At 39.7% G+C, this 60948-nt stretch overlaps 2 protein-coding genes and 4 non-coding genes across 6 annotated transcripts; all 6 read right to left on the reverse strand.

Annotated features, from left to right (window-relative positions):
• Window positions 1-26540: 26540 nt before the first annotated feature.
• LOC110170959 (uncharacterized) lies at window positions 26541-29741 on the reverse strand. The gene is made up of 2 exons (XM_020936641.2): window positions 29252-29741; window positions 26541-27788 (listed from the first exon to the last, which is right to left on the reverse strand). Exons 1-2 carry the CDS (start codon window positions 29735-29737, stop codon window positions 27630-27632), a joined length of 645 nt encoding a protein of 214 aa, XP_020792300.1. The 5' UTR covers window positions 29738-29741; the 3' UTR covers window positions 26541-27629.
• Window positions 29742-41586: 11845 nt separating this feature from the next.
• On the reverse strand, window positions 41587-41660 carry trnag-ucc (transfer RNA glycine (anticodon UCC)). The gene has a single exon. It is a non-coding gene; the product is annotated as a tRNA-Gly (tRNA).
• A 293-nt stretch (window positions 41661-41953) lies between these two features.
• Window positions 41954-42025, reverse strand: trnae-cuc (transfer RNA glutamic acid (anticodon CUC)). The gene has a single exon. It is a non-coding gene; the product is annotated as a tRNA-Glu (tRNA).
• Window positions 42026-42431: 406 nt separating this feature from the next.
• On the reverse strand, window positions 42432-42513 carry trnas-aga (transfer RNA serine (anticodon AGA)). Its single transcript has one exon. It is a non-coding gene; the product is annotated as a tRNA-Ser (tRNA).
• A 115-nt stretch (window positions 42514-42628) lies between these two features.
• Window positions 42629-42710, reverse strand: trnas-uga (transfer RNA serine (anticodon UGA)). Its single transcript has one exon. It is a non-coding gene; the product is annotated as a tRNA-Ser (tRNA).
• Window positions 42711-55564: 12854 nt separating this feature from the next.
• Window positions 55565-56002, reverse strand: LOC129408568 (phosphoinositide-interacting protein-like). The gene has a single exon (XM_055152319.1). It carries the CDS (start codon window positions 55994-55996, stop codon window positions 55565-55567), a length of 432 nt encoding a protein of 143 aa, XP_055008294.1. The 5' UTR covers window positions 55997-56002.
• Window positions 56003-60948: the final 4946 nt, after the last annotated feature.

Genomic DNA, 60948 nt, shown 5'->3' on the forward strand with positions numbered 1-60948 from the left:
GTTACATCTCTGTTATATACAAATTAGTCATTTGTCTACATTTTTTAATGATGAGTTCTTAAGTGCAAAAATCATGTTAAGAGCAACTGCATGAACAGTGGTGGTGGAGTAGAACAAATAATGTCCAAACAAAACTGTGTTTAATTCCATTGTACTTTTATAGTTTGAAGTCTTTCTTGTTTTGCACTTTGACTAAGGCCCTACTTTGTGTTGTGTTCTCCAAACACATTTCTCTTGCCAGTGCTACGCTCTGTCTCCTTTTCTGTGTTGGTGCTTGTGGTGCAAATGCAGCGAGGATTTAAAAGCAGCGGGAGCATCATGGGGACCCCGTGGTGTTGTTGTTGTTAATGTGAGTCTAGTAGCACAGAAGTCCATATGTGTGCTTATATAAAAATCAACCATTGCCATAGCAAATAACTGAAAACAAATGTCATATCTTTAGAATGATCAGCTGTCTTCAAAATGTCACCATATAACAAGAACCATTCAAAGAAAATCACAACATTTTAAAACTTTTAATGTACACAAATATTCTTTATTTTAACCAGTGCACATGGTCAGTGAGTATTTTTAGTGCTGTCTGTTCCTTTGTGCGTCTCATGTCACTTTAACGTTCACACTCACTGATCCGGTTGGTCTGGTTTATTCCACTCTGACACAGGTTTACAGTCAGGTGACCTTTTCAGCTTTAAAGGGCCGGGCTTTGGATAAACATTTCTCTGAGCGTGTTCTCCTTTCTTTCTTTCTAATCCAAACATACCGGGAGTTGCGTTTTGTTTCTTTTACAAATTTGACTAATCATACAGTTTGACTAATCATACATCAGGTGATCCTCCAGAACATCTCCCGTGTGTTTTTAAAGTCCATTTACCTTTACTGACTTTTCTCCATAAGCAGAAACCAGTTGTTTTAGTCTATAGTGCACCAATAGCTGGAGTCCCTGCGCCTTCTGCTGGCATTTTATACACAAAAACACCTCAAAGACTTCAGATAAGCTAACATGTTAAATAACCTTCTCTCCATAAATAAAAAGTTATAACACAATAATTATCAATGCCAAAGGCTCCACATGTGCTTTAATTAATTTAATTTTATTTTATTTTTTCAGATTGAAGAGTGTGATGATGTCATTAGGGATGCACCGATACCAATACTAGTATCAAATATTGGCGCAGATCCAGGAAAATGTGCAGTTTTGGGTATGGGTTCAGTGATATCGGTTCAGTCGATATCGTGGTTGGACTCTTTACTGACTGATATAAGCCCAGAACGTCTCATGATGTTTGAACTTTAATTCCTACAAAGCTGTTGAACAGTTGCTGAATACATAACAGTTACATAACACAGTCAGATCAATTTTGTAACAAGTTCACTGTGTTTTGAGAGAAAAAAAAAAGCTATTCTCAATCCCTACACTGGTATCGGTTCATATCGGATAGCAGCAGATACTTAAAGACATAGTATCAGTATTGGTATCAGACCTGAAAAGCCTGAATCAGTGCCTCTGTAAATGTCATGCTCACAGATGCAGGGCTACAGACACGTCCCTGTATTGTCCAAAAAGGCAAATTCACAAATGTTGAACCTGATTGTTTCTATTAGAGCTTAAAACTCTCTGTATGACAACAAACATCTGCATTTGAACAATCTTCATGTTAACTGTTCCCGTCTCTACTAAATATCATTATAATGTTGTGTGTCTGAAACACACACACACACACACACACATATACACAAATGTAGCACAAACATTTCAACATAAACCATCAACAAAGTGCTTGTCTAGTAAGTTTTCTCACCTTCATCCAAAAATATTATTAAAGATCCATTGTGTAACTTTTCTGTAGAGGGTTTCTCTGCCTGCTCGTCTCTATGAAGATGTTATTGCTCCACATGGAAAGCCCAGTTGCATGTTATTTGATCTAGATCAGTGGTCATCAAACTAAGGCCTGTGGGCCGACTCTGGCCCACCACAGCCCTCTGATCGGCCCCCAGCCCTCTGCCTCCTCCACTTGAACTGGCCCTGTGAGGCAAAGTTGTCATGGCCTATTTTTTTTTATTACTTTTTGGCAAATAAAAACATGCCTGCCTCTTGTATTTAGTTGATTTTTTCAATGGAAAATTATATTTATATGAAATATGTATGTTTATATTTAAATAATTCTATGACATATTTACATTTGCCACCAAATTTTCATCAGCTGACTCTGACTCTGACACTGATCTTAACCTCGAGATCAGTTTCAGAGTACTGTAGTACAGAATACTGTAGTGTGCGTACTGTAGTACAAAGCACTGTAGTACAGAGTACTGTAGTACAGAGCACTGTAGTACAGAGCACTGTAGTACAGAGTACTGTAGTACAGAGCACTGTAGTACAGACTACTGTAGTACAGAGCACTGTAGTACAGACTACTGTAGTACAGAGTACTGTAGTACAGAGTACAGAGTACTGTAGTACAGAGTACTGTAGTACAGAGCACTGTGGTGCAGTTAAGGACAGCAAAATGGCTCTAGTGTTAAAGTAGTAAACGTTGACAGAGAGTGCAGAGTTTTCAAAGAACAGTGGACAACTGATTCTTTTTTTGTTCAGTGTAAAGAGTGTGCAGTTTGTCTGATGTGTAAAGAAAGTGTGACGGTTTTTAAAGAATATAATCTGTGTCGGCAGGGTCATACAATTCTGACCCAACCCGACCCCGGCCACATCACAATCAGGAGACAAGAGAGAAAAGTTTGGTGACTCCTGTTCTAGATCATTCAAATTAGTTGTTATTACTTAAAGGGACAGATTTTACAATTACTTATATTGTACTTTACCAAGAAATATCAGAAATGTAAATTCCCAAATATAGAACCTGATAATTTCTATTAATGACTAGACCCAAGACCAGGCTGAATTACAACTGAAATCTGCAGTGGAACAATATTAATCTGTATTAAGTAACACTGGCGTATAGAATGCTGTGACGTCATCTGAAACACAACAATACTCTTGTGAGTTTTAAACTGTGTTATAATGATGTTAAATCCTCAAAAACAGACCTGGAGTTGTGTTTTGTTTCATTCAGGTTTGAGTAATCCTGCATTATTAGTGTGTCTAGATCTCCAACGCTCAAAATGCTCTATTTCAATTTCAAATTTTCAGTTCCTTTATTGTCACTGTCATATAAAATCACAACAAAATTACGATAGAGTTTCACCATAACTGCATAGTATATTAAAAGTGCATAACAGTGTAGAGCACCCACCCTATAGCACCCACTGTGTAAACTCTGTTCCACCTTGTGATGTCATGAAGCGGTACTTTTATTGTTAACGGCAGCTTTTCTCTTTAATTCACTATAAATTGGCAATTCCGGGACTGAAAGGTGAAGGTGTATGAAGTTTAAAAACACTTCCTGTATTAGCACATGACATCACAAGGTGGAACAGAGTGTTTTCAGTTTGAGAGAAGAACTCGGTCCAAATGTGCAGGGTCAAAAGTGTGAATGAAACAAAACAAAAAAAACACAACTCCAGGTTTGTTTGTGACGAGGAAACGACATTAGAACATAGATCAGAAAAGAGTGTAATATCTGCCCTTTAAAAATGCCCCTGCTCCACAGATCTGACCTGTAACTTGGCCTTGCGTGATGGACCCTCTACCAGAAAAGCTGCACAGTGTTTCTCCAACTTAGCTTTATGTGTAATCGTTCCAAAAAACAACCTCACAAAAGGAACTGTCCATGTCCAGCTGAGTCCTCCAGGGTGAGGGGCGGTGCTCTTGACTGAAACCCAGGTTTAGGCCTCTGGAGGTGGGATAGTTGATCTCTAATGCCCCTCTGCTCCAGTTTGGTCCAAGAGGAAACGTTCTTTTTTATCCTTCATGCTTCGTTTAGTGCACGTTCTCGTTTCATTTAAGCCAAGATTTAAAATAGAACAAAATATCAAGCCAACATTACCTTTCCAGTGAAAACCAGTCCCCAAATTACAAATAAATTATACGTACTAAGAGTTTAAACATATTCTCTTACTTATTTTTCTCTTGTTCATGTGAAGAAGTGAAGTCAAAGGCCGCGTCTCATTTCTCTTTCCTCGCTTCCTTCTCCTCGCTGAGACCAATAAAGTTTGATTCTTTTCTCCGATGTCTGCTCCCGAAACCTCCCTCATGTTTACTCCTTCATTCCGCGGTTTTCTTTCTGACGCATTGGATTGACGCCCGAAAATCGCAGGATCGAGAAGAGGAATCGAGGAAACGGAAATGAGACGCGGCCGTAGAAACGTCACCCAAAAATGTCCAGTTCCCAGACATTTCCCGTTGTTTTCCCTTGCGCTTCCTTCACGTTTAGTGCAGTTTTGTTCACGTTTTCAGATTCTTCAATTCCACGTTCTTCGTTCTCCAGTTTGACTTTCTTAATCGGCGACGCACGGAGGATTCAGCAGCGTTAAAAAGTGTAAAAAGAATGTAAAAATCTGGTATTCAATCATGTGATCTACAGCACGTTACGGTTTGTTGTGATGACGTTTACGGTGACGTCGGCTCCCATTGGACTCCACAGCTTTCTAACACGGAAATCAGCTGACTTGTTTCTTTTATCAAGTTGTTTTCGATCAATATTACGATTTAAAATGTCCAAAATACAACATAAGAATCCAAGTGTGTCATAGATTAAAACTATATTATATTATTATCTTTTAAATTCCTCAAAACAGGCCGTAGTCCACTCTGTAAATTATCCATGAATAACTTTAACTAAGAATTTCAGTCAAATCTTCCTGCGTTCAAGTCTCTCCAGTTGCTGCTCCCATTTCGATCGAATTTCCTCAAAGTATATCATATTTGGGCAGGTTGAGCTCCTCTTCCGGTACCTTTAGATTTCCAAGATACCAAAAAATCCACAGAATCAGGCTGAGGAAAATGAGCACAGGCCCAGAAAACACGAAGAAATCCCAAAAGCTCAACGGCGCAAATATTCCGATCAGCAGCAAAAGGAGGCCGACGACGTCCAAGACGATCGCCAACGCCACAGAGACCGATGTGCATTTGTTCGGCTCCATTTAGATTTTTTTTTCAGCACAGTTTCGAGCGTGATCCTTTGCCGTGACCGAGTTCGTAGTCTGTCAGAAAGTGTCTGGGTTAGTGACATTACATTCTCCTTGAGTCAGTGCACGCCTGTCAATTCCTTCATTGCAAAAGGTGCAGTGGTTTAACTGGTATTCATTCCACAGGGAGGCGGACTGGTCAGGCCTGTTAGCGCTTTAGCATGACTTAGCATCTCATTATCAATCTGCAGAAACAGGATTCTGTGGTACAAGATTGTGTTTGCAGCAGGGAGAACTGTGCACTGAAAAAAAGAACTTATAACATTTACTAGAAAAAAATCCTTGTAACAATTTGCCCTAGCACTTTTTAAGTCAGTTTTACTGCTGTAATATCACTTACAATTTACTTTACTACTGTATGAAGTAAAATGTACTTACAGCCACCATTAACTCATCCACACTCATGAATTTAATTGTGAAATAGTTAAATTTTTTTATTTTTTATTTTTTTTTTTTAAGTTAGAAATCATATTTGTGTAAATAAATTAAGTAAAACATATAAAATATTGTCATAATTAATTGCATTTCTGTGATGAACTAATTAAGTAAATATTATATGTCTTATATTTATGAATGTTCAGATTTAGATTCAGCTTTATTGTCGCTACACATGTATAAATACAAAATGTATAATTACAAGGCAGAGAAATGTGGTTTAGTGTCTAACCAGAAGTGCAAGGAGCAGCAAGTGTGATACAGAATGTGGAGTATATACAGTATAGAGGATATATAGTGTATTACAGGGTAGATTGTAGTAAATGTATACAAATAAATGTGGCAGTATGAACAGGAGGGGATTAGGTATAATATACACGGAGGATATATATGCAGTACTGTAAACAACATATACTATGAACAAATATACAGGGTCTCTATAGAAAATATAAGTATGTATGACATATATGAATGAGCAAAGATATATGTGGACAGTATAAATCCTGAACACTATAAACAAATAAATATAAAGTTACGTGTTAGATGTAATATGAACATGGAAGTTTGATCTGCACAGATATAAGACAGACAAGACACATATAAGATGTATAATAAATGGTACATTTTTATATAGGACATCAGTGTATGCACACACTGCCCCATCTGTATAAAAATGTACAATTTATTCTGCAGCAGTAGATATTAGACATATTATATATATATATATATATATATATATATATATATATATATATATATATAATATATATATATATATATATATTATAGAGAGAGAGAGAGAGAGAGAGAGAGAGAGAGAGAGAGAGAGAGAGAGAGAGAGAGAGAATTATGACAATATTTTATATATTTTTACTTAATTTATTTACATGAATATGACTTCTAACTTAAATTACTCAGTAAATCCATGACTGTTAAAGGTGGTGATAAGTACATTTTACTTCATACAGACAAGTACATTGTACCTGATATTACAGCAGTACAATTGACTTAAAAAGTGCGAGTGGAAATCTTTCTACTAAATCTTACAAGTTTTTTTTTTTTTTCAGTGTGGAGATGTGTGAAGAATGTTCCACATTGGCCACGTTTACATGATGTTTTTAAATTCTGATTTAATTATTCCGAATTAATTAATTAGGAATTAAATTATTTTTAATTGGAATTAAAGCTCTCATTTAAATGGGGCAAGGTTGAATAACTGCAAGACAGATTACTTTAATGTCCACTGAGCTGAAGGTTGGTGGTTCAAATCCCGCTCTTGACATAAAAACATCACTGGCTGAGCTACACTGGCTCCACTGACCCACAGGTTGATGGTGCGATTCCAGCTCCCACAAATGAATGCTGTTATTGCAAGACACTTAACCCACCTCAGCCCCAGTGTGTGTGTACACTGGTGTGTGAATGTGTGAATGTGTGAATGTGTGAATGTGTGAATGTGTGAGTGGTTCCTTGTTGTAAAATGCTTTGAGCCTTGAAGATGGAAAAGCACTGTATAAAAATGTGACCAAAAGTGACCATCTTGTTGCACCAAAGATTAGAAAAAGAACACCTCTTTGCAGATAAAATAGGAAAATAAATCTTACTTAGCTTGAATCGAGGAATGACAGAACTTGTTCCACTGGTAGATAATTGCACTGTAACTGTTAATTGTTCTTTGAGTAGTTTATACTTTTCAAGATGTTACTTTTGTTGAAAAACTGAGCTGGAGCTGTGTTCCAGTTCTCTCAAAACAAAACACACTACTGATAAAAAGTAGTTATTCACTTGAAAGCTGCCCCTTCATGACATCACAATTTGGAACTAAGCATTTGGAGATGCAGACAGACTGATAGTAAAGAGTTACTCAAACATGTGAATGAAACAAAACACAACTCCAGGTCTGTTTTTGAGGAGGGAACAACATTAGAACATGTCTCACAGTCCATTTTCTGTAATATAGGACCTTAAAGAGTTCTTGTAGAGGTATTTTTAAAAGCAGTGCTGTTCTCCTGCCACTGGATGGTGCTGTTGTTTTGTTTACCTGCACAGGTGCACAATAGTGTAGTGTGATACTAAAACTAGGATCAAATCTAGTTCCTCATTTGAGCAGGTATCAATAGTAAAAAGTTCACCACATGGGAATAGAACAGAAAGTACTAGGATTTAAAGGTGCACTGTGTTGTACAGTTTGTACATTCACAACCAATGCTGGGAAGGTGACTTTTAAAATGTATTTCCCTACAGATTACAGATTACATGCCCCAAAATGTGGTCTGTAATGGAATCCATGAAGTTACTTAAGGTGAGTAATGTAATCTGAATACTTTGGATTACTTGATTTGTTGTAGAGAAGCAAAGATGAGGAAATCTTCACATAAGAAGTTTTGTCTGATAAAAGAAAATAAAAAGCCCAGATTTTACTGAATCAAATTAAAAATATTATTGATAGAAGACGAGGAGACACGCAGCATGATTTAGTCCTGTTAAATCCTGTTTTAGACCAGGTTTAGAACTGGTTTAGCCTTGGTTTAGTCCTGGTTTAGACTTGGTTTGGACCTGGGTTTAGACCTGGTTTAGTGTCCGGCAATGAGTGGAATTGCGAAAAAAAAAAAAAAAAAAAAGGGATATAGCCCCATATGTGAAAACAGGAAAAAACCGCCGTGTAATCCATTTATTTCAACAAAGTAACTGTAATCCAATTACCACTCACTGAAACTGTAACTGAATACAGTTACTCATAATTTGTACTCTGATTACGTAACGTCGGTACATGTAATCTGTTACTCCCCAAAACTGTTCACAACACAGTCAATGTATTGAAGTAAAAGTAAAAAGTATTGCCTGTGAAATGTACTTAAGTAAAGTACAAATGTCTACAAATTCAACTTAAGTAAATTTGATAGTGAATACTTTTTACTTTCACTTTGTTACACTTGAGAAAAGGTATCTGTACTTTCTACTCCACTACATTGTTGAGGTGGACTGAAAAGTAAAAAGTACTTTTCAAATGACTTTAGTATTTTGTCATTTGTTTTATCAAGTTTGGGGCAACAGAGTAAATGTAACTTGTCCCATTAATCGTTAAGTCTTTTCAGCGAACAACACTCACGTCCTTGGGGTTGAATAGTGACACCATTTTCTGAAACTATTCACTTTTGTTTATTTACACTGACAGAAGACGCTGAACTTTGTGCCAGTTTTTGTTTCATGTGGGTCCAGTAATTACAGAGACATGAACCATAAACAGGTCAACAAATCTGCGATGTGGCAGTTCCACAGAAGAGTCCACCAGAGAGGTCAGACCTGTGTCCAGCTCAGGTTCAACTCCAGGGATTCTACAGCAGGCCTGGGATCAGTGAGAAGTTGCCGATATGATATATACCTCGGTAGGTCTTGATATGCTTCTTTTTTCGATACAGTGCACTTTCAGTTCAATACAATTCGATGCATTATATTTCAAATCAATCTGATGCGGTTCAGTGAAAAACAAATTCTAAATCATGACTCTGATACTACGTCCACTAGTTTGTACAAAGTGAAAAAGAAACACCCATTTTACTCAAAACTGTGAAAATGGCAACACAACTGTAGCTCTTACTAGAGATGGGCATGATCAGTCGACTAATCGCTAATTGATCATTAAGAATTTTGTCGATCACGTTCATTTTTAATCCACAAACTGAATGTATGTTGCTGTGCGTAGTGTAGCGTGAGGAGACGAGGCTGTGTCTGACACAAACACTGGAGTTGTGTCTCACAGTCCCACATTTGGGCTCTGGCTCCTTGGAGACACTAAGCCTCTCAGTGAGTGTGTTTACAGCACATCAGTGTCCCGTATGATCGGGTTTTTTGAGTATCCCAGTTTCTTCTTTGTGTATGTAAACACAATATCCCAAATACTGCAACATAAAGTTGAGTACTTGAGTAGAACACTTTTCAGTCTTTTCATCACAACAGTAGCCAACATAAATAAAGTGACTAAAATAAACAAAGTGACCAACATAAATAAAGTGACCAAAATAAATAAAGTGACCAAAATAAATAAAGTGACTAAAATAAATAAAGTGACCAAAATAAATAAAGTGACTCAAATAAATAAAGTGACGGACATAAATAAAGTGACCAAAATAAATAAAGTGACCAAAATAAATAAAGTGACTAAAATAAATAAAGTGACCAAAATAAATAAAGTGACCAAAATAAATAAAGTGACCAAAATAAATAAAGTGACCAAAATAAATAAAGTGACCGACATAAATAAAGTGACCAAAATAAATAAAGTGACCAAAATAAATAAAGTGACTAAAATAAATAAAGTGACCAAAATAAATAAAGTGACCGACATAAATAAAGTGACCAAAATAAATAAAGTAACCAAAATAAATAAAGTAACCAAAATAAATAAAGTGACCGACATAAATAAAGTAACCAAAATAAATAAAGTGACCGACATAAATAAAGTGACCAAAATAAATAAAGTGACCAAAATAAATAAAGTGACCAAAATAAATAAAGTGACCAAACATAAATAAAGTGACTAAAATAAATAAAGTGACTCAAATAAATAAAGTGACGGACATAAATAAAGTGACCAAAATAAATAAAGTGACCAAAATAAATAAAGTGACCAAAATAAATAAAGTGACCAAAATAAATAAAGTGACCAAAATAAATAAAGTGACAAATAAAATAAAATAAAGTGACGACATAAATAAAGTGACCAAAATAAATAAAGTGACCAAAATAAATAAAGTGACCAAAAATAAAAAATAAATAAAGTGACGGACATAAATAAAGTGACCAAAATAAATAAAGTAACCAAAATAAATAAAGTGACCAAAAATAAATAAAGTGACAAAAAATAAATAAAGTGACCAAAATAAATAAAGTGACTCAAAATAAATAAAGTGACGACATAAATAAAGTGACCAAAATAAATAAAGTGACCAAAATAAATAAAGTGACCAAAATAAATAAAGTGACCAAAATAAATAAAGTGACCAACATAAATAAAGTGACCAAAATAAATAAAGTGACTCAAATAAATAAAGTGACGGACATAAATAAAGTGACCAAAATAAATAAAGTGACCAAAATAAATAAAGTGACCAAAATAAATAAAGTGACAAAATAAATAAAGTGACCAAAATAAATAAAGTGACCAAAATAAAATAAAGTGACCAAAATAAATAAAGTGACCAAAAATAAATAAAGTGACCAAAATAAATAAAGTGACCAAAATAAATAAAGTGACTAAAATAAATAAAGTGACCAAAATAAATAAAGTGACCGACATAAATAAAGTAACCAAAATAAATAAAGTGACCGACATAAATAAAGTGACCAAAATAAATAAAGTAACCAAAATAAATAAAGTTACCAAAATAAATAAAGTGACCGACATAAATAAAGTAACCAAAATAAATAAAGTGACCGACATAAATAAAGTGACCAAAATAAATAAAGTAACCAAAATAAATAAAGTTACCAAAATAAATAAAGTGACCGACATAAATAAAGTGACCAAAATAAATAAAGTGACCGACATAAATAAAGTGACCAAAATAAATAAAGTAACCAAAATAAATAAAGTAACCAAAATAAATAAAGTGACCGACATAAATAAAGTTACCAAGAGAAATAAAGTTACCAAAATAAATAAAGTGACTGACATAAATAAAGTGACCAAAATAAATAAAGTGACTGACATAAATAAAGTGACCAAAATAAATAAAGTTACCAAGAGAAATAAAGTTACCAACAGAAATAAAGTGACCGACATAAATAAAGTGAGTGAAATGATGTTAAATAAAGAGCTGCACTAAACCTGCACACGTCTGATCTCTGAAAACATGAACCATCTCCATGATGGACACACACACCATCATCATCATCATCATCATCATCATCATCATCATCATCATCATCATCATCATCATCATCCCTCTGTCACAGAGAGAACACTCAGATTCCACTGAGTCGTGTCCTTTAGTCCCACAGCAGCTGAACCACATCAAGGCACAAGGAAAGAGCTGTTGTTTTTTTAGCACTTATACTTTATGCAAATGTGCCATGTGGTTTTAAGTTTTGTTTGTGTAAAACATAAACAAATGTGTGAAAGCTTCATTAAACACATTATAATGTCAATCAGGCTGATGTGTTTATGTTTATATGTTGTAAAGTTGAGTTTATTTATGCAGATTAGTAATAGTAATAATAATGATGATCATTTTACTGTAAAAACCTTCATGATTAATAAAAAAATCAAACGTTAATTCTCCCAATGATCGATTAAGAAGATATATCGATACATTAGCCCATGATATCGATACTGTATCATCAAATTAAACAAGATGATATATCATTATTTCATAATTTTTGTACAGCCCTATTCTACAATGTTGTTTTATATGACGTCTCCAAAAAGAAAATGCATAAACTTAATATCTTATGTGTTATCATGTGATTTTCACATTAAATTCGACTACTTTCTCATATATTCCCATGTGGTCTTATATGTGTATAATCCCTCAATCATCCAGTCAGTAGTGATGTAGTACTGTACCTAAGCAGAATTTTGAGGTAGCTGTATTTTACTTAAGTACATACACAAATACACACATTTTATTATGAATTTTTAGTTTGCTCAAAGCCAAAGCTTCAATAAAACCTGAAGTCAGGATGTTACATTTACTTAGTTCAGTTAGTTTATCTGATGTACAGGAGCATTTATCAAATAAACATTGTACCAGACTACAGCTCTCAGAGGTAATTTTCATCTGCAGTCAAAACATAGAACACAAAAATAGCATAAACAGTCCAGTGCATATACAAGCAGTTATAAAAAGTACAACAACATTAAATATCGTATTTTTCTGACTATAAGTGGCACGGGAGTGTAAGTCGCACCAGCCAAAAAAATGCGTAATGAAAAAGAAAAAAAACATATAGGTTGCAATTTTTGGTTTTGTATTTGATAAAATAAGAGACCAGAAACTGACATTTCCTGTTGAAAGTCAAGTTCTACTAAAAACAACAGAAGAGAGAACAACAGACTGTTAACGTCACATATGAACAGTTCTTCAGATAAACTATAACATAAACAACAGAACAGAACAAGTTTACCAAACTCTCCATCTCACTCCAAATCACTAAATCCATTCAATTCTTCATCATCGGTGTCACTTCTGAGCAACTTCTCAACCTCCGGAGGTAAACAGAGCGCCGCTTCCTCTTCTGTGTCGCTGTCGTCAGACTCAGCATCAGTTCCAGTTAGAATTATTCGGGTCTTTCTGAATCCTGACAGGACAGTTTCAGTGTCACTGAAGTCCAGGATTCGTCCATCCATCCAGTGACTTCAGGAAAGTTTCATGGTGCATCGTCCTGGTTGCCATGAAGCTGTGTTCTCCATCCCCGCCTTTCGTCAGTCCCTCACAAGTTTCTTTCTCACTCCAAACTTTCTTACAGCTGCTCGATTACCGTTTTTGGCTGCATGTTTCGCAACTTGCAGTTTGTAATCTGCAAAATCTGATTTTGTTTTTGGGGGCATTTGTGTTCAGTTTCTCAGTCGTCTTTATGAGTTTGTTTAAATGTTAAATTGTTCAGTGGTGCAGAAGTAACGGTGCGATCGACTGACATGATACAGACAGAACAGAGGCTCTTTCTGCAGGAGACATGTGCAGTAGAGTGAAGTGACAGTGGTACAGGAGGAACAGGAGCAGCAGATACTCACACACAAGACTAGAACCTCTCACCGCTTCACTGTCAACATTTTAATATAAAAGTCGCAGGAAACACCCAAACCATGAAAAAAGTTAAATCACATAGAATTTATGTGACCGTATGAAATGACTTGTGTTTTTTGCAGCTCCTTCAGATCTGATTTAGTTTGTCTCATGACCAGGACTAAAGCAGGACTAAACCAGGACGAGACCAGGATGAGAACTGGATTTAACATATGGGTCTGGTCAAGTGGTAACGGAGGGAAACAGGCAGATTTTTGACATTCAAATGTCTCTTATTCAGAAACTAGAGGAACTATTGAAATAAGTAAAGTATCAGAATGTAGGAAAGAGTTACACTCCAACAGGGTCAAGTTAAACCTGTGATATTCTTTCAAGTTGTTGACAAAAAATGTAAAAACTCATGTTTGTAATGGAGGGAATGAAATATGCAGCACTTTTTGGACAATAAATCCAAACAGTGATAACTCTTGGTTCTCACTTACATATCCTTAACAAACTGGTTTGAATATTTGCTTCATATAGTTTTCTACCATATGGTACAAGATTAGGTTGAAAAACCTCATACTTTTTGACTCATGAGCTTTTTTATTAAGAAAGGTCATGGTAACGGAGGGAAAAGTAACGGAGGGAAAATTGTACAAACAAGTAGAAAGTGCAGGATTTTACATAATTTGTCAACTTTTTTCTTCTGAATACTTTAATATTACTTCAAAATGAAAGGAAACTATTTCTATAAAATATTTCAGTCCTTCCAAGCCAATTTTTTACATTTTAAATACTTTTTTTTTTTTTAAATCCTGTCCCTTCATCAACAGTTCAAAGATGGAATAACACAAGATATGATGAAATACATCCATTTATTGACATGATTTGCAGGTCTTTGAAATTTGGGAAATAATTTTTGTTCCATGTTTCATACATGGTCTGTTTAAAAACATATGGAACTTTAAAACCAAAAATGGTACAGAGAAAAAAGGTCAACAGTTTCATAAACTAGAGTACATATGTATCTGTTCAATACATTTTTATATCAGATGAATTAACTTGAATTTTTGGCCTTGCCCATGGTTTAAAACAAGATTAAAACAAGACTAGAACAGTACTAAATCAGGACTAGAACTGGACTTAATATTGTGTAACTTTTTTGGTGGAGGTATTTCTCCATGGAGATGTTCTTGCTTTGTCTGAAATGTTCCACAGACCCATTAAATCTTTCTATCTTCATGGAGACCAAACCAGACCAAGTTACAGGTCAGATCTGTTTAGAGAATATCAGAATATCTGTTTTTCTAGGTATTTTTGAGCCATAAAACCACCTGTAATTGGATAAATGAAAGTAGAGCTGTTTAAAGTCATACTGTGGAACATTCCAGGTAGAACAATGACATCTCCATAAGTTCAGTATTACATTAACTTCCAATTATAAATCAGATGTTATGTCCCAACAGTGTCTCTTTAAGTTATGTTTACTTGAGTCGTTGTTTTCCCAAATGCTTTCTCACTGTTACTTGAGTCATTTCTTGGATCACTACTTTGTACTTCTACTGGAGTCATATTATTCTGAAGTAAATGTACTTTTAGTGGAGTACTGTTAAAAGTACTTCTGTTAAGCAGTACTGTCAGTTGCAGAGTTTGAGGAAGAGGAAATGTAAAAGTCTTTTGTTTAACTTCTCTGGGTTTTATTTACCGTCCACTTTACCTGCGTTGCCATGGAGACCGCTCTGTAGACACATTCCTGGAACCAGACCAGGACTAAAGAAGGACTAAAGAAGGACTAGACCAGGACCGGGACTAGACCAGGATTAGAACAGGACTAAACCAGGGCTAGAACAGGACTAAAGAAGGACTAGACTAGGACTGAATCCGGACTAAACCAGAGCTAGAACAGGACTAAACCAGGACTAGACCAGAAGTAGAACTGGACAAGGCCAGGACAAGACCAGGACTAAACCAGTACTAAACTAGGAAACCAGAACTAGACCAGGATTAGAGCAAGACTTGAGCAGGACTAGAACAGGACTAGAGAAGGACTAAACCAGCACTAAACCAGGACTAAACTAGGAAACCAGGACTAGACCAGGACTAAACCAGTACTAAACTAGTAAACAAGGACTAGACCAGGACTAGACCAGGATTAAACCAGTACTAAACTAGTAAATGAAGACTAGACCAGGACTAGACCAGGACAAAACCAGGACTAGAGCAGGAATAAAGCAGGGCTAGACCAGGACTAGAGCAGGACTAGGACAGAAGTACAACTGGACTAGTCTAGGACTAGATCTGGAATAAACCAGCACTAAAACAGAACTAGAACATAACTAAACCACGACTAAATCATGACTAGAATTTGACCCAAGTCTACATCCAGACTAAACCAGGTCTACACCAGGATTAAATCAGGTCTAACTCTGTATTTGACCAAATAGGATTAAACCAGAACTAAACCAGGTCTACAGTAGATGGACTAAACCAGTTGGATGTTGTGGAGTGTTTGGATAAATGTAGCAGCTTGTCATTATTACAAACGAACCGGGAAAACTCTGGATTTCTGGAGTCTCCCAAGTTGGATACTTTGCCTGAAATGTTCCACAGTATGGCATTAAACTTCTCTCTGTTCACCATCTTTTTCAGTTTCTTACAGTTGTTTTTGTTGCTCAGAACTCTCCGTGGAGACGAGCAGGCGGCGTTCCCTCCGCCACAAAAGCCCTATAAGTCCACATTTAAATAAATATTCTAATGGACACTGGAGTCCGTCACTGCTTCATGAGAGACACGGCACGACTGACTGAAACTCCTATTTAAAGAGCTCCATCCCACATTTACATAAGGTGAGTCTGAGTCACGCGCCGCTTTGACTGCTGCCTCTGACTCTGGTTTCACTGGGGGAAAAAAAGAATACATGGGTTACAATGACGTCACACTTTTTTTCCATGATACGGAAAATGTATCTAGTGTATTCGTTATGATTAAAAATGCAGGGACAAATCTGGTTAAAAAGTACAATTTGAAATAAAACTTGTGTTGTAAACTTCCGAATAAGGATGAAGTCTTGTTTCTGAAGTTTCGTGGGTGATTCTAACGTCAAACAGTAAAACAGATTCTTGATATTATCCTTCTGCTTCTGTCATCTGTCAATGTGTGAACTCCTCAATACAGTCCTAGAAAAAGCATGTTAAAAAGTCAAATTTTTAATAAAACTTGTATTATTCCAGTGAGGTTCATTTGGTCTTCTGATAATTTATGTTAGTAGGTTCTTTTTTCAGACCATGAGTTTGTTTTCTGACCGTTTTGCCTCCACTGGAAGGTACACAATGACAACACAAACAAAACCTGTTTAAATCATCTGACCGGACACGTCACAGCAACATCACGTGACTCTGAGGAAGAGCACAGGGAGCAGTCCAAACTGTCAGGTAGGAAAACAAACTCTTGGTCTTAAAAAATAACCTAATAACATAAAACTTGTATTGTAAACCCATCACCCTGTTGCCAGAAACCTTGGCATCATTTTTGACTCTCACCTCAGCTTCCACCTTCACATCAAAAAAGTCCCAATCCCATTTTCTCCACCTCTGCACAATTAGAAGAATCAATACTGTCCTCTCCCGCCCTGATCTTGAAAAAGTCGTCCACGGGCTAATCTTTTCCTGTCTAGACTACTGTAACTCCCTCTTCTCCGGCCTTGACTCCAAATCCATCTCCCGCCTCAGCAGCAGCTCATTTCCTCACTGGGTTTAACAGACATCAGCACATGACCCTGTTTTACTTCCCTTCACTGGCTGCCTGTGTTTTAGAATCGATTTGAAGATTTTACTGATCATTTTTAAAGCTCATTTAGGTCTTGCACCAAGTTACATTTCAGAACTTTTAACCCCATACGAGCCTCCCGCAGCCGCAGATCCTCAGGCAGGTCCTTGTGGCTGTTTGTCTTCAGCCGCAGATCCTCAGGTCCCGAGGCTGTTCCTCTTCAGCTGCAGATCTTCAGGCAGGTCCCTGGGGCTGTTCCAGAGTCCAAGCTCCAGACAAAGGTGATGGAGCCTTTTCAGTGCAGGCGCCTTGGCTTTGGAACGACCTGCCTGAGGAGAAAAGGCTCACCCCAACAGTATCACCTTTAAATCACTTCTTAAAACTTATTTTTATCAGTTGGCCTTTGTTGTAACTGGTTTTAGCTTGATTTTATCCCTTATTTATTTTATTCTATTTCTTTTTATTTATTAACTCCGCCAAGGAGGTTATGTTTTTGCCGGCGTTTGTTTGTTTGCCTGTTTGCAACATAACTCAAAAATTTATGGACCAATTTTGATGAAATTTTCAGGATTTGTTGGAAATGTGAAAAGGAAGAACTGATTTCATTTTGGGGGTGATCCGGAAGAAATCCTGGATTCTAGATCACTTTGAAATTTTAGTTAACATTGTGGTAAATGGGGCCAAAAATTTTGTTTCTCAATATCTCGGTTAATTATTGACCAAACCCCATGAAATTTGACTCAGGGATGGACAATGGGATCCTCTTTCATATTCCAAAGGCTGATCCGGATCTGATCCAGAAGACTGATTTTATCGCAATTTATATAAAAAAATGGGGGTAGTCCTTGGCGGAGGTCTGCGCTCTCTGACTGCTTTTCTAGTTTATTATAATGAATTGGATCGTTTGCATCTTTGACTGTTTTTGTATGTTTTCTGTGTGCTATTTTTATTCTTTTTGTATTGTTCATTGCTGCTTGTACAGCACTTTGTAAATGTTGTTTTTTAAAAGTGCTTTATAAAAAAATATGTACTATTATTATTAAACTTCCAAATAAGGATGAAGTCATGTTTCTGCAGTTTTGTTTGTGATTCTAACCTCACAAACCAAAACAGACTCTCACGTGATTTGTTCTCAGACTCTCACTGTAAGGTTCAAATTGCCCAGCAGCTTTCAGACCAATCACGTCGCAGCATTGAGTTTTGGGCGGAGCCATAGGAGAAGCACTCAAACGAACCAAAACAAAAATGGCCACACCGACAGACGTACTTCAGTCTGTCTGATCAGAAACACTCTTATGTAACAGATAATACTCCCTACAACTGCACAACATATGCTTTTGTAACAGATAATACTCCCTACAACTGTACAACAACTCACCCTTATGGAACAGATAATACTCCCTACAACTGTACAACAACTCACCCTTATGTAACAGATAATACTCCCTACAACTGTACAACAACTCACCCTTATGTAACAGATAATACTCCCTACAACTGTACAATAACTCACCCTTGATGTGAACAGATAATACTCCCTACAACTGTACAACAACTCACCCTTATGTAACAGATAATACTCCCTACAACTGTACAACTCACCTTTATGTAAAAGATAATACTCCCTACAACTGTATAACAACTCACCCTTATGTGTAACAGATAATACTCCCTACAACTGTACAACTCACCTTTATGTAAAATATAATACTCCCTACAACTGTACAATAACTCACCCTGATGTGGCAGATAATACTCCCTACAACTGTACAACTCACCTTTATGTAAAAGATAATACTCCCTACAACTGTACGACTCACCCTTATGGAACAGATAATACTCCCTACAACTGTACAATAACTCTGTCAGTCTGGTTAGATACATTTTTACAGTTCTTTCACATTTTTCTGATACTTAAATCTGAACTAAAACAGTCACAGTTGACACATTTGTCATTTTTGTTTTTCTGTTACTGTGATACTCCAATTAAAAGTCAGATTTAAAACAGTTTTTGTCAGTATTTCCCCTCCCCCCCGGAGTCATGTTCTCTCTGTTTTTCACTATTGTTTGGTGTTTGCCTGAGTGAATATTTACACAGCACTGCAGCATCTGTCAGACCAGTTGGACCAGTGACAGGGGCAGTGACAGGGGCAAACACAGACAGGTACAGTATCCTTCTGCTCCTGTCATCTGTCAGCGTGTGAACTCATCAACAGAATCTGTGTCCCAGTGAGAAATAACCCGAGTAAACAACCAGTAATAATCCCAAAAAAATCACTTTAAAGATGCTTTTCTCCATGGAGATGTTATTGCTTTATCTGGAATGTTTCACAGTATGGCATTAAACCTGTCTATCTTCATGAAGACCAAACCAGACGGTGTTCCAGGTCAGATCTGTGGAGGGGCGACCCTGCTCATAGTCAGAATGCCTGTTTTTCGAGGTATTTTTGAGCCATAAAACCATCTGTAACTGAATAAATAGATGGTAGAGCTGTTTAATCCGTGTATTATTCGTTCATGTTTTTTTTTTAAATAAAACAAAAAATTAGTTTTCTTCATTATTTGTCTCCAAAACCAAAATGAAAAAGCGGATACATTTTTTTTTTCAGTTTTCGATTTTGTGTTTAAATGAAAAATGAAAAAAAAAAAAAAAAAAAACAGATCACGGCCGTTTCCTGTTTCCATGACTTAAACTGAGATGTGTGTTATTAGGTTCTTTTTTTCAGACCTAGAGTGTTATTTCATACCTGACAGTTTGGACTGCTCACTAGTGTCTTCCTCAGAGTCATGTGATGTTGCTGTGACGTGTCTGGTCAGCTGATATAACAGGTATGAAATAACACTGTAGGTCTGAAAAAAAGAACCTAATAACATAGAATATCTGAAGACCAAATGAATCTCATTGGATAAACTGAGATGCCTGACTGAACCAGGACTGAACCAGGACTAAACCAGGACTAAACCAGGACTAAAAACAGGTCCGGAACCAGACCAGAACCAGACCAGGACTGAGACCAGGACTTAGACCAGGATCAGACCAGAACTGAAACCAGGACTGAGACCGGGACCAGACCAGGACCAGACTGTGATTGAGACGGGACTAAGACCGAGACCAGACCGGGACCTGTCCAGGACTGAGACCGGGACCAGACCCGAACTGAGACCAGGACTGAGACCGGGACCAGACCAGGACCAGACTGTGATTGAGACGGGACTAAGACCGAGACCAGACCGGGACCAGTCCAGGACTGAGACCGGGACCAGACCCGAACTGAGACCAGGACTGAGACCGGGAACAGGACCAGAACTGAGACCGGGACCAGACCAGGACTGATACCAGGACTGAGGCCAGGACCAGACCAGGACCAGACCTTGATAGAGACTGGGACCAGACCTTGACTGAAAATGGTTTAGTCCTGGTTTAGTCCTGGTTTAGTCCTGATTCAGTCCGGCATCACAGTTTAAGTCACAGAAACGAGAAACGTCCATTGTCTGTTTTTTCCATTTTTCATTTAAAGACAAAATCAAAAACTGAAAAAAATAATCATTATCCGTTTTTTTCATTTTGGTTTTGGAAACAAATAATGAAGAAAACTTTTTTTTTTTTTTTCATTTTCTCATTTTTGTTTTTTACATTGAAAATTGAATGAGCGAATGATACACGGATTCTGTTTAATGTCACACTGCGGAACATTCCAGGCAGGATAATGACATCTCCATAGAAACAAGGTGATGGAGCCCCAACTATAAAGTTTCAATGTGCACTACATGACCTTTGTAGATGACCTGCAACCTGCCTGTCTCCATGGCGATGTTACTGCTTTGCTTGGAATGTTCCACAGCGTATTTAACTTATCTACACTGCACATTCCTCTGATCTGTCCAAGATTTAAAAACTTATAGGCGAGTTTCAGCTGACGTCATTGTTATTAAAAGCCCGCGTTGCATGCTGGGAAATATTTTGGTCGGAGGCAAGAAACAGGATAGTGGTCAAACACAGTGTGTAACCTCACGTATTTATCCCTGATAATGATAAATTCCTGCTGCATTATCAGATGCACAAATAGAAACACAGAAGAAGGAAAATGTCTTTTTCATATTCCGAGTGAAAAGAACCACTAACGGTGAATTAAACGGCTTTCAAACATCCGCAGAGCAAATGTAGAAGATCCTAACAAACCGTGGACTCAACAAGTTCAACAACACATCGAGACTCTTGGAGGTTTTCATCTTTTCTGCTGTGAATGGCCCAGGAGTTTCCACCAAGTCATTGTGGATATCACCAAAGTGAATATTTGTCCAGGTAGTTGGTGATTCTGACCAGAAATTTGGTTTGGTCCAGGCTCTGTCGGGGTTGAAAAGGGTGATTTGGCTCCATCGATGCTTATGACCAATTTCTGGTCAAATGGTCTTGGGTCCTCTGCCGTTAGAGTGGATAAATAACCGGGATCAATACCCTTTACGTGCTTTCTCGCTCCGTCCATCATGTTGAATTACTGTTTCTTGCCGCCGACCAAAATAATTCCCAGCATGCAACGCGCGCTTTTGTCAACAATGAAACTCGCCTATATTGTTTATTCATCTTGTTTTCAGATTTATTATCTATTTACTATTTCTAAGACTGCTCCATTCTAGTCTAGAGGTCGTTTATTTTAAGAGAACTTGTCAAGTAAAATGATCTTGTGGCATAGATAATTTTACTACTTCAAGTTGTTTTCTGATAGATTTACAGTATTTTCCGTACTATAGGGCGCACTCATAAACCTCCAACCCCATCAAAAAACGACCACGCGTCCCACAATCCAGAGCACCCGTACACGAATCCACTCAGGTGTCCCAGCACGACTTCAGTAAACTACAAAGCCGCACCACCCGCAGACAGTGTTGGGGGAGTAACAGATTACATGTACTGGAGTTACATAATCAGAGTACAAATTATGAGTAACTGTATTCAGTTACAGTTACTGTTTGAATGAGAGGTAATTGGATTAAAGTTACTTTGTTGAAATAAATGGATTACACAGAGGGATTTTCCTGTTTTCACATTTTGGGCTACTCCCTTTTTTTGTTTTTTTTTTTTTTGTTTGGTAATTCCACTCATTGCTGGACACGAAAGCAGGTCTAAACCAGGTCTAAACCCAGGTCCAAACCAGTTCTAAGCCAGGTCTAAAACCAGGACTAAACCAGGTCTAAAACAAGATTTAACAGGACCATGTCTCCTCCTCTTCTATCAATAATATTTTTAATTTGATTAAGTAAAGTCTGGACTTTTTATTTTCTTTTAGCAGATAAAACATTTTATGTGACGATTTCCTCATCTTTGCTTCTCTACAGCAAATTAAGTAATCCAAAGTATTCAGATTACATTACTCACTTTAAGTAATTTAATGGATTACGTTACAAACTACATTTTGGGGTATGTAATCTGTAATCTGTAGGGGAATACATTTTAAAAGTCACCTTCCCAACACTGTCCGCAGAACACAAACACACACGGAGCAGACAGCGACCGCACAGCGAAACACACCCACAGACACACTCATCACTCCACGCCGACGAGGAACGGAACGGAGGAACGAACCGAAAAAGCAAGTGCAATGTGCCACTTCTAGACACGACTGAACAACTGAGTCACTGCGAACACGCCGACAATCCAGCGATCCCAGACAGCACCCTCCCTACACGCCACAACTGAACAAAGCCCAGAGTCACCGTGAACGCCACAAACAAACAAAACCACTCACCCATCACACTGTTGGGTTTCCTTTAAAGTCCACGCGGTTTATTTGTGAAAAATGTTCGAAAATAAACCATTCAATGAGAGTGCGCTTTATAATCCAGAGCGCCATATAGTGGGGAAAATACGGAAAGTGTTTATATCTTATATTTTACAGTTTGGGACAGTTTGGAATTTTGGACATAGGACGTCATTTCATAGTTCCAAGTTTTTTGTAGTGTGTCTCCATGGAGATTAAGGCTACATTTACATGATGACGGTCTGAACAGTCTTCACTTTTTATTCAGCGTTTAGACCAGCATTTTCTGGAGGAAATCTGCGTGCATACAGTGACGCAAAAGTGTGTGGAATTGGATTGAGTTTGCATGCCAGGCGACTCGGTGGTGACACTAGGTGGTGATGTATGTGATGTAAACGTGTACGCGACGTGAGCAGATCTGACCAGAGTTTTGCATTTTGGGTAGCGTAGACGGAAACGCTACGGCGAAGTGTATTAAACCTTTCCACTCTGGAGGATGTTTCAGATTTATGCGTTTTTAAGCCCCAAAAACACCGTCACCGTCTAAACGAAAGGCACTTCCAATCAAATATTTTGTCGTTATTACTCTTAAGCGTTCTGTAAACAGGCCCCTAGATAAGGCCAAGTTACACACCAGATCTGCGCTCACAAAAAAGAAAGTGCAAGTTTTTCACGGTTTGCTTCAACATTAACACTTAACAACATAACTGAGTAAAACCAAGAAAGACTGATTTAAAGGGACAGTTAGAAATTTTCGACACAGGATGTCATTTCCTAGTGAGCCAGAGTGTTGGAGATGTGTGGAGACACTTTTTGAAATATTCCATCCAGTCCCAAGTGCTGTTGTTGAAGCAAACCGTGAAAAGCATGCACTTTCTTTTTTGTGAGCGCAGATCTGGCGTGTAATTTAGCCTTATCTAGGGGCCTGTTTACACGAAAAAGCTTAAGGGTAAAAGCGACAAAATTTATCGGAAGTGCCTTTCGGTTTAGACGTTTTTGGGGCTTAAAAACGCAAAAATCTGAAACCACCCTCCCGAGTGGAAAAGTTGAATACGCTCGGCCGTAGCGTTTCCGTCTACTCTGCCCAAGACACAAAACTCTGGTCAGATCTGCTCACGTCGCGTACGAGTTTACGTCACATACATCACCACCGAACCATCTGACATGCATACACAATCCAATTCCACACACTTTTGCGTCACCGTATGCACGCAGATTTCCTCCAGAAAACGCTCGTCTAAACACAGAATAAAAATTGAAGACGCGATGCCACTTTTGCGTCTTCTGTTCAAACTAGGGATGGGCATTCGATGAAATTTTATTAATTGATCGTCAGAAGAATTAACAATCGATTATCGATTAATCATTAACATTTTTATATTAAAATGATCATCATTATTATTACCATCTGTACTACTAATCTGCATAAATAAATTCAACTTTACGACATATAAACTGTAAACACTCTAGAGCCACATCAGCCCGTTTGACATTATAATGTGTTTAATTCCGTTTTGTTCAACTCTCAGAGAAACAAAACTTAAAACTACATCGCTAATTTGCATAAACTAAGTGAAGATAAAACTACAGCTCTTGTGTCGCTGATGCAGTCAATTTCTGTCGGATTAAAAGACATGACTCAGTGGAATACAGGTTAGTGTGACCAGATTTACATAAAACCAGGACACCGTACGGGGGGAGGGGGGCGGGGCCTTGTCATCCATATTGTGCGACTCTCACCTGGCAAAACTTTTTCCCTCTGGACACCGAAACATATGTGCTGCTTTGTTCACTGTGCACATGGCCTCACACGCGTGGAATTTCTTGTACAAATCATCGTTAAATCCACATTTGTGCTTCGGTACGTTGCAGACTGACCCACTGTTTGTGTCTCGCTCCTTCTGATGCAGAGACACATGTACAGACCTGTTTAGTCACACTACACACAGCAACCTACATTCGGTTTGTCGATTAAAATTAATGTAATCGATGAAATTCTTAATGACCAATTATCGATTAATCGACTAATCATGCCCATCCCTAGTTCAGACCGTCATCATGTAAACGTAGCCTTAATCTCCACGGACACACCCCGCCAAAAAACTTGGAACTAGGAAATGACGCCCTATGTACAAAATTCCGAACTGTCCCTTTAATGCCAAACTGTGGAACACTTCAGATGCAGAAACAACATTTCCATGGAGACAAGCACATCAAGTCTAAGTCTAAATGAAATGCCAAGTAAATGTTTGAAACCTTCAGTAAACAAACTTAAACTTCTCTTTCTTACTTTGAATAAACAAATGGAATAAGATGCTTTTGCTTAACAGTGAATGAAGGAAGGTGTGTTGCCATGACACGAAAAATACAAACTCAGTTTCAAGGAATAGTCTCGATACTCGATACCGATCCAATACTTCATTCGATACATCATTCTAAAGACATTCAGGAAAGGTTCATTTCTGTCCTGTGAATCAAACTTCTTCAGTATCGATACCTGCGAAAAATTAGGATGGATTAGTGTCTGATTTTCTGACAGATTTTTATGATTCTATAATTTTCGTAAGATTTATTTGACACAACATACAATTTTTAAAAACTATTTATTGTTATTACTTGTGCTGCTGATGACCTGGACCTGAGTACAGTGTTTCTGTGTATTTTTTATACTGAAACAACAAATAAATTCAGATTTTGTTGCAAATATTAATAATAATTGTAGTTTTAGTTCAGACGTACAGTATTAATGACATCACGCTGGGAGAATTCTATCCAAACGTTCCGCACGATTTACACAAGGAATGCAATTTTTCTCAGACTTCAAACATGATTTCAATAAAAATAAATGTGTTTTCTTATATTTGTATTTGTCAGATAATAATTTCTGTGTACGTTAGAGGAGTGCAAATACCCAGTGTGATGTCACAATTTCCAACCAGAAAAGTAAAATTTTAAACCTAAAAAATTGCCAAATTGGGAAACAGATGTGAATGTTTTTTGGTAAATTCTTATAATAATAATCTGTTTTAATATAATGAGTAGTTCAAAATGTCATAGGCATTTGTACCAGAAAACACATAAAAAACAGTTCCATTGATTCTTGTTCACAATAATAATAATATTTAATAGTACTTTGTGTACAAAGTGCTTCAAATGGCCCAACCCTTCAGTGTTGAGCTGCGGACTACAAGCGTGTACTTTGCTTATAGCTCCCAGTTTTCATATTTCAATACATCAACTGTGCAGTAAAGAAAGTAAAAAAACACATCCCTGAAAAGAAAGTCACAGTACATTTGATAACATAGTAGTAATAGTAGTAGTAGCTGCAGCAGTAGTAGTAGTAGCATTAGTAGTAGTAGTAGTTGTAGTAGTAGGAGCAGCAGCAGCAACAGTAGTAATAGTAGCAGTAGCAGTAGTAGCAGCAGTCATAGTAGTAGTAGTAGTAGTAGTAATTGTAGTCCTTGGTGGTAATGTAATTCTTTGTAGTAGGCTAAGTATTAGTAGTAGAAGTAGTAGTAGTAGTAGCAGTAGTAGTAGTAGTGGTAGTAGCAGTAGTAATAGTAGTAGGAATAGTAGTAGTTGTAGTCCTTTGTAGTAATGTAATTCTTTGCAGTATTAGTAGTAGTAGTACAAGTGGTAGTAGTAGCAGTAGTACTAGTGGTAGTGGTAGTAGTAGTAGTACTAGTGGTAGTACTAGTAGTAGCAGTAGTAGTAGTAGTTGTAGTACTAGTGGTAGTAGTAGTAGTAGTAGCAGCAGTAGCAGTAGTTGTAGTCCTTTGTAGTAATGTAATTCTTTGTAGTAGGTTTAGTATTAGAAGTTAGTATTAGAAGTAGAAGAAGTAGTATTAGCAATAGTAGCAACAATAGCAGCAGCAGCAGTAGTAATATTAGTACTAGTAGTAGCAGTAGTAATAGTAGAAGTAGTGGTAGTAGTAGTAGTAATTGTAGTTCTTGTTGGTAATGTATCTTTGTAGTAGGCTAAGTATTAGTAGTAGTAGTAGTAGTGGTGGTAGTACTGGTAGTAGCACTAGCAGTAGCAGTAGTAGTAGTAGTACTAGCAGTAGTAGTAGTAGTTGTAGTAGTAGTAGTAATAGTAGTAGTAATACTACTATTAGTGGTAGTACTAGTGGTAGTACTAGTAGTAGCAGTAGTAGTAGTAGAAGTAGTGGTAGTGGTAGTAGTATTAGTAGTAGTAGTATTTGTAGTAATGTAATTCTTTGTAGTAGGTTTAGTATTAGAAGTAGAAGTACTAGTAGTAGTAACAGTAGCAGCAATAGTAGTAGTAGTAGTAATTGTAGTCCTTGGTAGTAATGCAATTCTTTGTAGTAGGGCTAAGTATTATTATTAGTAGTAGTAGCAGAAGTAGCAGTAGTAGTAGTAGTAGTAGTAGTAGTAGTAGCAGCAGCAGCAGCAGCAGCAAAAACAGTAGTAATAACAACAGTAGTAGTAGTATTTGTAGTATTTGTAGTATTTGTAGATGTAACAGTGTTTGTGTGGGTGATGGTTTAGTCCTGGTGAGCTGCACTTCATGTTATTTTGGTGCTCTTTGGCACGACACTCGTCCAGTATCAGAACATACAGGTGCATTCATGTGTATGGATGTCTATGGCCGTATCTGTAGCCTCATATAAACATTCTTTAGAGTAACACACAGTCATGCTGTTCGTCTATCTACATGTTTACATTTTTGGGTCGCGTTTTTCCTTCCCAAACTCCGTGTTTAAAGTGTAAAGTGCACGTTTGCGCCGTGAGCCGCGTTCGTCCGGCCGTGTTTTGTTTTCCCCTTCAGTCCTCCTCGCGACGGCTCATGTTACACGCCAGTATTTCACCAGCTTTGTGCGCCTTTGTACCGCTCTGGCGTGGCTCAAAACGCTACGTCTCCCATCCGGTCCTCCGTCGCGTCCTCCGCCACGTCCCCGCCGCCGTCTCTGGCTTCCTCCGGTGCGCACGCGTCCTCTCCCTTCACGTCCACGCTCTCCTCCGCGCCGTCCTCCTCCGGCGTGTCCACGTTTTGTTCGCGGCACTGTAAACACGGATGCCCATTAAAACAGCCTGGGTTAAAGTCACGGTTTGAGAAAAGTTTAGTTAAAATCAGAACCAAACCCGAATTTTACGCACACTCAAACTTTACGCAGCTCAAATGATGTCGCCTTTTTGGTCCTAGTTTTAGCCCAAATGAAAACTTGGTACGCTCCTGTTCTAGTCCTCTTCTAGACCTGGTTTAGTCCTGGTTTAGTTCCAATTTAGAAGCGTGGACGCGCCCTAAAACCGCGTAACAAAACCTTGGACACGCTCTTAACCAGGGTGCCATGGCGTCGCCTAATCATCGTAAAGAACAGGAGATTAAACGGCTTTGCAACAAGTCTGAGGTAATATTGTGAAACGTTAGTCTCGTGGGAGTCGAATTACATAAATCGGCTCTAAAAAAAAACAACAAACTACAAATAATCTTCATCCATCCGTTAAATCGCGTTTATTTCTGTACACGAGTTATAATTAGACATGAAAAGCGAGGACATGTTTATCGGATATTCAGGATCAAAACAGAACTGAACCAGGACTAACACTGGCCTAAACACCAGGACCGGGACTAAACCAGAACTGAACCAGGACTAACACTGGCCCAAACACCAGGACCAGGACTAAACCAGAACTGAACCAGGACTAAAACTGGCCTAAACATCAGAACCAGGACTAAACCAGAACTGAACCAGGTCTAAAACTGGCCTAAACACAGGACCGGGACTAAACCAGAACTGAACCAAGACTAAAACCGGCCTAAACACAGGACCGGGACTACACCAGAACTGAACCAGGACTAACACTGGCCCAAACACCAGGACCAGGACTAAACCAGAACTGAACCAGGACTAAAACTGGCCTAAACACGGGACCGGGACTAAACCAGAACTGAACCAGGACTAAAACTGGCCTAAACATCAGGACCGGGACTAAACCAGAACTGAACCAAGACTAAAACTGGCCTAAACATCAGAACCGGGACTAAACCAGAACTGAACCGGGACTAAAACTGGCCTAAACACCAGGACCGGGACTAAACCAGAACTGAACCAGGACTAAAACTGGCCTAAACACCAGGACCGGGACTAAACCAGAACTGAACCAAGACTAAAACTGGCCTAAACATCAGAACCAGGACTAAACCAGAACTGAACCAGGTCTAAAACTGGCCTAAATAACAGGACCAGGACTAAACCAGAACTGAACCAGGACTAACTTGGAACGGAACGGAAGTGTAATTGAAACAAACCTGACGAATTGTTTCTATTTATTTTGAATTTACATATTTTTGGTCTTTGTTTTTATTGGGATTTGTGAGCCAGTGTCCAAATAATTCCCTTTATCGATCCAAAAAGTTTGTCCAAGTCTCATCTAGGAATCTTAGTAAACAAATAGTCTATAAAAGTATAATTACTACGCAAATAAGTACAAATATTCTTAATCCATGTCACGTTTTTCCTGTACCTTCACGTCATCGTCCTCGTCGATCTTCTTCTTCGTCTCCTCCGCCTCTTCATCCTCCTCGTAACCTTTGTTGACGTACGCCGTGGATTTGCCCCACGTGACCCGCCCGGGTTTGAGGTCCGGCGTGCCGGGCGGACTCGTCTCGTCCTCGGTCACGTACTTGCCCTTCACGGTCTCGGTCAGCTTCTCGCTCAGCCGCCGCGAGAATTTACGCGCGATCTCCACGATGCTGTTCCCGTGCTTCACCGACGCCGTGAGCGGGTCGTACGGCGGCGGGATGTTGCCCAGGTACCACAGCAACCACAGGCCGATGCTGAAGAATAAAATGATCGATCCGGTGTAGATGAGGAAGTCTCCGTAGAAGCGTCCGTCGATGCGTAAATTGGCGAAAATTCCCAGAAAGAGTAAAATAATCCCGAGTACGTCGAAGAGCACGGCGAGGAGGAAGAAGGGCACGCACGCCCCGATGGCTCTCCTCACGTCCATGCTGGAGGTCTGGAGCCGTGTGGCGGAGCGCGCGAGGGATGCTCATTACCTGATACCTGGGGAGAGCGCAGGCCACGCCCACCGCCCCACAACACCGGGAGAACGAGGCGAGAGCGCGCGCGCGCCGCGGCGGGAGGGAGCGATTAGGGCGGTTTAAAGAGCGGCGCGCGGGGAGAGGGGAGGAGGAGGGAGGAGAGGGGAGAGGGGGAGGAGAGGGGAGAGGGGGAGGAGGAGGGGGGTGGCGATAGAGAGAACAGAGAGAGAGAGAGAGAGGCGGAGAGGAGGGAGGAGAAGGAGAGGGGAGGAGAAGAGGGGGAGGAGAGGGGGAGGATAGGAGGACAGAGGAGAGGAGGAGGAGGAGAACAGGGGAGAAGAGGGGAGGAGAGGAGGAGAGGCGGAGGAGAAGAGGGGAGGAGAGGGGGAGGAGAGGAGAGGAGGGAGGAGGAGGGAGGAGGAGAGGAGGAAGAGGAGAGGAGGGGAGAGAAGAGGGGAGAAGAGGAGGAGAGGAGGGGAGGAGGAAGAGGAGGAGAGAGGAGGAGGGAGGAGAGGAGAGGAGAGGAGGAGGAGAGGGAGGAGGAGAGGAGGGAGGAGAGGGAGAAAACAACAGAGAGGTAAAGACACATAGAGAAAGAGCAGGAAGGATACAGAGAGAGAGAGAGAGAGAGAGAAGGTAGTTGTACAAAGAGAGAAAGAGAGAGAGGAGAGAGGGGATGGAGAGAGAAAGAAGAGAGAGAGAAAACAAAGGAGAGAAAGGATACATTGAGAAAGAGGAGGAAAGAGAGCAAGAGAGGAGGGTGATGGAAGGAGAAGGGGATATAGAGAAAGAAGAGAGAGAGAGAGAGAGGCAAAAGAACAGAGAGGAAAGGAGAAGAGGGGAGAGGAGGAGAGGGGGAGGGAGAGGAAGAGGAAAGGGAGGAGAGGAAGAGGAGAGGAAGAAGGGAGGAGGAGGAAAGGGAAGAGAGGAAGAATAGAGGATGAAGAGATGAGAAGGGAGAGAGGAGAGGAGAGGAGGAGGAAAGGGAGGAGAGGAAGAGGAGAGGAGGGGAAGAAAGGGGAGGGGGTAGCGATAGAGAAAATAAGAGAGAGAGGGGGGGAGAGAGAGGAAGGGGAAAAGAACAGAGAGGAAAGGAGGGGGGAGGGGGAAGAGAGGAAAGAGGAGAGGAGGAGGAAAGAGGAGTGGAGGAGGAGGGGAGGGAGGAGAAGGGAAGAGAGGGAGGGAGGGGGAAAACAACAGAGAGGAAAGAGGAGGAGGAGAGGGGAGGAGAGAGGAGAAGGGGAGGGAGAGAGGGGGAAGGAGAGAGGAGGAGGAAGAGAGGGGAGGAGAGGAGAAGGAGGGGGTGGCGATAGAGAAAGAAGAAAGAGAGGGGGAAAACAACAGAGAGGTAAGGAGACAGGGGAGAGGAAGAGGAGAGGAGGGAAGGAGAGAGAAGGAGGAGCTTTAAAACCACCTGTCATTGAATAAATGTAAAGTAGAGCTCTTTAATGTCACACTGTGGAACATTCCAGACAAAGCAATGACATCTCCATAGAAACAAGCAGGTGATAGAACTTCAACCAAAAAGTTTCTTAGTGCACCTTGAAAGTTCAGACCTGTAAAGTGACCAGCAGCAGAGGGGGAGTTATTGAGGTGAGAGCTTCTATAACCCAAGGGACGGAAGGTTCTAGATCAGGGGTCTCCAACCTGGAGCTTAGGAGCCACCAGAAGCTCTCCACCCCCTTGTGGCTCACCAAGAGATGACTGAATAACACGTATTGTCCTGAATAACTCACATTTGATGAATTAAATACCTATTAGAGGCCCAGAGGAAGACCCAGGACACGCTGGAGGGACGATGTCTCTGGGCTGGCCTGGGAACACCTCGGGGTCCCCCTGGAGGAGCTGGAGAAAGAGTCCGGGGTGAAGGACGTCTGGAAGTCCCTGTTTAGACTGCTGCTCCCATGACCCGGCTCCAGATAAGTGGAAGAAAATCAATGGATGAATGGATGGAATAAACTGCCTATTATTTATTGTAAATCTATCATTATGACTGACTTTAAACTTCATAAATAAATAACAGTTTATGTTTTATCTAACTGTACCTTGCCATGGCTCTTATGCATACTTTATTTTGTGAGATTGCTAAAATTAGGCTACGTTCAGACTGCAGGGCTTAACGCTCAATTCAGATTTTTTTTTGTGAAATCCGATGTTTTTGCGAGGTCGTTCACATTTCCAATTAAATGTGACTTGTATGTGACTCCAGTGTGAACATTAAATGGCCCAAAAGTGTCCCACATGTGACACTGGAGACACGATGACGTCAACCACAGTGAGCGTCTCTGTGTTTACGGAAGTTGTCCAAACATGGACGCAGCATTGAGCACCTGGAGATTTTAAAGTTCCTCTCGTACCGGAGCCAGAACATGAACAACTTACTTGTTTTAAGGAGGAGATTGAGAAGGAGAAGGACGAGGTTTTTGGTCGTGGTGTTTTGTGGGACAGCAGCAGCGACGTCCGTTGAAAGGAACGTGTGGATGTGGAGACGGAGCCAAGAGTGGTGAGTGGTGATGTGCTTCACTTCAGTGACACGGAGTTCATTAACAATTTTCTACCTTCAGCGCAGAATAGTGACGTTTGTGTCTTGTTCATAACGTGTAGGTGGATGAATGCACTTTGACCATTCAGACTGAAGTCACATGTCAAAAGATCAGATATGTATCAGTTTCAGGAGCACATATCCAAGTGTCCTGGGTCACATTTGAAAAAATCAGATCTGTGTGGTTCAGACTGACATTAAAAGATCAGATACAGGAACATAGAGGCCAAAAAATCTGATTTGGGTCACTTCAGGCTGCAGTCTGAACGCAGCCAAAGTCACTGTAACGACAATTTTAGTCCTAACCTTTTGTCGTCTCTGGGTGCAGGGGATCCAGGCCTAACGCGCTACCCGATTGGCAGATTGGATCGTAAAGCAGAAAGGAGTAGGAAGTAGAATGGATAAAAGATGTTCGATAATATTACAGAGTTGAGTAGTGAAAACTAGACCACCGGACGTAAAGAGAGCGGTAAAAACCGTGTGACCTCCTGTCACCCATACACCCAGTGCACTGGCACCTGTGCATTTATATAGGGCTTGACTCCACCCTGCCCCCTTGTGGCCAAGCCGAATATAGGTCACCCTGTGCCCAGACAAACAGTGACCCAAACTAACCCCAGCCTAAATGAAAGAAAAATGGCTCCTACAGTCACTTTCTCTAAACTTACCCATAAAATACGTCCGCTCCTCATTATTTGTAAAACTGTGCGTCACAATCTTTCCATTGCACGTGTTTGGAGTTGTGTTTTTTCCGGAAGCTACAATCGTCACTACTTCGATAAACATGAAAACGTGTCCTTGAATCCTATTGGTCAGTCTAGTGTGGGTCGTAGTGGCCTCACCTTTCGCAGCCTCTGTTTGCATGTGAAAAACCGAGCCGTTTCTAATGTTCATCAAATCTCGTCTTTAGTGAAACAGCGGAGGAGTCAAAACACATCATGACATCACGAGGTGGAGGACTTGGAGCTTTGGAGATACAGACAGACTAATAAGAGTAATAATAAAGAGTTCATCAAACATGCGTGAAACAAAACACAACTCCAGGTCTGTTTTTTTTTTTTTCTTCCAAACTTGATTTAATAACAAAATACAAATATCAGCATTGTCAGGATAAAACATTTAAATAAAGACAAAAAGCTGAGTAAAACAGACACCCACACACACACACACAAAAAATAAATAAATAAATAAAACACTACCAGGACACCTACTCACAATAAACATGTACCAGATTGAAAAAAGAGAGTGAAAAACATCATTCCAGAACAGAGGGAAAATGAACAGACTCAACAAAGTGAAAAAAATCCTCGATATTTTAAACATATCGAGATTTTTAAAACTCGATATGGATTTTGACATTTCGTATACATCGATGTAATGCTTATATTCAATTCTGATTTCACCACTTCGTTTGTTTGTCTTCTCTGTTCGCGCCCTCTTCTCCCTGATTTTGCTGCTCGTGTCTCAGTCACTCTTCACTATCGCTGTGAACGCTGAAAGTTGGTGCCAGTGAAAAACTTCTAGCGCCACAAAAATTTTCCACCATTTACAGACAAAACCATCAGCAGCGCTTCCTCATATTCCACTGAGTCGTGTCCTTTGGTCCGAAAGATGATGAATCACATCAGCGGCATGAGGAGTGCACTGTTTATGCAAATTAGCCAGGTGCTTTTAAGTTTTGTTTCTGTTTGTTTCTAAAGCATAAACAAGTCTGCGCAAAGCTGCATTAAACACATGATAATGTCAAACGGGCTGATGTGGCTCTAGAGTTGTTATGCTTTATAAGTTGTAAAGTTTAGTCATGTAAAGTTTATTTATGCAGAAGATTTTAATGAATAATCTGCTGCAGTGTCACTTGTACAATAGTGTTTGGAAATGTTGGGTTTGAGCTGCAGTGGATTGTGGGAAACCTCAGAGCTCCTTACTGCTGGAACATGGATCTGTTAAAATAATGAACCTCCCAATCTTCCTCTGCTGGAGGAGCTCATGGTTCTGGTTCTGGTTTGGATAACAGAGTTAATGCAAAGATGAGCTTGAGTTGAGTTGTTTTATTTATGAATGAAAAGAAGGACATATGTTTTATTTCTTTTATTTTACAGTTCAATTATTATTTATGTAATTAGGGATTTTTGTCATCTTAACCCTCTCAGGCTCAATTTAAAGTTTAGTAACAGGAAAAAATCAGATATTTGGGGAAATTGATCATATGGGGCAGTAATATACAATCCTGAGGTTTTTTTTGAGAGACCTTCACATCCAGTGTGTCTGGGATGTTGCAGATTTGCAGCATTGGTCCGGTGTGGTAAATTAACACTGAAGACTGAAAATGATATGAACGTTAACTTTATGTGTAAATCACTTTTCATAACAATGAAAACATAAAGCTCAGTGTAACAGCTTTACAGTGGCAGAACAACAGCACTTTTTCGTGTGGTTCTCCAAGAAACAATTTTAATCCTTTGTAAACAACAAAAGTACTTTGCACTTCTGGCAGGTCGTTTGTGTGTAGTCGTTCTTACACAGTCTGCATCGTCCACGTTTATCAGCATGGATGGGAGAAAAGGCTCCTGAGTAAAAAAGCTCATAAAATATGGATGTGGAGTAAGTAGGTAATTGGAATTTAGCTGTTGCAAATCTGCAACGCCTGCCTGGAGAGGGTTAAATGTTTCTATATGAACTGCCGACTTCAATAAAAAAAAAAAAAAAGACCTTGTGGAATTTGGCAGATTTGTTTTTGCAGTTTTCAGTTTTAGAGGGTTATTTTTTCCTGTACACATATCGAGATATATATCGTATATCAAGATATAGCAAAATATATCGAGATATATTTTTTGATCCATGTCGCCCAGCCCTACCCAAGAGTACATCTTACTTTTTCCATGTTCACAAAATACAGAATGTCTCTAATCCAAGAATGGACTGTGGGTGGAGCAGGAGACGTCCATTTTTTCATCGCTGCAAACCCACGATGATGAGTGGGTGTTCAGGTTAAACATGTGGATCTCATGGATTTGACTGGTAAATGTTGTATTAAAAGTGAATGGTTTGCATGAGAGGAAGGCTGAGTTCAGACTGGGCCAAAGCCTGAGGGACATTTGAATAGACAGAAATAAGTAAGGGATCATTATTTGTTAATTAAAGATGCATTGCGTCACTTTTCTTGGAGAGAGTTTGCCACATGCTAGTCTCCAGGTAGATGTACGGAAATGTTCTGCCTGGAATTTTCACATTCACTGGTATTTTCTTTTCTCTTCTCATGTGTCTTATACAGTGTTAGGGAGTAACAGATTACATGTACCAGAGTTATGTAATCAGAGTACAAATTATGAGTAACTGTATTCGGTTACAGTTACTGTTTCATTGAGTGGTAATTGGATTACAGTTACTTTGTTGAAATAAATGGATTACACAGAGGGATTTTCCTGTTTTCACATTTTGGGCTACTCCCTTTTTTTGTTTTTGTTTTTTTTTGTTTGGTAATTCCACTCATTGCTGGACACTAAAGCAGGTCTAAACCAGGTCTAAACTAGGACTAAACCAGGTCTAAACCCAGGTCTAAACTTGGTCTAAAACCAGGTCTAAACCCAGGTCCAAACCAGGTCTAAACCAGGTCTAAAACCAGGTCTAAACTAGGTCTAAACTAGGACTAAACTTGGTCTAAACCAGGTCTAAAACCAGGTCTAAATTAGGACTTAGCCAGGACTAAACCAGGACTAAACTAGGACTAAAACCAGCACTAAAACCAGGTCTAAAACCAGGTCTAAACCCCGGTCCAAACCAGGTCTAAAACCAGGTCTAAATTAGGACTAAACCAGGTCTAAACTGTCTCAAACAGGATTTAACAGGACTAAATCCTGCTGCGTGGACTGTATTTCCTCATCTTCTATCAATAACATTTTTAATTTGGTTCAGTAAAATCTGGGCTTTTTATTTTCTTTTATCAGACAAAACTTCTTATGTTACAATTTCCTCGTCTTTGCTTCTCTACAGCAAATCAAGTAATCCAAAGTATTCAGATTACTTTACCCACCTTAAATAACTTAAAGGATTCTTTTACAAACTACATTTTGAGGTCTGTAATCTGTAATCTGTAGGGGAATACATTTTAAAAGTAACCTTCCCAACACTGGTTTTATATGTGTGTAATCCCTCAGTGGTCCGTGTGTGTGTACTAGTCTGTGCTTTATACCTGTTCAAGATCATTCTAGAAACACTCAGGAAAGGTTCTGCTCTGTCCTGTCAATGGGACTTTTTTAGTATCAATACACAGAACAAAAACGTCAGTGTATAAAATGGTTGTTCTTGTTAGATTATAGTAGTCATAGTCATATTACTGTAAATAACATTATGATATACTGAAGACACTTTCCTGAGATTTATTCTGTTCATATGCTGCACTGTTACTTTTATTGTACATAATCCTTTTTTTGGTATTTTATATTTTTGCTCCACCGAAACAGTGTGTTACATTAGAGTCTGTTTTTAAGTCTATTTTAAAATTATTTTTAAGTCATTATCTATTATCCTGTTTTATTGCGTGTTACCATTTTCCTGCTGTTCTTGAATTGTGCGTTGCAACACTGGAATTTCCCCACTGTGGGACTAATAAAGGCTTATCTTATCTTATCATTAGTTGTTGTTCATTGTCATACCCCTTTTTCACCACAAGATAGTGTGACCATATTTCCATTTGTGAAAACCCAGACACCTTACCGGGGGTGGGAGGTGGGGCCTCGACATTGAGCTACAGTCGTCCCTCGCTATATCGTGGTTCACCTTTCGCGATCTTGCCGTTTTGCGGATTTTTTTATTTTTATTTTTTTTAACATACGGGTGGGTCAGGACTAAACCAGGTCTAATCTTGGACTTAAGAGAGAGAACGGTGAGAAGTTTGTCCGCAAAGCGCGATCGGGCAATTGCCGAGTTTACCTCCATGAGGTGTGTAGCTCCGTCAATCCTTTCTCCTGCAATCACCTCCGAGCCCGTCCCAACACTGAGTCCTGTTTCAGTTCTGGTTTACTCCTGTTTTTGTCCTGGTTCAGTCCTGTTTTAGTCCTAGTTCAGTCCTGGTTTAATCCTCCTCTTCAGTCCTGGAATCAGTCCTAGGTTAGTCCTGGGTTAGTCCTGGTTTAGTCTTAGTTCAGTCCATGGTATAGGCAGCGCGAAAGTTTGATATAATCATGGGTTAACGGGCGGGTGCAGTGTTGTACTGGGGGTCTCCAAAAATGGAGCCGTGCAGGACTCTGCGCTGTAGGCTCCATTACAGAATACACAAATCTTTGGTTCGTTACATAAAGAAGGAGGAAAATAACAAAAGGACGACAGCAACGATAAGGTTTAAGAAGGGTTGCACCTGTCCTGTGTGAGAAACGTGTATAAAGTTTGTGCTGAGGGGTTTTACAGCCTTAAAACAGATATAATAATTGTAAAATATAAAGTTGAATACTTCGCAGATTTCACCTATCGCAGGTTATTTTTAGAACGTAACCCCCGCGATAAACGAGGGACACTGTACTCTCACCTCACAACCTGTGCACATGACCTCCCACTTGTCCCGACCAGGACGGAAAACGGAGAATTTCTTGTACAAGTCATTGTTAAATGTGCATTTGTGCTTTGGCATGTTTCAGACTGACCGACTGTTTGTGTCTCGCTCCTTCTGAGTCACAGACGCTACGAGAGATGCTCAGTTTAATGCCCCCAATGAACGGTAATGAAAACCCGGACATTTGCATCGAAACAAACAAACACAAAACAAAAACAAACACACACCTTCATCATCGTCATTAACCTGAGAACGCGCGGACCACGTTTCCTTCCGTAGTTACTGCGCGGACACCGACGTGCTCCCGTGAGCCTCGTACTTTTTCTCGCGTACGCTGCGTAAACCACGCTTCCTTCTGTGCGCCTCTAAACCAGAACTAACACCAAGACTAAAACTGGGACTAACCCAGGTCTAACCCAGGACTAAACCAGGACTAAACCAGGACCAAACCAGGACTAAACCAGGACTAAACCAGGACTAAAACCAGGACTAACCCAGTCCAGGACTAAACCAGGACTAAACCAGGACTAAACCAGGACCAAACCAGGACTAAACCAGGACTAAACCAGGACTAAAACCAGGACTAACCCATTCCAGGACTAAACTAGGACTAAAGTAGGACTAAAGCAGGTCTAATCCAGGACTAAAACAAGGACTAAAACCAGTGATCTCATATATAAAGCATTTCTCTATCAATAATATTTTTCAATATGGTGAAGGAAAGACTGGACTTTTTATTGTCTTTAAGTAGACAAAAGTTATTATGTTCAGATTTCCTCGTCTTTGCTACTTTACAGCAAACAGTTTCTTATTCATGGAGACTTGGGCTCAACAGCCAAATTGGAGAGATTTGTTAAACAATAAATGACTTTATAAAGTCACTTTTTTGTTCTATATCAGTCTTTTGATCTGCCACAATAATGTAATAATGAATTTAAATGAAAATACCTCAAATTGAAGGCTTTTCTCAGCAATTTTTAGGTGAGATTAAAAAAAGAGATTAATTAGATTAATTAATTACAGATCATAATTAATTAATCTCTCAATTTTTTTTATCGCATGACAGCACTAATTACAACTGTACCGACCATACTGGCCCCTATCGGTCACTTTGTAATCTGCAGTATGATGTAAATAATCACAAGTTCATCTGTTATGTGACAACTATATCAAGTAATAAAGTATCGTGCGTATATTAAATACTGAAATCATATATCTGTTTGAATATTACACATTGAGTTTTGCTTAACCATTGAAATCTGATATATATGTTTAAAGGTTCCACTGTGTGAAAACATATATGTTTTTAAGGTATTCCCTTTGCAGAGATGAAGGTTGTGTACTTTTAAGGACATTTTTTAAAGAGCAACTGTGGTGGAGTCGTTTTGGCTGGCACCAAGCCTATATAGACTTGGCTGTAATTTAAACATGGCTGTCATCCCCTCATGGTAAAGGAAAATGGAGATGCTTCAGGGAGGATCCAAGGCGTGAACCTGCTCAACATATCATTTGCATATTCATGCATTCTGAATAGGGAATAAAGTTTTGTGATTTTAATCGATCGATTCAAGTTGTTATTTTTACATGTTAACATACGTAACCACCATTTAGATTTATTATGAATATATTATTTGTATTTGTTTATTCTTTCTTTTATAGAGAACCACACATGTCCTTATTCACTCAGACATTAAAGAAACGTTCTACTTTTACCTGGATGTGGACTCCCTCCTTCTTCTAACTCACCTGCACTTCTACTTTTGCTGTCCTGACCCGACACCCTGTAGTGATTACTAGCCTGCACTTTACACATATTACAGTCCTCATTACAGTAGGTTAAGATTTCAGGGTAAAATATTTCAGAGTTCTTTTTATCACAAAAAAAGTGTTATTTTACCTATTTGGGTTGGAGTTGGAGTTAGTTTCCAGAGTTGATATGGTTGAAGTTAATGCAACTGCCCCCACCACTTGGCTCCTCCCACCCACCACTTCAAACTCCCGCGAGAGAAGACCAGTTTGACCAGATTTGTACATAATTTCATCTTAAATTAACTCAAATAGTGTTATCTGATTACTCTCAAAACGTGAACTATAACGTTTGATTTCAGTTTTTAACAGGAACTTTGGTGCAGAACATTTTCCAAAAATGTTAAATTACTGTATTTCTTGGACTATAAGTCGCTCTGGAGTATAAGTCGCACCAGCCAAAAAAATGCATAATGAAGAAGAAAAAGTAGTAGTAGTTAATATGATTAAGTGAGATTGAGGAGCAGGACCACACCTCAGCCGCTCTCTCCTCTCACCAGCGAACCACAACTCACCTCGCCCACGCCTCGAATTTCCCAGAAGCCTGTATGTAGCAGCCTTTCCCATCATCCCAGTTTGTCTCGGCGAACTTGACCCCACCCTCCCACCCACCATTTTGTTCGTCTTTCAGTCATAAGACGCCTACGAGGGGGGTCCCGTTCAGGCTGGGCCAATTGTAGATTGAGACGGAGCCCCCACCCAGAGTCTCAACCCAGCCATCTCTGTCCCGCTTCGTACATTATCAATCAACCTCTTTGCACTATGTCATTGTTGGTGTGGTCCAAGCTAGTGAAAACATATACTGGACTAGTTGCACCTTTTGAGGGAAATTTATTTGTTAAAATCAGAGACCAGAAACTGACATTTGATCTTGAAAGTCAAGTTCTAGTAATAACAATAGAACAGAACAACAGACTGTTAATGTCACATATGAACCTATACATCCCTCATGGTTGGCCAACCCCTTTTTTTTTTTTTTTTTTTTTTTGTTTGTTGTTGTTTTGGGTTTGTTCATTGTCTTTTTCCAATAGTCATCTGATGTTGTCATGTGATTGATAATTAATTGTATTTAATGGTACCTGTGTGTCCTGTTTTACCACTTTGCCTTATGAAGACCATCCTGCTGGTCAAAACGCGTTGGTGTCCCTTCATGCAATAAAGTATATCTGTATATGTAACTGTTTCTTCTATTTTGTTGACTTTTATGTGAAGCACTTTGGTCAGCTGAAGTTGTTTTAAATGTGTTATAGAAACTAACTTAAACTGAATTGAATGAAGGACTTTTAATATATTCAGTCGAGTGCCTCGGGTTTGTACCATATTTTCCAGGCTTTTAGATGTGCTCTTAAGCCTCCAACCCCATCAAAAAACGATTGCGCGCCACACAATCCAGAGCGCCCCATACATGAATCCACTTGGGTGTCCCAGCACGACTTCAGTAAACTACAAAGCCGCACCACCCACAGAACACACAAACACACACAGAGCAGACAGAGACCACACAGCGAAACACACCCACAGACACACTCATCACTCCACACCGACGAGGAACGGAACGGAGGAACGAACCGAAAAAGCGAGTGCAATGTGCCACTTCTAGACACGACTGAACAACTGAGTCACTGCGAACACACCGACAATCCGTTGGTCCCAGACACACCCTCCCTACACGCCACAACTGAACAAAGCGATTCTATATTTATAACAAGTGAACAAGAACAGTTGGAAATATTCACTGGATGTAGGTAATAACAAACCATGGAGCTAGGAATGAAGTCTTCTAGCATGACAATATACTTCTCAATTGCTTCGTAAATGATTACAAACATGAAACATTGATAAAGTCAGACTTTTCTGATACATGAACAGACTACTGCTACTTTTCAAAGAAACCCAGGTCACCATGATTCACAACCAAAGATTGCGATGGCCGGGAATCGAACCCGGGTCAACTGCTTGGAAGGCAGCTATGCTAGCCACTATACCACCCCATCGCGAGTTGAACAGCTTGTCACACAGTGGCATCACGTTCCATTCACGCTGACACCACAGTCTCCTCAAAGGGCCTCAAAGGCTGCTATGCTATCCACTATGCCACCATCACAAGGTGGAGGTGACATCACACAGTGACATCACAGTGTCCTCTCATAGTGGTATCGCAAGTCAGTGAAATGATATGGTGACTCCCTACAGACAAAAGCATATCAAAATCACAGATAGCTAGCAGTAGTAAGACAGAGAATGACTGAGTGCATATAAGCCACTACTGTTGATCCCAAAAGCTAGGAATTCCCATACCGGGAGTTGAACCCGGGCCGCCTGGGTGAGAACCAGGAATCCTAACCGCTAGACCATATGGGAAATTCTGGCTTTGACCTATTGGTCTCTTTACTAACAAAGTACAGAGACGATGCGTACTATGTTGAGGGGAACTGTGGCGCTCATCTCTGTTTCGACTGTCCCAAGCAAATAATTAGAGAACACCGTTTGGGTTTTGTCACTAGTTGCTTTCATATGCTTAGCAGCAAATCCTATGAAAAAGTCAACAAGCAAAGCATATAGCCAGTATCACGGTAACCTCCCAGAAACCACGTGAAATGACCTCACATTGAGCTCTCTGATGCCAAACTAAGACAAGGTAGGCTTTGCAGCATCCTGCCCTGACGTAGGCTTTTCAGCAGCCGCCCTGGATAAGCTCCATTGAGACACTGTCTCAAAAACTGGAAATGACTCTCCCTGTCGACCTGTGTTTGAATTCACTGCTTTTCGTTGTTAGCAGGATTTGAACCTGCGTGGGGAAACCCCAATGGATTTCTAGTCCATCGCCTTAACCACTCAGCCACAACAACACACAATGTGATTACTGTCAAAAAAAAAACAAAACAAAACAACAAAACCCCCAGAAACAAGATCTTAAAGGCAACATCGTTTGCGCCACATTCCCCAAACTCGAGCTGGACATGCCGTTGTTGGCAGGATTCGAACCTGCGCGGGCAGACCCCAACGGATTTCAAATCCGTCGCCTTAACCTCTCGGCCACAACAACAATGCAATCAACCAGAATGGAGACAATGCACTCGACACCGAAGGGATCTGACAACCCTGTGGCATAGTGACAACACAGCTACATCAGAGACGTCTGTGTCTTCACATATGGATGTTCCACTGGAATGAAATGTGATGTCACTGGCACTACAGCAGCTTGTCTTAGACTTGCGTCTCGTCTGACTCCAGATCAGAAGGTTCGTCAGGGTCATTAGATTTTTTGATTACTTTGTAAATGTTGTGCAGCGAAACAGCAGAGATTGTGCTAGCCTCTGACAGTCAGTTGTCCTATTAGATTATGTTAAGAGCTGTATATGTGCACTCGCTATGATTTTGGAAAACCATGCCGACATAGATCAGTTGGGAGAGCGTTAGACTGAAGATCTAAAGGTCCTTGCTTCAGTCCTGGGTTTTGGCAAACATGGTATTTGCTGTGCTTCAGCTTCCTGTCGCCATTCAGGATTTACACAACTGCTGACAACTAAGCTCTGGAACGTTCTGCCCCCACAGTGGAGAGTTTTAAGTCTCGCCTTAAGACCCACTTTTATTCTCTGGCTTTTAACACCGTGCGAGTTGTGTTCTCCTCTGTGTTTTTTATTCATTTTTATGTGTTTTTATTGGTTTTAAATGTATTTATTGTTTTTTTTATTTCTATTCTATGATTTTGTTTTTATTTTATTTTACTGGTTTTATTATTTTAAGACTAATATTATTTAAGTAGTTTATTTTATCATCTGATTATTGTTGTTATTATTATGTATTTCTGCAGCACTTTGGAACTGTTTGTTTGTCAAATGTGCTATAGAAATAAAGTGGACTGGATTGGATATTGTCCTAAATCCAAAATTCACCTTTATGCTGATGACACAGTAATTTATTCTTCAGGTAATGATATTGCCCAAATTCAAAGAACACTACAGTCAGATTTTATTCTGATTCAAAAATGGTTCACCGGTAACAAACTTTTCCTTAATATGAACAATCATATCATATGCTATTTAAATACAAAAATAATGTTGATAGCAACAACTATGTAATTAACTTTATTGATGGAACCCCAATGGTAAAAGTTGACCAATTTAAATATCTTGGTCTTGTTTTAGATTCACAATTTAATTTTAACTTTCACATAGATTCAGTTACAAAGAAAGCTTCTAACCAGCTGAGGATATTATACTTAAACATTAATTGTTTCACTTTATCTGTCAGAAAACAAATTGCCTCACAATAGGCGAGTTTCAGCTGACGTCATTGTTATTAAAAGCGCACGTTGCATGCTGGGAAATATTTTGGTCAGAAGCAAGAAACAGGATAGTGGTCAAACACAGTGCGTAACCTCGCGTATTTATTCCCGATAATGGTAAATTTCTGCTGCATTATCAGATGCACAAATAGAAGCACAGAAGACGGAAAATGTCTTTTTTTGTATTCTGAGTGAAAAGAACCACTAATGGTGAATTAAATGACTTTCAAACATCCGCAGAGCAAACGTAGAAGATCCGAGCAGAGTTTGGTCCAGGCTTTGTCGGGGTTGAAAAGGGTGATTTGTCGTCCATCGATGTTTATGACCAATTTCTGGTCAAATGGTCTTGGGTCCTCTGCCGTTAGACTGGATAAATAACCGGGATCAATCCCCTTTACGTGTTTTCTCACTCCGTCCGTCATGTTGAATTAGTATTTCTTGCCGCCGACCAAAATAATTCCCAGCATGCAACGCGCGCTTTTGTCAACAATGAAACTCGCCTATTACTTCTACCAATACTCGAATACGCAGACATAATTTATCAGAACACCTCATCATCTAACCTTCGATTGTGAGATGTCATTTATAACAGTATATGTAGGTTTGTATTAAGACGTCCCTATAGAACACAACACTGTCAAATGTTTTCATCGCTCACCTGTCGCTCTCTTACATCCAGAACACAGCTACACTTTTTGTGTTTAAATGTTATTCCTCAAAGTTCCCACTGTACTTAAAAGCGCTTTTGATTCCATTTAGATCAGCATATCATTTACGTCACACTGAACAATTATTTTTTAATGTCTCTGTCATAAAAAAAAAATAAATTGGCCGCAGAGCATTTAACTTCAAAGCTCCAAATGAATGGAACAACTTACCCTCCTCAATCCGATCAGTTACATCAATCCACCAGTTTAAGGCATCAGTCTCCAGATACTTACAAACATCCTGCTCCTGTTTTTCATAAAAATACATTTTTGTTCTATGTACTTTCTCTGGTACATAGAGTTGCTTTTTTTCACTAATTTACAAATACAGGTGTGGTGATGATCAAATCAAAGAGATGTATGTATATTTTAGGATTCTGGATTGTATAGTATGAATGCTGTCTGTGTGTTGTGTGAATGTTGTCTTTGTCTGTTTGTCTTTCGTTCTGTTTTGATTTGTTTTTTCTTTCTCTTCTGTAAATGCTGCTTTTGTTAATGTTAATGGACCCAAACGAGATGCTACGTCTCAAGGGGCTTCCCATATAAATAATATTATATCCCATCAAATTAAGTAAACATTACAAAACCATAAAAACCTGTCATACGCACTTTAAATGGGATTCAGTGATGGTGAAGTGATCCATCTCTTTTCAATATTATATAGACCTAAAGTTTGAGTATGCAATGATTCTGAAAGGGGTTTAGAGTTTGAGAGGCAAAACAAAACAAACCAGTGAGCGTGCAGACAACTAAGAACGGCTTTAGTGCTTCAGGATGTGGAGTTAAACTATGGAACAGTTCATCAGTGGAATTAAAAGACGGTGTAAAAATGAAGCCGAATTAAAGAAGAATTACAATAAAACTGAGTATTCATGAGAGATGAAAGAGACGGAGTTTCTAAGTAATGCAAAAGGGGAATGATGATTGTATATGTTTAATGGTATAACATAAAAAAGGGAAATGCGTGGGAACAAATAACTTCATACTTCCACCCATTCTTTTTCAGACATGCATTGTAAGCTCATTTGCAATTACAAAATAAGCATAATTTATCATTTGACCTCATGCATGGACTAAAATGGCACTGCTTTTATTTTAGAGGTGTTTTTAATGACGTTTTTTTGTTGGGCAGCCTCACTTTTTCTGAGACCGGGACCAGACCGGGACTGAGACCGAAAACAGGCTGGTTAGGTTAGGTTGCTTTATTCGTACCCGTAGGTAAATTTGCTTTGCAGATTTAAGAGACAGGTTCCACATTTCACATTTCATTCATCCACAAAACACACATAAAAACATGATAAAATGTTACAATAAAGTGTTCCAGTGCTCCAGTGCAGAATGGTTTGTTCCATAAACAACCAATTAAAATCATCCAACACACTTGTCTAAAATCACAATAAATAAATCTTAAATATGTTAAAAACACACAATCTTAAATAAATAGATTACAATTTATTCAAAAGTATGATAGCACCCGGAATGAAGCTCCTCTTAAAACGATTCCTTCTAGATCTTGGGACTAAAAACCTCTGGCCAGAGGGAATCAGCTGAAACTCTGAGTTTAGTGGATGTTGCACGTCTCCCAAAATACTCTGGGACATCCTCTGTAAGTGTCTCGAGTACAGAGAGTCCAGCGGCTCTGAGGATGGCCAATCACCTTACTTGCCCATTTAACCAACTGATTCAGGGAGTTCTTGTTTTTAGCAGAAATGCTCCCAAACCACGAGACCAATGAAAATGTTAAAACTGATTCCATAAATGTTTTATAAAACAGTGTCATCATGGGTGGGCTGACACTAGACAGGGATCAGACGGGGACCAGACCAGAGGCTCAGAGCCCACGGCAGGGGCTTGGACCTGCGGAGGCTCGAAGTCAAAGCTCTGAGTCCCGCTCTGGTTCCGCTCTGGTCCCGCTCTGGTCCCGGACCTGGATCAGTCCTGGTTCAGTCCATATGCGGTGCAAAAGTCCGGCATCGCAGTCACGGGAAGTAAACCGTTATCTGTTTTTTCATTCTTCATTTAAACACAAAATCGAAAACTGAAAAAACAAATCGTTATCGTTTTTTTTAATTTTGGTTTTGGAGACAAATAATGAAGAAAACAGTTGTTTTTTCGTTATCTTATTTTTTGATTTTATATTGAAAAACGAATGAACGAATGATACACGATTCTATTGCCTATTGCCATAAAATTATTTGGTTAATTAAAGCCTAAAATAACAAATGCTGGTTGGTACATGAACACAGGGAACACCGGGTCGTCTCTGTGCGTGTAGGTTCTGAACAGACGTACACACCCCCAATTTTGACTCACTCTGGAGCCACATGTTTGCACATTGGTACTTGCTCTGATCTTCGTGTGTTACATTCTCTGCATTGGTCATTGTTGTTAAAATAATTTGAAAATAAATTGCGGCTGCATCTGGACAACAATCTGTTACTGCACTGGAGTCGTACAGCACGTCATTTCAGGCAGAAGAGACCTGTATCATCTCCCATGATGCATCTAGAATAGTCCGTTTGGACCTACTGTCTGTGGTTTGGACCTGGGTTCGCGTTCACACCAGAGGAACTGCACCAAAATTTGGCATTTGGTGCGGATTCAAGCGAACCTAGACCACCTCTTTTTTGAGGTCTCAGTCCACTTGATTTGGTTCGGGTCCGATTCCAACTGACGCTTTCACACCAAAGCAAACGAACCGAACAAACCACGTTTGGTTCAAATGGACCGTTTGGTGCGCACCAAATACTGTCAGTGTGAAAACACCCTTAGTCAGAACATAAACTCTTACCAGTCTCACCAGGTCATCAAAACAATGATATTTACTGCTTTTTTTTTTGTTTTTTTTAAAGAAATACAATTCATATTATGCAGAAATGAACCTCCACAATATTTTCTGTTTCTCATGTGGCTCCATGGAAAAAGAATTGCCCACCCCTGATATATATATATATATATATATATATATATATATATATATATATATATATATATATATATATATATATATATATATATATATATATATATAATCGATAATTCCTTGTATATAAGAACAGCAAACCCTTGTTATTAGTTGCTTTTTGTTATGTCTTTATTCTGTTATTTCTTTGCAAGTTCGAAATAAACAACAACAGCAGAAGCAGAGTTAAACAGTCCAAGACTTCGAGAGCTCCTGGCCCTGCAGGTGAGGTCAGAGTCGACTCGGATCTGAAATAAAGCATAAAATCTTATGGAAATCCTCTTCCTCCAGACACTAGTCAAATCGTGTCTGTTTACATATCGTTCCAGTCGCTCATGGCCAGGACTTTCACTGTAACACATTTAACAACATATAGACCATGAGTTGCCACTAAAGGGCCCATATTACACTGTTTACTCTTCTACTGTAAAATACCAAATAACAGCCTGGGCGTTTATTTGTTTCAGTCACTTAACAGACCAGGCTTTTATTTGAGACCAGGCGGCAATTTGGGGCAGGAGATTAATTCCTTCCTCACAAAAATCTTGCTCAACAAAACTGGGAAAATATGGTACTGAAATTCTTTTAACCAGTAGGATGATAATTTACTGTTTTTAACGATGGCCTGGCGACTACTTTGCCGAACTTGTGGGCACGATTCCAGCTGCTTCGTCTCTTGCCTTTCCTTGCATCTTTGCCACAACTTTCCTCTTACGCGACAGCAGCTACGATCACATCACTGCTTCCTCCCAATTAAGGATTTGCATGTGATGTGGCAGTCACATGATTTAATGTTTGGTGGCCATACTGGAGGCCAAGACTGGGGTTATTCCATTTATTGCAATATAATCATGGCGACTTTAAACAGCGCAAATGACATAAAACTGTCCGAAATCACCAGCTCATTAGATCAGCCATCATTGGAAAAGGTATAAAGCTAAAGTCGTCCTCCTGGGTTGTGGAACAGATCCGGATCTAATTCCATCGAACTGCTTTGTCAGTTTAATCAATTCTCGCTCTGTGCCCGACCTTTAGTATCCAGATATTTACAGCTACTTCATTCATTCGACATCATCCTACACCCACCAAGCTACACGTGGTTAGAAGCTTATAAATATTTTGTAGTGAGTTGGGTGAGATCTTTCTTCATCACCAAATATCACATCTGTTCCTGAGAACAGCCAGGGGAAGAAGAATGGGGGTCAAACTCAGCTGCCCGGGATGCTGGAAATTGAGGGCCAGGGTGGGGTGGATTCCGTGCAGATACACCAGCAAGAAAATCCTTTTGGTATATATCATTTCATTTAGTGTAAATCCCTTCTTCGTTTGTGTGGAGCTGGTCCCTCACCAGAAATGAAATATGAACTTGTAATAGCCTGGTGGCAACCTTAGCGGTTTTAGGAGGAACAGAGTCAAGTTGAGCCAGTTTACAGTGCAGATCCCAGTGCATTTATTAAAGACAAAACAAAAACTATTTACAAAAATTCCAAAAAGGTTAAAACAGGCATAGCAGTTACCTGCGCTCACACAGCACCTCCCCTGAACAATGTGAGGCTGGCTTCTTTTAAAGGCCCTGTCCTAATTGGGAGATGCCACTATAATGAGCAGGTAACTCCAATAACTCTACATTTAATCTTTAAAAGCTAATTATCAAAAACAGTGCCCAAACAATATCCAATTATATATTACTTACAAAAATATATGTCTATCTTTATTTAAATTAGCAGTGTTCAATGCCCTAAAATACTAAATAGAACCAGTTAAAAATGTGTGCTCCCCTCCTCCAAACACATGGTTGGCTGCCCCGGAACCTTCTTAAGGTGCTCTGGCTCCCCGGGGACTCTTTTGGCCGGAGCACCTGAGGCAGACCACACCAGAGGGCAAGTACAATCACTTTAGAATTACTTTTACAATTTAAATGCACTTTACTTTTTCCCTTTTCTTTTACAGGTAACTTCAATCTGCATCTAATTTTCAATAAACATTTGTAAAACTTTGTTTCTCATTATTTCACTCTTTACTTAGCCCTAGGCCCAAGTAATGTACTGGTTACATTACATAACTGCACAGATGATTGTACTCAGTGGGCTCTATCCCTCTGTTTTTATGTCACTCTCCACCTCTGTCTGTGATCTTTATCAGCCAGGATCTGAAGAAAGATACTTTTGCCTCCTTCTTTAGCAGATTGACACCAGCCAGAACATCCAGCAGCAACACAGGTCAAAACCATTGTTATTCTATTCAAATATTATCACACATAAACACTACACGTTGGTCCAGATGGATAGTTTGACCTCCAATATGGCGACATAAACACCAGGTCACCTGGTTTTGTGACAAAGACGCAAAACCTTAATTGCCAAACTGAAGTAATATTGTGAGGGTTTCGTCCTGCTCCTCCTCCCCCTCCTTTCCTGCCCCCTTCCTCTTCTCTCCTTATCTTGTTTGGAGTTTCCTGGGCAGATCACAATTACACTGAACTGCTGAGCTCCACTCCTCTTCATCACTCAATCATCTCGTTCCGTGATCAAGTGGTGAACTTCTACTCAGGCTTTCTCTATTTTTGTGAATGTTGAAGATTTTTTATACTTACCAGTTTTCTTTTGTCCATTCTTCAGTACCTTTGGGTGGAGCCAGCTTCATCACATTTGCCTCAGATTCCATCAACCTCTGGTCAGTCTGAACCACCACCTACCTCCTGTCTGCTGCCTTCTTGGACCCCACTTTCCTCCAAGACTATTTTTGTTAATAAATCCTTACAAATATTACTGAAATCTGCTTCCATTTCCTGTGTGCTATGTTGCTCCATCTTTCTTTTTTACGTCACTTAGAAATAGGGATTTTACAGCGACATTGTCTGTTCCTCCACTTTTTCAGTGAAGCTGAGGCTGATCAGACGCAGCACAGAGAATACAGCCTGTCCATTCAGTCACACAACTATTCAGTCTGGTAAAGGCAGGACTGAGCTGTATCGCTGTAAACATCACGCTCTCTGTGGTGTCGCTGCACTAATCATCAAATCTTGGTTAAATAAAACACAAAAAAGGGAAATGGGAGTTTGAGCAGCTCCTCAGCAGCAGACACAACCACTGCTGGACTCCACTACATTAGACTCGGCGTTTATTTGGAACCGGTGGTTATTTATCAAAATATACACCTACACCCGCTGTTTAAAGTGGACCCAGCGGTTAACTGAATCTCTGTTATTATTTGGTATTTTATAGTATGTTCTAATGTTGTTTTCTTCATCGCAAACAGACCTGGATTTGTGTTTTGTTTCATTCACACGTTTAACACACAAACCCTGAACATTTAAGATGAATTTTTCTCTCAAACTTCACTTGTGATGTCATCTGGAAATACAAGAAGTGCTCCACTGTGTTTTTAAAATGCACACACCTTCATTACAATCATTTAAGCCTCAGGAATTGTTAATCTCTACCGAACTGAAGGTAAAAGGAGCTGTTCACTTAAACTACCGCTTCATGACATCACAAGATGGAACAGAGAATTTGAGGTTTTGGAGATGTAGACAGATTAATAATAAAGGATTATTAAAACATGTGAATGAAACAAAACACAACCTTCAGGTCTGTTTATGAGGACGTAACAGTATTATAACATGGTTTAAAGCTCACGAGAGTCCATTTCACACAGTATAGGATCTTTAAAGTGATAACACGTAACTTTCAGGAGGTGGAAAGAAGAAACAGAAGTTAAAGCCATATTTTGGGACATTCTCCAAGCAGATAGATACATTTATTGAAATACTGTGGAATAGTATACTCTTCCAGGCCAAGAGAGTTAAGAGTAAAGAGTAAGGTTTGTGCTTTACAACAATGAACCACTAGGCCAGACATGTCAAACTCAGGCCCAGGGGCCAAATTGGCCCACGAGATCATATCAAATATGCATTAGAGCTGCTCACTGGCTACAGATAGACTATAGAGACATTATTTATTCAAAATGTAATTATTTTATATTATACTTGTTCTGGATTCAATGTTTAAGCAAAACTATTATGAAACATTTATTTTAATAAGAAAAGGTTTAATGTTACGTATCTCAAAAGAAGAGAAAACATGCAGATGTTGTTGAAATTTTCCAATAAATATTTAGTTTGGCCCACAAATTAGTCCAAGTTTTTAATTTTGGCCTCTGTGAATTTGAGGTTGACACCCCTGACCTAGGCACAAGGGGGTTAAGTGTCTTGCCCAGGGACACAACAGCATTCATTCATTTAAATAAATACAATAAAAATGCAAGAAACTATTTATTCCAGCTTTTTATTTATTCCAAACGCTCCACAAAGTCATGCTTGAAAACATTTAACAGAACGTGTCTTTATCTGTCTCCTGGTGTTTTGAAAATGTTTGCTAATAATAATAACACTTTGAATAGTAGAAATGTGACTATTTACACACCACAATGCAAATACTCTCATGCTTTAGTTCAATAAAAACATTCCATTTAAACTGTCCTGCTGAGGTCCTGTGATGAGCCCAGGTTAACCCGGACTTTGACCGACTTCCCCAAAACTTTACTCAGATGTGACTCTGTTCAGCGGTGAAATCAGTTAACCACGGGTGAGCCAATCAGGGACACACATGGTCCATGGAAAAAAAAAAAAATATATATATATATATATATATATCACAAAGGACTGAAAAACATGGCGGATTTCTGCAGAATCAGTGAGCGAAGCTCTAAACACTAAACTCTGTTCATCTGACGAGAGACAAAAGTCAAGTTTGTTTGTAAATGATGATGACCAATAAGCTTCTTATCCAATCAGAAAGCAGAATGAGTCTCACATGACTCTCTCATTTTCGTTGCCAGTTTCCAGTTGGTTTAAAAATTGAAATGAATGATCTGAATGGTCTCTAAACCCCAGCACCTGCAGCCATCATGACAAATAGATAAACAATACTTCATTTTTTGGCATAATAATAATACAACAGTAATTCAGTTTATAAAGATGCGTTATATGGCATGTGAATCTGTGCTAGTGGGTAAATTTCACTCCATGGTCTTTGTGTGTCCTCTGTCTGCAGGTGAACGCTCTGGACCCAAGTTCAGTTGTGATTGTACTTGATTTAAAATGTAAAAGTTACTTTTAATAATACTGTTTTATATAGAACAGCTCTTTTGACACACGTGTTGGAGTCCAGTGTGGTGTTTAGTCCGGAAAACTATTCTGATGATCAAAACTATGCTGATTTTAATGTCAGATTTGCAGTGTTGGGAAGGTTCCTTTTAAAATGTATTCCCCTACAGATTACAGATTACATACCCCAAAATGTAGTTTGTAACGTAATCCATTAAATTACTTAAAATGAGTAATGTAATCTGAATACTTTGGATTATTTATTATGCTATTGTCATGTTTTTTTAAACTACACGAATGTATCAACCACATCCTGAAAATTCATGTTTGTTCAGTCTTTATTTGACCATATAAAAAATATTATTGATAGAAAAATGATTTTTATATGAGATCACTGCTGCCTTCAGTTATGTCCACCTACTGTTAAGTGTCATGTTGTATTAGTTTAGTCCTGATTTAGTCCTGGTTTTCGTCCTGGTTTTAGTCCTGGTTTAGTGCTGATTTAGTCCTGGTTTAGTCCTGGTTTAGTCCTGGTTTTAGTCCTGGTTTTAGTCCTGCTTTAGTCCTGGTTTAGTGCTGGTTTAGACCTGGTTTAGTCCTGGTTTTAGTCCTTTAGTCCTGGTTTTAGTCCTGGTTTTAGTCCTGGTTTTAGTCCTGGCTTAGTGCTGATTTAGACCTGGTTTAGTCCTGGTTTTAGTCCTGGTTTAGTCCTTGTTTTAGTCCTGGTTTAGTCCTGCTTTAGTTCTGGTTTTAGTCCTGGTTTAGTCCTGGTTTAGACCTGCTTTAGTCCTGGTTTTAGTCCTGGTTTAGTCCTGGTTTAGTCCTGGTTTAGTCCTAGTTTAGCCCAAAATGTGAAAACAGGAAAATCCCGCCGTGTAATCCATTTATTTCAACAAAGTAACAGTAATCCAATTACCACTCACTGAAACAGTAACTGTAACTGAATACAGTTACTCATCATTTGTACTCTGATTACATAACTCCAGTACATGTAATCTGTTACTCCCCAACACTGCAGATTTGTCATGATTCTTTTTTGTCACGTCTAACCCTGCCCTCTGCTCCAGACTCTGGTGTTACAGTAGAAGTATGAAACATTCCTCTATATTATTTAAGTTGATGCAGATACTTTATGGATCTCAGTTATATTGCACATGACACATTCTCAGGTTTTGTCTTCATTCACATTCGGTTTTCATGCTTAAATAACACTAACACTAGCAGAGATGCATCAGCCCAACGTACTGCTTCATATGCGGAGCTATAAATAAGTGAAGGCATCCAGAGTTTACCGTAACGAAGCCATTCCCTTAAATGTATTCACACGTGCGTAGTTTCTCAAGATGCATTACCAGGACGGGTCTTCGTGTTGTTCTGTCTTTGGTCATCCTCATTTCTATTTTTGTTCAATTGCACTTTAAGACTTTAAAAAAATATCTTCTATCAAACAACCCCCGATGTTAGCAAGGCCTTTATTTGATTTAAAGTGGAACTAAACACTAACTCATCTACCACACTGTGTACATGGTGTTTGAACAGCATTATCTACTCTTCCACGTAATCGCTTTGGCAAATTTAGTGCAAACTAGGTAAATTTGCAGTGTTGTGTTCAAAAACTGAGTCTCCAGTGTCTCCAGTGGCCTCTACAACTTCAAGTACTATGTGACGTCACACAGGACTTCCCTGATAACATTTGTCTGCAGGGGCGGAGTTTGAAGTGTGGATACCTGTTAGACCAATCACACTGCTCCTTACACCTCCAGACCCCTCCTCTCCTCTCCCTTTAGTCCTCCAGACCCCTCCCCCTTACTCTTCCTTATGGTCCTCCAGCCCACCCCACACACACACACTTCCCCTTTAGTCCCCCTCACTCTCTCCTTTAGTCCTCCAGACCCCACCCTTTTTTCCTCCCCCCTCACTCTCCGCTTGAGTCCTTCAGACCCCCTCCCCACACTTTCCCTTTAGTCCCTCTCACTCCCCCCTTTAGTCTTCCAGACCCCTCCCCCCTTCCTTTTAGTCCTCTCACACTTCCCCTTTAGTCCCCCTCAGTCTTCCCTTTATTCCTCTAGACCCTGCCCCTCCCTCACTCTCCCTTTAGTCCTCCAGACCCCTCCCCCTCACTCTTCCCTTTAGTCCTCCAGACCTCCCCCCCACTCTTACTTTTTAGTCCTCCAGACCCCCCCCATGCTTCCCCTTTAGTTCTCCAAACCCCCGCCCCCTCACTCTCCCCTTTAGTCCTCCTGACCCCACCCTTTTTTCCTCCCCCCTCACTCTCCCTTTAGTCCTCCAGACACCCCCTTACGCTTCCTTTTAGTCCTTTAGTCAAACCCCCTCCCCACACTTCCCCTTTAGTCTCCCTCACTCTCCCCTTAAATACTCCAGACCCCTCCCCCCTTACTCTTCCTTTTAGTCCTCTCACACTTCCCCTTTAGTCCTCCAGACCCCGCCCCTCCCCCCACTCTCCCCTTTAGTCCTCCAGGTTCCGCCCAGACCGCCAGCTCCGTTTGAAACGCGGTTGTGGGCGGAGTTAGGTGTTTAGTCCCACTTTAAAAGCAGTAAAATCTCCTCTCATTCATTCTCGTTCTCAAACCCCGCACGCCGACGGCCCGTCACTGTCAGCCAATCACAACCTGCGTCCTTCTCCTCTCCACCAATCAGCTCTCAGCTCATTCATTCAAATACACTCTCCCTCTTTTTCTCTGCCTCTTCATCTCCTCCTCTTCACCTCCACACAGTCACTTTAACACTTCGTTGGCGTCTCAACCTGCCAAAGTTTTGTCTGTTCCCACAAATTCAAAAAATTTTTCATGCTTAAAACTGGAAGTCCTTTTCAAAGTCATATATTGAAGACGGGCGGTCTGTAGTAGGACAAAGGTTTCTTCATGCTTTGTTTCCGGTTTTCTTTGGTTATCGGTATGAGCACCACGCCCACAACGAAAACCATCAGCCCGATCGAGAGCAGCGCCGGGCCCAGGATGTTGGTGACCTTCCTGCAGTGTCCGGCGAAATAGAGTCCGCTTATGACCACGCCGCAGAACAGGAAGCTGCCCCCGGTGGACATGAGGTGTATGGGCAGCCAGTAGACGTCAGAGCAGCGCGGCGGGGCGGACGAGGAGGAGGCGCCCGAGTGCTGAGAGGAGTTCCACAGGGACTCGGCCCGGGACAGGCTGAAGACGGTGCTGTCGGTGCGGGAGAGGGGCGGGGACAGCTGCTCCTGCGACTGGGACAGGGTGCACTCTCCCAGGGCGATGGTCTCTGGAGCGGGCATGGCCTCCAGAGGGAACAGGCTGCACAGGAGAAGAGAGACACAAGGTTTAAAGAGCTCATGTTACACGATTCTCTGTGTTATCATCACAAACAGACCTGGAGACATGTTTTTGTGTTTTGTTTCATTCACACGTTTAACACACAGACCCTGCGTGTTTATTCGGTTCTTTTTTCAGACCAAGAATTTGTTTTCATACCTGATTATTTGACAGAAGCAACATTAGGTCCGATCAGTCGGTAATGGAGGGAAACAGGGGCAGATTTTTGACATTCAAATGTCTCTTATTCAGAAACTAGAGGGACTATTGAAATAAGTAAAGTATCAGAATGTAGGAAAGAGTTACACTCCAACAGGGTCAAGTTAAACCTGGGATATTCTTTCAAGTTGTTGACAAAAAATAAAAAAACTCATGTCAGTAACAGAGGGAATGAAATATGCAGCACTTTTTGGGCAATAAATCCAAACAGTGATAACTCTTGGTTCTCACTTCCATATCCTTAACAAACTGGTTTGAATATTTGCTTCATATAGTTTTCTACCATATGGTACAAGATTAGGTTGAAAAACCTAATCTTGATTTTTTATTAAGAAAGTTCATGGTAACGGAGGGAAAAGTAACGTAGAGAAAATTGTACAAACAAGTAGAAGGTGCAGGATTTTACATCATTTGTCGCTTTTTTCTTCTGAATACTTTAATATTACTTCAAAATGAAAGAAAACTATTTTTATTAATTATTTCAGTCCTTCCAAGCAAATTTTTTTATCATTTTAAATATATATATATATATATATTTTTAATCCTGTACCTTCATCAACAGTTCAAAGATGGAATAACACAAGATATGATGAAATACATCCATTTATTTACATGGGTGAGTATTTTAGGCCGCAGATGGTTCAGAAATTGCCAAAATGACCTATCCTTTTATAATAGTGTAACCCGTGTGACCTCAGATGACCTCGGATTCTCGCTACACTTTTTTTTTTCAGCATCGGGGGACGGGGACTTGGTGACAATCGGTCCATGAATGGCGGAATTATCGCGAGTGGACAGAGACACACACACACACAGGGTGAATACAAAACCTTCGGGGACCAGGTAAAAATAAAACTGAAAAAAAAAAGAGCACAGGCATGGTAACATGACCGTACATCAGGGGCATAACAGAAAAAGTGCAGAGGGCGATGAGAAAACATAACATGAACACAGCAGTAAACTGAGCAGAAAACTTAGACAATTACCATCATTTCCGGACTGTAAACTGCTACTTTTTTCTCACACTTTGAACCCTACGTCTTATAAAACGCTGCGGAGATTATATGGACGGATTCTTTGTTTGGCACATTGTTCATTCATATTTACAGTCTAATGAACTTTAGTGAGCGTGATACGTCTTAATGACCCGTATGTGTTAAATACAGGTGAATGTGTAAATAAAGAGAAGAAACGTCTCAAACTTCAGTAGCCGGACATCCACTCGTACCTCATCGATAAACCTGATCGATCCCCGCCCCCGGGAGAGTCTGAAATCTGCTGAAATGCTGTGAGACACTGACACATTGATATGGAGCGTAAGACATAACATAACACCAGACAGGGCAGCGGCTCTTTAGAGGCTCTAGTGCAGGGGTCTCCAACCTTTTTTCTCCAGTGAGCTACTTTTATAAAACAAAAATGCCAGACAGCTGTCAATTTCAGCAGTCGCAAAGAAACTGAGTAAAGAAAAATTTTAAGTTATGAACTGACCACAGTGTGTCAATGTGAGGTGGCCTAGCGGTGTGTTTATGTTGCACTACCTTATTACTTTTGTTGAATTTCGCCAAATTTGTGTTAGTGCGTGTGGTCAGGGGGAAATGGGGGAGTTTGTTGTTGTTGTTCTTGTTTTGTATTTGTTGTGGGTGTTGCTTTATGTTTTTGTCTTTTGATTTATGCTGATTATTATAATTGTTAAATGTTGATTGTTGTATTTTTTTTAACGTTATATTCTGTTGTCCTTATAAATAAAATAAATAAAACTAAAGCTTTCAGAAACAATAAAAGCATGAACTTGTCTGAACTTGAAAACGTTCTTCAAGATGTGAGACACCTGTGGCTTATATATGTAAAATATAAAAAATTTGTAAAAAAAAAACATAGGGCTGGGCAAAAATTTAAAAAATTTAATCGCTGAAGTTGTTTAATCACATGATATTATTATTATTATTATTATATAATATTATTATTATTATATTTATTATTTATACGCATGTTATACGCAAAACCAATTAATGAATTAAAAAGTAGAGTATAGTGCATTTTTATTGGAAATGTAAATGAAAGAACCAAACATTTGTTGTGCAAAACAGTATTTCTTTCACAGGGGAATCCTCAGAGTCTTCAAGGTGTTCAGGGAAGGCTCAAGAAAAAAATATTGAATGGACGTTTGTACTACTAATATATTTATTGAATATTTTTTATGCTGTGAGTAATGAACACAACACTAGTAATAATTTCTAGATCAGTGTTATAAACTTGGACTGATATTTCTTAGGAGACAAAGGGTAAATATAATGGAATGGAAATGGACCAATCACATTTTTTCTTCCAGTGGTATCTGGGTAAATCAGTGACTCCAGCACTGAACTAAAGAAACAAGCTCAGCTCAGGGCGCACGGCTGGTCCGGCCAGAGCCGGTGCCCGCGGCCGAACCCGAGGCCGGGCCCACGTCTCGCGGAGGCTCGGGCACGTTGCATCTCACGTGGTCAGAAAAAAGTGTAAAGAAAAGACGTCAAAACTTAAAGAAACGCTCGCGGTGGACTTTTTCAAAATAAAAGCCAGTGAGTAACAGACGTTTACAATAAAATTCATAAATAAATAATAAAAACTGTGTTAACGGCGCTAAAATAATTGTCGGCGTTAATGACTTAATTAGTTAACGCAAAGTTAATGCGTTAACGTGCCCAGCCCTAAAAAAAAATTGTTGATGCGCTTAATAGTCTGTCTACTCATCCACACAAAAGACAAAATAGAACCGGAACATAAATGTCATATATGAAATACTCTGCATGTCCTGCAATAAAAGGATCGAGTTCAGTCCATGAAAAAAAGGAACATAGAACAGAATGGGAGAAGGAAACACAAGCAACAAAACACAAAGCAGAACAGGAACAACTCAAATCGTCCCTTTGTGACACCGTAAAACACATTCTGGACTGGGACAAGCAAACATCACTGGGACAGAGAAAAACAAACACTGACGCTGGATTAAAGAGGCAGTCGAAATAGAGAAACGTGCCCATGGGTAGGTGGTGCTGTCGTCCTGCCTCCACCGGTAGGAAGACAGCACCAAAACCTGTTTAAATCAACTGAGCGACACGACACAGAAACATCATGGGAGCAGAACAAACTGTCAGGGAGGAAAACAAACTCTTGGTCTGATAAAAGATCCTAATAATATGAATTATCAGAAAACCAAATGAACCTCATTGGATACAAACCCTGCATGTTTATAGAGCGAGTTCTTCTCTCAAACTAAAAACACTAGAATCATTTGGATGAGTTCAACCCATTCACTGAGAATTATTACTGAACAAAAGGTAAAAGGAGCTGTTCACTTGGAAACTACCACTTCATCACAATGTGGAACAGAGTGTTGCTCCAGTGAGCTTTGGGGATATTGACAGAGTAATAATAATCAAATGTTACTCAAACATATGTGAATGAAAGAAACACAACTTCAGGTCTGTTTTTGAGGACATAGAGAAATCTCCTTTAAGATCATCAGAAATTGTAAGAAGAAAAAAAAAAGGAGGATTTAAAGAGCACATTTTCAGGAGCCTGTGGTCAGTCTGAGTGTTTGGGAATTTCAACATAAAGGTGAGAGGGACTCACTGAAAAACTGTTAGTAAGAGACTGTGACTCTAATGTTTTTGGACAAGAACCTGTTTAAGAACACAAAGCAGCTCACCTGTAGTTCCAGCTAAATCAGTTCTTTCTGGTCAGATTGTGTTCATATTAAAGATTAAAAGATTAAGTGTTATTTTTAACAAGTGAATTCCAAATTCATAAAGTTTTTTGTCAATTTTGATATGAAACATACAAAGAATTGACATTGTGTATCTTACTCTCAATCTTCTAAATACATAATAATGATAATAAATGGGAAAAGTCCAAAGTTCTTCTTTAGGGAGACGCAGATTCCTGCTTCCTGGTCGCCTGGTGGTTCTAGAGTGTAGAGAGTTCAGCATCCTAACAGCCTGGAGGATGAAACTGTTAGTGAGTCTGGTGGTGCAGGGACAGAGGTGTATATGCGGTTGGCGTATATGCGGGTGAGGCAGGCGGTGCATGTGTGGGTGAGGTGGGCGGCGTATATGCAGGTGAGGCGGGTGGTGTACTTGCTGGTGAGACGGGTGGTGTATATGAAGGTGAGGCGGGTGGTGTACTTGCTGGTGAGACGGGTGGTGTATGTGTGAGTGAGGAGGGTGGTGTATATCCGGGTGAGGTGGGTGGTGAATATGAAGGTGAGGTGGGTGGTGTATGCGCGGGTGAGGCGGGTGGTGTATATACGGGTGAGGCGGGTGGTGTATATACGGGTGAGGTGGGTGGTGTATATGAAGGTGAGGCAGGTGGTGTATATACGGGTGAGGCGGGTGGTATATATCCGAGTGAGGTGAGTGGTGTATATGCAGGTGAGGCGGGTGGTGTATGCGCGGGTGAGGCAGGTGGTGTATATACGGGTGAGGCGGGCGAGTCTCTTGAGTTTTCACAGGAAGTCGAGGTTCTGTTGGAGTTTCTTCAGTGCTGCAGAAACATGTAGGATTCATCATCTCTCATTTTGGTGCTAATGGACTAAAAATCTCTTCTCGAGAAACGGCTGGTCTGAGCGAGCGGGAATCTGTGCTGATGACGTTTCTGGAAATGTGCAGGAAAGAGGCAGACGGGAATCAGCTCCTAATAACTCACTCCCCGCTTT

Source organism: Boleophthalmus pectinirostris, unplaced genomic scaffold (genome assembly GCF_026225935.1).
Source record: "Boleophthalmus pectinirostris isolate CB_2022bp ecotype Guang Dong unplaced genomic scaffold, ASM2622593v1 HiC_scaffold_17, whole genome shotgun sequence".
Classification (NCBI taxonomy): domain Eukaryota; kingdom Metazoa; phylum Chordata; class Actinopteri; order Gobiiformes; family Gobiidae; genus Boleophthalmus; species Boleophthalmus pectinirostris.

Bases quoted from the DNA above. Each gene is read 5' to 3' on its own strand.
- LOC110170959 (XM_020936641.2), bottom strand. From the start codon at position 29,737: ATGGACGTGAGGAGAGCCATCGGGGCGTGCGTGCCCTTCTTCCTCCTC. The intron at 27,789-29,251 runs GTACAGGAAAAA...CCGTGTTTACAG, and splicing joins ACGAGGACGATGACGTGAAG to TGCCGCGAACAAAACGTGGA.
- LOC129408568 (XM_055152319.1), bottom strand. From the start codon at position 55,996: ATGCCCGCTCCAGAGACCATCGCCCTGGGAGAGTGCACCCTGTCCCAG.